General features: G+C 37.4%; 2 long non-coding RNA genes across 2 annotated transcripts in view; both read left to right on the top strand.

Moving 5' to 3' along the window:
* LOC129060132 (uncharacterized) overlaps positions 1-9,424 on the top strand; it is a 13,649-nt gene extending 4,225 nt beyond the window's left edge. The window contains exons 2-3 of the long non-coding RNA XR_008526558.2: positions 6,759-6,920; positions 9,242-9,424. This is a non-coding gene — a long non-coding RNA (uncharacterized LOC129060132). The remainder of the gene's footprint in view (positions 1-6,758; positions 6,921-9,241) is intronic.
* A 26,598-nt stretch (positions 9,425-36,022) lies between these two features.
* Positions 36,023-43,048, top strand: LOC129060131 (uncharacterized). The gene is made up of 3 exons (XR_010140396.1): positions 36,023-36,150; positions 36,840-37,698; positions 42,615-43,048. It is a non-coding gene; the product is annotated as an uncharacterized LOC129060131 (long non-coding RNA).
* The last annotated feature ends 29,041 nt before the right edge of the window (positions 43,049-72,089 follow it).

Below are 72,089 nucleotides of genomic sequence, written 5' to 3'. Positions count from 1 at the left end.
TGAGCACTAGACTAGCAATTTAGGAAAATTGTGGCTTTTATTTCTCTGTGTATTGTTGTGCCCTATTAATTATGGTTTGGAAAATTGCTCACATTTACATTACCCCTAATTATATTAACAACTGAACCTGGATAATTATGCCAATAACTGAATGACCCATTTTGGATGACCTGTTATGTGAATTAGTAAATTGTGTGAACAAGCATAGGAGAATGAAGGCATCTACAATTCCTTTGTGTATCTATTCTAAGGAATGGAGATGTTTAAACATTTGCAAGGAGCACTTATAGCCTCAAAACTGAATATACTCTGCTCGTGTTGATGTGTTTTTTTTTTTCTGGGGACAGTAGCTGTAGAGGCTTAGTTATTACATTTTAATATTACATTTTAATGACTTGTAAGGTGAGCTTTGTAGGCATAGTGTGTTCACAGTTGCAAGGGCAAAGGAGAGAAGCTGGAGAGTGTTTTATTTCATTTAATGTGCAAATAATATTTTTTAAAGATTTGATTAAAACAGGAGTCTTCTCCAAACACAGAGGGCATCTCCATGGTTGCCAGCATGGAAAGCAAACTTTTCATGTATGGAGAAAAAACTCAATGATATCTGTATCTGCAGCTGACGTTACCCCTCTCAAAGTGGAGAAAATGCATTGCCCTAGAAACTGCATTTCATGGATAAGAAGAAAGTGATGTTAAGGTTTTATGCAAGGAATGAAAGAGCAGTTTGGATTAGCCCAGGGCTGTGAGGCCACGAGGACAGGAAATATTTTCATATCAATGATGGGCACATGACCTTCCAGAAGAAAGTTAATGGCTTAGAATCTGAATTAGAACAGCTTTCTTCAGTTTGGGGGCTGGATGGTTACTTGAAACAGAGCTTCTGCTTGGACAATTATCTCCCAGATTTCAAAACAGATGTGGAAGGGGTTTCCATTATCAGTGTAGCAAATGCTTTCACAGATGTCTTAGTTTCGACATCCTTTCCCCTAAACCATAGTCATAAAATAATGTCACTTTGAAGTTTTTGTTGGCATCTCAGGAGCTTCCCACACTAATCCCTTAAAATATAGGCAGAGTGACGTATTTGTGTGCATCTCACTCAGAAGATAATGAGCAGAGAAACTGCTGACTTTTAAGCAGAGCCTCTTTGAAAGGTCTTGATTAACCCTTGCTTTATATCAGTTTCTAAAAGGAGGAAAAACAAAGCAGTATTCATCAACTCCTACCTTGTTTCTTTCAAATTTTGGGTGAATCTATTTTGTATCGACAAACTCAAAGAAAGACCAAATAGAATAGGGCCTTTCATTTTGTTCCCAAACTAAATCCAACTTTTGCTTGCTTTTAGAATAGTGTTATATATCAGGGACTGCTGGTGATGCTTCACATGCCCCCGCCAAAATAAAATGCAAACCAATAAAGGTAACCAGAATATATTGCCCCAAAATATGCCTCTTTGGCATAAGAATTATTTTGAGCTGAAGGTAATTAAGAAGCAGCAACCTCAGGAAAAGCACTCTGCTCTCCTCCTATTTGCCAAAAACAGGACACAAATTTACAAAGTTATCCCTCTCCACCAGGAAGGACAAGAGTCAATCAGCAGAGATCATTCGAGACCCTTATTAGCCTGGAATCTGCACCAGAAGACTCTATAATAACAAGCTTTACTAGCTAGCCCTTATCTTTCATTCCTTTCTCGTATATTTGCCTTCTGACAATTTAATACCCCTGGAGACTCAAGGCCTTTTTTCTTTGTCTGGTCCCTTCTCTTTGCTTTTCCTTTGCTAAAATATTTTATAAGTCCAAGATATAACCAAACATTCAAGTTACTCATCCCATGTTAACAAACGTTTGTTCTCTTGTCAGTTTGTCTTTTGCCAGTCTAATTTATGGGGCCCCAGCTGGACAACCTAAGATGGGTAGAGAAATAGATTATTCCACCCTTAGACCTGCTTTTCACTTCTGACATGTTTTCTTCTAAGAATGAATGCAGTTTATAACAATCACTAGGTTAGAGGTTACTTCCCGAGGACCCGCTGTTGCGTGAACTGTGACTGCTGGTTGTCTACCTGTTGCAGCGAGTAAAGTTTTATTGGCATCTTGTGTGGCTCTTTTCACACCGCCTTGGTGAAGTCAAACAGTTGCAACAGAAACTACATAGCTCTTTAATGAAACCTTTGCCAACTTCTGCACAGCAGAGATAATTTTTTTAATTTCACATCCTTATAATATTAGAATTTTCAATTAACATTTGAATACTTATTGTGTCTATAGCTTTGTCCTTAGAACCCTAAGTCAGATGAGTATCTATTGCGATAAATGACATCGAAACATCTCCTTAACAGCGTTTCAGTCAACAGTGCCTCAGCACTTGCTATCACACTACTTGATGAGTGACCACAGTAACAACATCGCTTTACTTCTTAATTACACTCAATTAATTGCAATGATGTCTAATCTAGTACTAAAAAAGCTCAAACCACTATCAAGTAGTGAAAAATATAGTTTTTCTTTACTCTTTTTTTTCTTAGCACCTTCTGTGAGTGTGTTATAAGTTTAATTGGTTTAATTATATCAAACAAAATCTATAAGGAATATGGTAAATGCAATTAAAATATAATCAGTTTATGTACAACGGATACAATCCAGGTTTCTTCCAGCCAAATAAGCTCATAATAATACACTTGACCTATTCAGGACACAAAAGAGTTTCTAAATAATGTGAGTGATTATATTCTCAGTTTGATATACATAAATGTGAAAATAGGAAACAGTGTGCTGATTAAATCATTCAATTCAACTTGCCTTTGTAGCTCAGGGAAATCATTAAAAATGGAGCTGGCTGTTGAATAATGGCATATATTTGGCACTCTTAGGGGACTTAAATTTTTTTCACATTATTGCATGATTTGGTGAAGCTTATTAACTTATCTATGCAGCAAGCAATTTTAAATATATTTCTTTCTAAAAGATTAAATTAAGATTTCACCTGCCTATTTACATACTGATGATCATAGAGTCAAACTATATTTTTGATTTTGCCAGTGAGTTGAATGTGGTTATTTGTTAAACTTTAGATTATATAAACCAATGAAGCATTTATCCGAAGTACAAAATATATCATTGGAAAGCACAATTATAGATTCCTTAGCATTTTTCTAAGCATCAGTTGAATGAGTATTAGACATCTATTTTAAAAATAGAGGTCACATTAAGGCAGATATCAGAATAGTTGAGATAAAATTATGTTTTGACCTGGGCTAAATTGCTTTTGATGATTATGATGGTAATTTTTTAAATTATTTCTCCTTATTGAGTTTTACAAAATAATTTATAAAAGTAACATATGAGTGGAAACAATTAAAAATACAAAGAGATAGGCGAATAGATTGATTCCTTCTTGCTACTAATTCCACCACCATGAGGGGATGGCAGTTTCTTCCACAGCTTTTGCTAAACTTAGTAATTAAAAGGATCTGGAGACTCCTGAGGTTCCCTGAGACCATCTCCAAAGCACATAAAGTCAGAACTGTTTGTACAACAATATTGAGATATTAGTTGTTGTGCTGACATTTGCAAATGATGATGCAAAAGCAATGAGTAAAACAGCTGGGGGCTTAGCACAAATCAAGGCAATGTCACCAATCTGAACTAGCAGTCATTGTACTCTTCACAGCAATTCAGTGGGGAAAGATGCCAGTTTCACTTAAGAATATCCTCACTGAAGCAATAAAAAGTGTTAACTTTATTAAAATCAACCCTTGGGTACATGTCTTTTTTAATATTCTGTTTGATGAAAATGTGAAGTACATAAAGGACTTCTGGTACCTACCAAAGTGGGATGGTTGTCTCCAGGAAAATCACGCATCATTGTTACATTTGCAAACGACTGCTTCTTTCATTTAACGTCCTTTTTACTTGAGAAACTGACAAACTGATTATTTTGACTTGAGAGTTTGGCAGATATTTTGTCAAAAAAAAATAAGGAAAGTGAACCTGTCACATACAGGAAAACAACTGACATTTGTTGCTAATGATAAAATTCAAGCGTTCATGTGAAAAATTCAAATTTTGGAAAAATCATATCCGCTATTCTGAGACCAACAACTTCCCATCATTTAAAGACTTTCTTGGTAAGGCTGTGGTGATATTAACGAATGTGATCTCTTTGACACTGGATTATGAAATTTGGCAACTTTTAGAAGATCTGCATAACTCGGTAAACCAATAATTTCCAAATTACCATTGCATGATGTTGGAAAATTATCCTTGGGTAAAGTATCCTTTGAAAATGTGAGAGCAATGGGTTTTAATGTAACAGAGCATAATAAAAAATACTGATGTGAGAAACTGATTTAACAAAAGTTTGAAGAACATATATCATGAAAAGAATTAACAGAGAATTGAGCAAATAGATTTATTTTAAATAAATTATTTTAAAATGTGATGTTCATCATTAAAAAATGACTTCAAGAAAGTAAGAGAATGGTATGAGAATGAAAAGTAAACCAGCGGAAATAAGAAAATAATAGAGGCAAGATACATTAAATTATTACAGAAGTAAGAGCTGCTGTAGAAGAAAAAATATATAATGAATGTGTCCAGAATACGGTAAAGTGAGAAGTAGTTGATTTGAAATGGAAATGAACATAAATATGATTTTCAATAAGGTGATTGAACATTAAGAAGATAAGTTTACAAGTAATACATGGAAGTATTGTGAATGTAAAAGTAGGGAACTTTTCTGGCATAAAAAGAGAAAAATCTGTATAAATTTGTATAGTCAGTACTGGGGAGGGAATGACACAAAAAAAGTTAGTGCCAATATAATCTAGAAAAGTTCTGAACTCCATTAATCAAGAATTATATGAATCACTGTACAAAAATGTCTCATAAACAAAGAGATTTGAGAAATTTATACCAAAAAAATTATACTTAAAAATAAAAGGCAACATTTAAAAATTCAGGGTATACTATACCCATGAGCAATTTTTGAGAAAATAATCCTGAATATGATATTCAGCCAAAGAAAACATGAAATACAAGTTAAGAATTTTTTTAAGAAATATCATAAAAGGGACTGATACTGAAAATTGAATGCATGAAAAAACAAAACAAAACAAAAAGACTAAACAAAAGCCAGACAGCCTTCAGGATTGGTGATGAGAGGAAAATGCAGTGTACACATTTCCTCTGCTTACCCCATTTTAGATCAATACATATTGAACAAATTGGATTCATATGGCTACAATAACATAATAACGTCGAGCTTTTAATTTATCACCTTAGCTTCTGAGAGCTCTCTCAGAGGCTAATAATCTCTTTTATTTCAGTAATATGTAAGTTCTTTTAGTCAGTGCCTATTTAGTCTATTATCCACTTTAAATTCAAGTAGAATTACATTTAAAATGTTATTTTAAGAATCATGTATATTATGTGTAATTTTTGTAAAAGTATTTCATCTATCAAGCCTTCAACTGCATGTAAGCTTAGAGCTATATCTGAAATCAAGTTCACCAGATATTGGCAATTTCATTTTCTGAGTGAAATGATTTAGAAAGATATTTCATTTTCCTTTCTTTTTCTATTTTTAACTTAACTATTTTCAATGTTGGCTGAGTTATTTTCATAATTGTCTTATTAAAAGTTAATACTCTTTTCAAAAAGAAATTTATTTCCTGGGAAGAAAGCTCTTATAAACTTCTTTATTATTTAGTGTGCCTCTATAGAGAAGAAAAAAATATGTATCTTTACCCATTTCTAGGTTCATGACCTAGACCCCTATAGCAAAATACAGATTAACAAGAGAAAAGCATAACAAATCTACTTAATAAAAGTTTTATGTCGCAAGGGATCTTTCAGAAACGAAGACCAGGGAAATGCCTTATGTCTGTGAACAGTCATGCAGAAGTCTGGTTGACTGCCACAGAGTAAGATCTGATAGCAATAAACTTGGGGGGTGGACTTAGAGGGCCAGTTTGTTCAGATTCTTCTTGCCATGTCTTCTCTGCATCTTCATTCCTTTCCTCCATGTATAGAGAACACAAGGGTCTTAGGACCTACTTTCATGGAAGGTAGATCAGATCATTCTTTTATGGCCTACTTCAGAGAAGAAAGGCCAGAAGGTAACCTCTGTGTTTACATGATGTTGTCTATTTCCTTCTTAAAATACTCAGTATGCCAACATGCCATATGGTGGCATTTCCTGCACCTCATCACCCCACTCATAGCACATTCTTTTATTGAATTGTAGTGAAGTTTCAAGATATCATTTCCCCATTTATAACCTCAGTGAAGAAGGTGACTAAGTAGTCAGCATCATCTGGAAGATTCCTCGTGGGCAGCTTTGCCATTCCAGATTGCTTAATGTTTTAATAATGGCTTCGATAACAACTAACATTTATCAGTATGATATGGTATGACATTATATTTCGCTGGATATGACTTATTATATGACAGACGTTGCCCTTAACTTTTCAAATAGAGAAACTCATTTAAACTTCACAGAATCCACATGATGTAGGTACTTCCACCATTTCCACAATATGGATGAAGACAGGATAATACTAAAAGGCAATGTAGATGGAGTACTAACACAGGTCACATCGTATGGCTGGAAAAATAACAAATCAGGCATTTGAACCAAGACCACTGATGATAGAAGCCAAGATGTAACCACTTTGTTATTCTGCATTATCTTATGAGGTATCCTTCCAGTTGTTTTGGAATTTCTTGTTTTATAATGAACTATCTTGTTCCAGATGTCAGCATCTTTAGGTCAAGATGGCTTTACCTCCGGGAACTTACACTTAGATCCAGAGACACAGACTGAGTTTCGCCTCCGTGGACTGGCACATGACACTGAGCTGCTCTCAAGGCCAGTATTTCTCCACTAGAGCTGCCATGACTCCTGTGAATATGATGTGAGCCTCTGGAATCAATTAATATTTAGCCAGTTTGAAATAAGCCACCCCAATGCATGGGAAATATATGTGCTGGAATCTGTGTGATGATCCTTTATATCCTTGAAGATGCCAAATACACCCTTAATTCAGCCATTCATCAGCTCTCAAAAAGTATTCATTAATTACCTACTTTTCCTGGAATGTTTCTAGAATCTAGGGAAAAAGTGCTGAATGACACTGGAATGGCTACTCATGAACTCACACTCTACCCGCATTATTTCTTGTAGACACCACTTTTCTCTCACATTAAACTATGTGATCTTAACAAACAAATGGTGGCTAGATTATAAAATCTGTCACTGTGGACCATGCACCTGAAATAGTGGGCATGGAATATGTCTAAACATGTGCAGATATGCATGGAGTACGTATGTCTAACATGTGCAGACATACATGGGAAAACTAGGAGAGCTGGTCATCCCAGCAAGCATTTGTACCCCTGTATTAGTCAGCTACTGGCTATAGGCAGCCACCCCCCCACCCCAAGGATGGGGTATATCACTTCCTGGGAGAAGCAGATCCCATCAGTTAAGGGTACAGGACAGGGGTTACAGCTGTGAGTCATTAGCAGCCAAACCCCATAGCAGCTGGAAGATGGGTGCCTTGGCCCCATGAGTGGAATTTGGGCAGGGCAAATTCCCAAGAGAGAAAGTAATTTCAGCATCATTGTTTTCTTTGCTTCTTAGATGAGAAAGTTGAGATGTAAACAAAAAGATTGTCATTTGCTGGAAAGCACAGCTTTGGCCTTCTATGGTTGTCAACATCAGACCAATTTTCCTTGGGGAGTCTGTTAAAAAGCAATATCAGTATTTTCAGTGGTAAATGATGGAGATCTAGACAAGTGCAGAGACTGTAGGGAAGGAGAGAAGCGAACTGCTAAGAGATATCTTTTGTTGGGAAAATTAACTGTTTAGGAAAAAAAAACATGCAGTTCACTGGCAGCACTCATCTAATTTTACATAAATACTCATTGAGGATGAAGCAAATCTGATTGATTGATTTTTTTTTTTTTTTTTTGAGACAGAGTCTCACTCTGTTGCCCAGGCTGGAGCACAATGGCATGATCTCACTCACTGCAACCTCTGTCTCCTGGTTTCAAGCTGTTCTCCAGCCTCAGCCTCCCAAGTAGCTGGGACTACAGGCACCCACCACCACGCCTGGATAATTTTGTATTTTTAGTAGAAACAGGGTTTTGCCATGCTTGTCAGGCTGGTCTTGAACTCCTGACCTCAACTGATCCACCCACCTCAGCTTCCCAAAGCGCTGGGATTGCAGGCGTGAACCACTGCACCCGGCCCTGATTGATTTTCAATGTGAAAACAAAATATAAAAACTATTCTTGGAGTTATTTCTAAACAAAACTAACATCAGAATCATCTGAATCATCAGAATTGTCTATTTCAGAAAAATTAAATTCATCAAATGAATCTTCGACCAACAACTAAGAACCATGTTAACATCTTGCATAGGAATGCTACATTTTCTAGGATTTGTCATTTTCGGCAATCAAGAATGACTGTGTTTTGTAAATGGAAGTACTACTACTAAAACCAGAATGGTTTAAATAGAATGATGTCTTTTGTTTCCAAAGTCAATATACTAAAGCAATACAAAAATAATAATAAAAGCGAGATATGTCATGGCAAAGTTATCTTGGGGTAAACGTGGCAGCCACTAGGACTGCCAGCTGCAAGCACTGCCAGCAAACAGGAAAAGGGTTAACATCACCATTGATTGCTGTAGATGCTACATCGGTGCCCTGCCTGAATTTCACTCACAGGGCCAAGACCCATCTTCCAGCTGCTGTCAGGGTTGGCTGCTAATGACTCACAGCCGTAAACCCTATCCTGAGAATTGCCCTTAAATGATGGGATCTGCTTCTCCCAGGAAGTGATACGCCCCATCCTTGGATGGATGGTTGCCCACAGTCAATAGCTAAGTGATACAGGGGTGCAAATGTGTGCTGGGGTGACCAACTATCCCAGCTTTCCCAGGACTAGAAAGTTTTCCACAACATGGAAATTTCAGGGTTAGTACCCAGAAAGGCCTGGGAAAACGGGGATGGTTGACCACCCTACCTTTGGCTGCACAGAGTACAACTCTGCACTGAGATTTGTATTCGTAGCACACCCCTAAATCAGACCAATGATAAGCTTGACCTGAAAGCACAACCTTACTCGGCTCTTTCCCTCTTTCCTATACTGCTTCACCCCCACCCTTAAGGATTCCTTCAGTAAAGCATGTGTACTTGAATGCCCTGTCTCTGGTTCTGTTTCTAGGTAACTCAACCTAAGACATTGAATAATTAGATATGGAGGGAGAAGAAAAAGGAAACATACTGATGAACTTGTTTTTCTGTCCTGGCAAACTGGGTTATGGGAGCACCTTTGAACAGGATGGAGGGGAGCCATGTTTGGAGGTACCCTTGACTCATTAAAGAAGAATAAAACTGTGAGAATGCTATTGGGCAGTCCACAGAGTCCCTAGGAGGACTGGAAAATCAGGTTAATGGCCATCCAGCCAGACATAATGCCCAGACACACCAAAGGGTTGGTCTGATGAGGACATATTGCCAATATTGGCAAGCAGCTTTTACCACTCATATATTTAGATGTTCATGGATGCTGCACGTAGCACCACCAACATTACCTTCCAAGACAAATAATATTGATTCATCATCCACTCCTTTTAGGGAAAGTTGGTCAGAGTTATACCAACTCTGTCTTTAAAGTTTGAGGTAAGTTCATCCACTTGACAGACCCTAAGCTATGTAGTCATACCTTAGTTGCAAGGGAAGCTGAAAGAACAGGATCACAATAAAGAAGGTGGGAAATTCTTCAAACAGGAAAGTGATTATAGCAACACAATAAGATAGCAAATAGCAGTTACAGAAGAGGAGGTACAGTTTGGGCTGAGAATAAATAACAAATACCACCACGGTCGTGGAGTAGTAAGGTGAAGTAGAAAATAGGTGTTCTATTTGGATCGTGTCGATGAAGGGTTAGGAATGGATGGTCTACAGAGAAGGCTGATTCCTCCCATTCTTGTGCATGCCTGCTACTTCCATCAATGAAGTCCACTTCCTGTCTTAGACTAACCTGTTGGCTAGTTTTGATCAATGTAAAGTGGTAAAAGTAATCCTGTGCCAGTTTCAGGGTTAGTCCATAAGAGTCCTGGAAACATATTTGTTTTTTTGGAAACCAGCCACCATGGTATGAAGCTGAGGCTAGACAACTGAAAAGTGAGACCACTTGGAAAGAGAAAAGCAACATGGAAGAGAACCAGGGTTCCCCAGCCAACAGTCCATGCCACAACCCAGACACCTAGGGAGGTTCTCTTTAATGCTCCAGCCCAAAACAAGCTTCCAGCCACTAGAGCGGTCTCAAACAACCAGTATACTGATAGATTCACCCACAGAATCATGAGAAATAATAAAGTATTATTGTTTCAAGCCACTAAGCTTTGAGACAGTTTATTTTATGCTGATAGATAACTGAAACAAAAATTGCTACCAGAAATGGGGTATTTCCATAACAAAATTTTAAGACAAGTGACAGTGGCCTTGGGACAGGGCACAAGATAGGTCAGATAGTTTGTATCTTCCAACTTTATACTTGTTTATTTGCTTTTTCAAAGTTGTTTTTGTTATTCTAGTTTCTTGGTTTTCTATAAAAACTTTAGAATTTGCTTGTGCATTTCTACAAAATTTTCTGTGGATATTTGATTGAAAGTGCATAGCATCTACATTTCAAATTGGAAAAAAAAATGGCATCCTAACAATATTGTCTCCTGGCATAAGGAAAAAAAAAAACACAAACACACACACACATACACACATCATCTTTTTAGTGTGTTTTGTAATTTCTTCCAATAATATTTTATAGTTTCCAGTGTATACGCTCTTTTAAAACTTTTGTCAGATTATTCCTAAAGTAGTTCATACTTTTTCAAGGTATTATAAATGACATTTTAAATTTTTTTACCAAGTTTTTATTGCTAGTATAAAGAAATATAATTAGTTTCAGTATATTAATCTTGTTTCTTGTAAGTTTGCTAAAATCTCTTATTAGTTCTAGATTTTTATAGGTTTTTTCAGTTTTTCTAGATGTCACATAAATAAAATTGTACATAAATAAATAGGATTTTACTTCTTTCTCTCATTTCTGGTAACACTGGATAGAATTGGTCACACTGTTTTTCTTTTTTTTTTTTTTTTTTTAATTTTTCTTGCATGGTCACGTTGGATAGAACTGCCAGTCTAGCTTGGCTAGAAAAGGCAAGAACAGACATTTTTATCTTGTTCCTGTCTTAAGAGGTATAATAGTTTGCTAGGACCGCCATAACAAAATACCACAAACTGGGTAGCATAAACAACAGAAACTTATTTCTCACAGTTTTGGAGGCCAAAATCCAAGACAGAGGTTTGGTTTCCCCTGAGGCCTCTTACCTCAGCATGCAGACAGTCACCTTCTCATCGTATTCTCAGATGGCCTTTTGTCTGCACGCATCCCTTGTGTCTCTTCTATGTCCTAATATCCTTGTCTTATAAGGACACCAATCCAGCTGGATTAGGGCACACCTTAACCGTCTCTTTTTAACTTGATTACCTCTTTAAAGGCCCTACATCAAAATACAGCCACATTTTGAGCTACTGGGGGTTACAGCTGGAGAACACAATTCAGTCCATAACAGAAGAAAAACTTCAGCTCTTCTACTACTAAATAGGATGCTATAGATGCCTTCTTTCCATTCTAGTAAATTCTCTTTTATTTTTAATTTATGAGAACTTTTATCAGCAATGGATGTTTGATTTGGAAAAATGTGTTTTCTCTATCTATTGTGGTAATCATGATTTTTCTGTTTTAGTTTGTTAATATGGTGATAATGGCAGGATTTGAGTATGTTCCCCAAGATTCCCCCTGCCTCCTCAGGATTTAGGCCCTGCATAATCTGTAGAACTGGGACTATGGTGAATGTGATGGATTTTACTGCCCTGATTAGGACATTTTACATGGCACATTTGACTTTAAGAAAGAGAGGGCCGGGTGCGGTGGCTCATGCCTGTAATCCCAGCACTTTGGGAGGCCAAGGCGGGCCGATCAAGAGGTCAGGGGATCAAGACCATCCTGGCCAACATGGTGAAACCCCGTCTCTACTAAAAATACAAAAATTAGCTGGGCGTGGTGGTGCATGACTGTAATCCCAGCTACTTGGGAGGCTGAGGCAGGAGAATCTCTTGAAACCAGGAAGGGGAGTTTGCAGTGAGACAAGATCAGCCACTGCATTCCAGCCTCGTGACAGAGCGAGACTCCATCTCAAAAAAAAAGAGAGACAGATTATCACATGAGCTCATTAAAAGCAGAGAGTTTCTTCCAACTAATTGCAGAAGAGCAAATCAGAGATTTGAAGCATGAGAAGGATTTGATGCACTGTTGCTGGCTTGAAGATAGAAGGAGCCACATATTAAGGAATATGAATCACCTCTAGAAGTTGATGTCAGCCCTCCAGCTGATAGCCAGAGTAAAATGGGGACCTCCGACCTACAACCACAATGCACTGAATTCTGCTAATGAAAATGAACATGAAAGCAGATTTTTCCCCAGGCCCTCCAGAAAAAACACTCAAACCACCCAACATCTTTATTTCATCCTTGTGATATGCTGACCAAAGGACTCAGCTACATCACACTGAACTTCTGACCTACAGAATATATATTAATAAATGGATGTTGCTTTAAATGGCTAAATGTGTGGTAATTTGTTATGAAACATTAGAAAACTGATACATATGGTGAAATTAAACTGGTTGATTTTGGAATGGTAAATCAACCTTGCATTCTAGAATGAATCCCACTTGGTGATAATACGTCATTCTTTCTAAATATTGTATGATTCAATTTGCTAAAATGCTGCTCAAATGTTTACACCCTATGTTCATGAGAAAGACAGGTCTGTATTTTCCTTTTGTAATATTTTTATCCAGTTTTCATATTAGGACAATGCAGGTTGCACAGAATAAGTTGGAAATATTCCTTCTTCATCAATTTTCTGGAAAAATTTATGCAGATTTAGTATTATTTCTTCTTTAAATATTTGATTGAATTTACCCATGAAGCCATCTGTGCCTGTAAGTTTCCTTGTGAAAATGATTTTAACTACAAATTTAATTTCTTCTATATATATAGCTATCTGAACAATTTATTTCTTAAGGGGTGAAATTGGGTAATGTATGTACTTTAAGGAATTTATTACATCCAAATTTTCAAATATATTGAAATAAATGTGTTTATGATATTTTATTATCCATTTGGTATTTTTAGAATCTCTCTTATTCCTGGTATTGGCAATTTGTGTCCTTTTTTTTGTTTTTTCTCATGGCCACTCTGGCTAGAGGTTTATCAATTATATTGATTTTCTCAAAGAACCACCTTTAGGTTTCATTGATTTTCTCTATTGTTTTTCTGTTTGGTATTTCATTTATCATTGCTGTTATCTTTATTATTTCCTTTCCTCTGCTTATGTTGTATTTAATCTGCCCTTTTTTCTAGTTTGTGAAGGTGGAAGCTGAAGTTATCGATCTGACACTGCTTTTTTTCTAGTGTAAGTATCTCATGCTATAACTTTTAGCATAAGCCCAGCTTTACAGGAATGCCACAAATTTTTATATACCATGTTTATATTTTCATTCAACATAAACTACTTTTCAATTTCCTTTTTGATTTCTTCTTAGATCATAAGTCATTTAAAAGTGTATTTTTTTAATTTCCAAATATTTGATCATTTTCCAGAGATTCCTCTGTGATTTATTTCTAATTTAATTCCATTATGGTCAGAGAAAATAACCTGTATCACTTGAATTCTTTTAAATTTATTGTAAACTGATTTATGGCCAAGAGTATTATCTATCTTGTTGAACAAGCCCTTGAAAAAAAAATGTGTATTCTACTGTTTTTGAGTTGTTTATAAATATTAATTATCAACTCTTAGGTTGATAGTATTGTTCAGTTCTTCTGTATTCTTTCTGAAGTTCTGTCTACATGTTCTATCAATTATTGAGAGATATATTGAAGTCCCTAAGTAGAATTATCAATTTGAATATTTCCCTTACAGTTTTACCATATTTTTCTTCATGTATTTTGAAGATGCAAAAGTACAAGATTCAATAGAGGCTAACAAGTTTTGGATTGTTATATACTCTTAATGAACTGATCCTTGTATCATTTTGAAATACTTCTTTATCATTGGTAATTTTTTGTTATTAAATCTTTCTCAGGTGTTAATGTCATCTCTCAAGCTTTATTTTGTTTAGTGATAGTGTTACCATGATATATATTTTTTTCATCTTTTATGTGTAACTTATTTGTGGCTCAAATTTTGAAATTTTACCACTATTAATTCTTTAAATAATTTTTCTGTCTCAGTTTCCTTTAAAGAGTCAAATTTCACCTACATATTTTCTTCAAAATTGTCCTACAGCTCACTGATGCTTTGTATATATTTTGAAAATGATTTTTCATCTAATCTCCAGTTAATCTCATCGAGTGTATTTTTCACCTTACACATTGTAGTTTTTATTTCTGGAGCTTCAATTTTGATCTTTGTTGTATCTACTATGTCTCTAACTTTTTGATCATATGAAATATAACTCTAAGAATTGTTTTCTTCTTTTGGATCTTGCCTTTAAGATTTGTTTAGTAAGATCAGAGCAAAGTTTAGTCTAGGGCTAGCCACATCCCTCTTCTAACACAAGACCCTAGTACTTTACTCAAGCTATGTAAATGATGAATTTTCCATGGCAGGTGGAAAAAGGCACTATTTCCAGCCTTGTGTGAGCACCAATTACTATTCTCTCTAATCCTTTTACAGATTTTTATTGGGCCTTGAGCAGTTTTATCCCACACGTATGCTGATTCCTTCTCTGTGCAACACTTTTCTTTCCTGTATTCTTGTTGTGAAAACTCTAGCCTTCTAGGTCTCTCTGGATGTTGGTTCGCTCTCCTTGATGCAGGAAGTTTACTGGGCTCTGACTGGGCTCCCCTCTCTGCATCATGCCATAGAAACTTTCTGTAATCTGGGGCAAGTATAGAGATTTCTCTAGTGAACTTTAAATAATGTCATTAGCTCCATAGGCTGCCAAGTCCACATCTAAATGGAAGACAGAATTTCAGAAAAAGTTTGAAGTCAATTTCCTCTACTCTTTCCACAGTACTCCCATTCCAAGTTCACAACAACTCACATGAAAAATGTAAGGAGACAGCAGTAAGTGAACAAGTAGATTTCAGCTGAGATACTTTTAACAAGAAAGATTTGAGCCCTATTTCTTTGTCTGAATTCCTTATCATGCCATTTTAATTCCAAGTGTCTCATAGAGAACTCTGCATTCTCCATATCAAACCTTTAAAATCCTAAATTTATGCAGCAAATGGGAAAACAGGAATTCTTCATCAATTCCACCTGCGTCTTGTTTACAGAGGAGCCATACTTATGACTAAGGGACCATTTCTTAGGGATTTAACAGAGACGTTCTAAGTGAATTTCCAGGAAATGTAAGTAAAGTAAAAACAGCACAGAGCAGATGTCTGGCCATTCAAAGCCATTCTGCCTTAATTGTCAACAGAGAGAGAGAGAAAGGCTGTCTGTGTTTTTAGATTTTCTATAATGACTATCAAGTATAACTGTTCTTCAAATAATGCCTAAGAGAAATGCATAGAAACAATCAATATTTATTCTGCATTTGTTGCTTAACTGAGTAAAAAACTTTGACTGGGAGCGGTTCAAGTCATATTTGTATTATAAAAACCATGATGTTGCCCAGTTTTCTAGATACAATTTGTATAGAGTAAGAAAAAAAATGTTGCCTTTAACTAAATGTGTAGAAAAAACTAAACTTTCCCTAGTTGCAAGGATTATAAAATCATGGGAGACATTATCAAGGTTGGTGGTGCAATTGCTTTTCCTAGAGCGCACTTTGAAAATAGACCAGTCACCCAAGTACTCTGAACAATTAAGGTGCAGGTGCAGCCACACCTGCAGAGAAGAGTGAATACAGGGATCCTAAAGAGAGTGACCTTAAAGGGGCAGCAGTAGGTCTTTGATGTTGAATTGAACTTTCCTACCATTGGTGTGCTTTATACAAAAAAGAAAACCCATTTGAATAATTCAAGAGGAACCAACACGTTTACAGCTAATCAACAAAGGAAGAGCTGAACGACTAAGCCAACTTTTGGTTACAAACAAGAGAGAAAATAAGGCACAGCCAGTCTATTGGAAAGTATAATCTACAGTAGAGAGACTGCTTGCTGAACCAAAAAAGACCCTGATAATTGCTCATACAAGTATATTTTCAACAAGGGTCCTTAAGTAAAGCAAAGGAACAACTTGCAGGTGACAATGTATTAAAGGATGACTCAACACTGTCCTTTAAAATGTAGCAGCAGTAGTTTACTACATTTAAACTCCACAGGTAGCCTGGTACAACTTGAATGTCCAATGAAACTGTGCATTTTCACTGAGGAAAAAAACATTTACAATGCAAAGGAGACTTCTCTGGTGACCCAGAGGAGCTACCAGTGTTTCTTGGATTAGGGCAATTAACCAAAATAGCATTGCTAAATTTGCTACAGATTTTAACTAATTTAGAAAGTAGAATACAAACTTTGGCTTAATGGAGTTAGGGAGCAGACTGTGTATATGAACAAGTTCAATTGTATCACTTACCATCTACGAAAAGCATTATCAGTGAGGGAAGTATAAAATAATTGAGGGGCAAGCTTATGAGGCTCTGGTATAAGCTATGTTGGGTTTCAGGCTGGTGGGCTTTCCCAGAGACTAATGTTTCATGCCAAAGTGCTCCAGGCGGTTTGGAATGAAAGGGGTATTTTAGAAATAAAACAAAATTATCACAGTATGAGATGCTTAACTGAGACAAAATTATCCTTTTCTATCAAATGTTTCCAACTTGAACTCAACAACTGGTTTGAAATTTTAAATTTTAAAAGTTGTTTTTCATTGTCAGTACAATCATAAAATTGGAATATTGGAACAAGAGAAAACACAGACACCATTTATTGTAAGACTTCATTTTATGGATGGAGAAACCAAGCACTGAAGGTTTAATAAGCTATCACAAGAAGACACAACTGTTAGGTGCTGAACACACTTTTCAGCTGGTGCTGGCTGCTGAGCCACAGCCACCTACCTGATAAGGTTAAGGGGAGAGGTGCAGTGGTGTGTGAGTACATTACAGTAGAGGTACTTCTATCAGGAGAATTTGGAGGTCTAGATCTGTGTGCAAACACAATCTCTAGTTGGCCCATTAGGGAACTCTTGGTTCGACATGCCAAACCTTTAGTGTCCTAAGGGACTTGCCTGAAATAATATAAAGTCCCCACATTCTGTGTTCTGGTAATATTCTAGGACAGAGTTTGGCAAACTTTTTCTGAAAGGGCCTGATAGGAAGGATGTTAGGTACTATGGGCCATATCGTCTCATTGATAATTACTCAACTGCCATTACAACAGGTAAGGAGCCACAAACTAAACCTAAACAGATGAGCATGGCTGTGCTTCCACAGAAGTTTGTCGATGGACTGTGAAATTTGAATTTTATATCATTTTCATGTGTGATATATTATTCAGCATTTAATTTTTCTTGAACCATTAAAAAATGCAAAAATCACGCTTAGATTGTGGGCTACACAAAGATAGACAGAAGTCAGAATTTGGGCCAAAGCCTGTAGTTTGCTGATCCCTACTCCAGGAGTTAGTGACAGGCATGTTGAAAAAAACCAAGAAGAATCATGATTCAAAATCAGATTAGAAAAGAGTCTAAAAAGAACACTCTCAGGCACTGGACATGGCCTTGAGTGTCTTCCAGGAAGCTAGGGTCTGGAGGAGAGATGAAGCAAAAGTAGTCCCATATTCCCTTGGAAGGATTTTTATGTTCTACAAGTAGAGTGGCAAATACTGAGCAGAACACTCATTATGGCTCTTTCCCAGGAACAGACCCTAGAAGGGCATTCCTGGAAGCATCCAAACAACTGTTTCTGATACAGAACAGCTGAGAACAGATACAGAACGGCTAAACCCCACCCTTCAGCCTGGAAACATAGCCCTAAGTGAAAAGAACTGACCTCATTTTTCCATCCAAATGTGGCCTTTTTGGCCTGCCATGCCCCTATCCTGTGCCCATAAAAAGACTTCAGCTGGCAAAATAACACAAGCAGCTGAGCTTTGGGGATACAAGCATCTGAGTGTCAGGAATACAAGCAGCTGAGCAGTGGAAATAGAAGCGGCTGAGCATCAGAGACAATGGATAGATGCAACCAACTTCAAATGGTGCAGCTTTGGGGAAAGATTGCCTTCTTCCCACACCATCCCCTTTCCAACTCCCATCTCATTGACAGCCATTTCCACCGCCCAATAAAATCCTCTGCATACACTACTCTTCAATCCATTCATGTGAACCTGATTCTTCCTGGATGCTAGACAAGAACCCAGGTGCCGAGAGGGCAGGGGCTTGGACACTGCTGCAGGGCTCACAAAGAGCCTGCTTCCACCAGAGAGGAGTGACCAGCTGGTTTCAGCATTCATTTGCTCTGGTTCCCACATTTGCTTACTTGCATGCTCCCTCTTGCAAGGAGAGGCTGGCAGTGGGCTGAGTGAAATGAGCCACTCCAGTTCCTGCCCACAAAGGGGGTTAAGGTCAAGGAAACAATCCCGTCTCATCTTCAAAAGACTTGTGGCATTACCAAGTGGGAGCCAGGAGCAGGGAAATAACTGGTTGACTAGGTTTTCTTGCCTTTTCCATATCAAGATGGAGAAGGGGTGCACAGTGAAATTTACAACTACACTGATGAGAATAGAGACTGAGTGAAGAAGGAAACAATTTTGAATCTGCAAAACATCCAGCTCGGGGAGGCAGAGGGATGTCCACATTGATTTTCAGGCTAGGAGCTTGGAGAGATGTTAGAAGAACATTCACAGTGGAATTGATACAATCTTGCAATTATACCTCAGGAGATAAAATACATTTATATGCAATTAAAAAGAAGAGATTAATTAGTGCAAGCTCTTAATATTTAAGAGTTCTGACTACTTTTGAGTTAGAAATTTTATGATTCACCATATGAGAGATTGTGGGGAGTGAACAGGGAGGCAGGTGTTACAAAGTGCTGAATTAAATGTTCTCAATTCAATTTCCTTCCTAACTCGAAAATTTCTAAAGTGCTACACAATCTAATAGGACTTTTAACCATCTTTGGTTTTGTCAGAAAATGCTCTTCTTTTCTCCTTTTTAACTAGGTGACAGGGACCAATTAAATTAATGAGGCTCACAAAAGTATTTCCCTTGGCAAATGGCAGGCTGTATTAATGTTTGCACAGTGCAGTTTTTGAGCTCTAACCCTCTAAGTTAAATGCCTATGTTGCACAAGATACCTCCATATGCTATTGGCTTCTGCCAAATTATATATAATAAGAATGAGGTTTATTTTTTATTGGTATAAATAATTTAGACATATATGGAGAATATAGATTATCAACAATATGAGATACATGAGTAGCTTCTTCATGTAACTTACATTATTTAGGCAAACTGGTTATTTAATAGTGACAAATAAAATTTCTCAAATGATCATACAAATCTAAAAGATGGTTAAGCAAGTCTGTTAACATTGTTTTAATACTTCCATGCTTTGTGATCTAATTAAATGTTTACTATAATTATCTTTAATGTTGTATTTAAGCATACAGTAGATTAGAGAATATATATATATATGTATATATATATATATATATACATATTTCAGTGAAATAGCAAAGACTCAAAGATGTGAAAGAAGCCTTCATTGTTTTGCTGGAGAAAAAGGATAATAAATACATGTCCCATTTTCCCCATTTTGTAATCTCTTCAAAATAATACAATATTCTTGCCATATATAAGCACAGCATATGAACAATATATTTTTAAAGGACTGGTCAAAAGACTGTAGTTCTTTTTAGCTAAGCTATTTAATAATATTATTTAAACTGTAGATTTTTCTTAAACCAGGCTGCAATGTCTTTAAATGTTCCTGTGACTTGGAAAATAAAAAGTCAACATATAAATCCCTTGGCTTGTTTCAATACATCCTGTTTTTGCACATATCTACTTTTTAAAACAATGACTATTACATCAGCATTCACACATGAAATTAGCTAGAGCTCATACAATTAAGGAAATTTTTCTCATGGGGAAATCTGTTTTCAAAATAATCTATTCAAAGTTGTTAATCTATATATTAATTATTATATTCATTGATTAAACTCACAAAATAAGTAAAATAAAGGTTTTTTTTAAAGTCTAATAGTGAGACTGAATTTATGGACATATAGAAAAAGGCTAATCTATTGTTGTAACAATTATTAAATATCAAAGGGTAGTTGATTTTTTAACTTAATATAAATGCAAACATTCACTAGGTACATGCATGAAAAACATAGATTCAATTTTAATATCTTAGCAAAATTTCAAATTTAGGTGAACTGATTATTTAACATGGGATATACATTGTAGAATTATGTTGTGTTTCTATAAGTTATTTGGGTTTAATTTCTAATATAAATATTTTACAGACTTTATGGTTACAACAATCTACCCAATTTACTATTCTGCATTGAAGGATACAGGTTCATTTAGAAATTTATTTAGAAAAAGGAAAATTCTCTTTCACCTAAAGAGGAATTAAGAATTGATACATTAATTGTTGTCAAATGTGCAATCACCAAGATGGACTTAATTCATATTGGTGTTTCAAATTGTAAACATTGCACTTCTGCATTTTACACTTTAAACTTACCATGCTCTGGAACAAATTTACTAAAACCACAAAAGAACGTAATTCTCTGTTGACTGTTAGTGCACTTCTAAAAACATGAATCAGATAAGACAACAGATAATAAGTATGTGTTGCACAAACTTAATATAAATACATTTACAATTCTACTTTTGGCTCAGAAGTAATGAGCTGGTCCAGAATTAATCTCTCATCATTAACATCTAGAAATAGGTGAAATATAAAAACAACTATTTTCAGACATTAGGAAACAGGCAGCTCTGACTGTGGTCCTTGTGAGAAAGGAAACACATAATGTAAGCTGTGCCATTGCTTAGGCTTTGGGCCAAGCATCAATTTTCAAGATGCATCAGACAGAGAAGGATCCCAAACAGGGCTTGGCAATCCCACTGAAGTAAGGAAACAGAAGAAAGAGTTTGAGGAGGCTGGAGAGTCTAGAATTTGTGAGGGAAATTTCAGAGGTTACACAGAGGAAGACATCCAGTAATTTCTACGTTGGCCCAACTGAGTCTTTGGCTGAATATCAGTCTGTACATATATAGGATAAAATCCCACAGAGCTTGAGAAGAATTACTTCTGAGGGGAAAAAATTACGAGGAAGCTCTAAGAATAACAATTCTCAAAGCTCGCACCAGGTTAGCCATCATAAAAATTGTCTCTTGCTGATTCAAATGTTTACATGAAATGCAAATTGCCAATAACATATAAGATAACCGTGAAAAAGGAAAACAAAGCTGGTAACAAGATAAAAAACATGATATCTTGTATTAATTATTAAGGCAATAACTAAGAGACTGCTCTATTGATACAATGACAGATAAATAAACTAATATGATATAAGAGGACATCTAGAAACAGCTCATACTTTTGAATTTAATCAAAGGTGAAACTACATTATGGACAGTATGGCTTTTTAATAATAAGCCATTCTGGACCACTAATATGCAAACATTCACTAGGTACATGCATGAAAAACACAGATTCAATTTTAATATCTTAGTAAAATTTCAGAGCATGGTAAGTTTAAAGTACAAAAGGCAGAAGTGCAATGTTTACATTGCACTGATATAATTATATGACTGCAAAATGAGTCTAATCCCTACCTCACACTATGCACCAAAATCATTCCCAGCATATTTGTACATCTAAACATGAAAAGGATAGCATTAAAGCTCCTAAAATGTTCTTCTAGAGTGGTAGTATATTTATATGAATGTGAAATAGGCAAAACTTCTTTAACAGAATACAAGTATACCTAACACAAAAGGAGTAATGGACAATGTAGACTATATTAAAATGAAAAATGATTATTTATCAAAAGATACTCTTAAGAGGCTTACTAGATGCAATCAGGAAGAGGTTCTCCCACCAACAGAACCAGAATATCTAGTAGATTGGCATATTCCTAACAGATCTTTTGAGAAAATGCATTGAGAGAGGACAGAGAGATGACAGAGACACCAGGGCTGAAGTGGGAGGAAGCTGAGAATGCTGCACGGGTTGCTAAGTGCTCGGAGTTGTTCCTGGCACTAAATGGTTCCTAAGAAAAGTGTGTGTGAAATAAGTGTGGAACAGCCCTTTCTTGTCACAAGCCTCCAGGATCCTTGTCACAAGCCTTCAGGAAACCTCACTATCTCCATGGACCTTTCATTTGGCAGGGGGAGCTGCCTGGAAGGTCGACAGAGTCAGAGCTTGAGTCTGCCTACAGGATTTAGTGTGATGATAGCTGTAGTGGAACACAGCCATGGGTTCCCATATCCCAAGACTCTCCATACTCCTCTAGGTGACTCTGACTTTTGCCAAATGCTGGACCTGGAGAGAGCAAGGCTGTCCATCCCAGAGGACTGAGGCAAGTCTGATCTGTGTACCTCCATTTCTGCCAGCCCCTTCCAGGGTCCCTGCCCAGCTCTGCCTGCTCACAGTGCAGCCCGAGCTGCCCTGCCAGAGTGCCTTTGCCAACAGCCACCACCAAACCACTTTTGCTGGTGACCCCACTACCCCACCAGAGCACTATCGATGATGACCCCTGCTGGAGCTCTTTCACCTGTAGCACCACTGCCACCCTGCTGGAGCACTGCTGCCCTACCAGAGTTCTGTTGCCAGTGGCTCCTGATGGAATGCTATTGCCAGTGGCCTGGAAGCACCTCAGTCTCCCCAGCACAGCTGGTGCCCGACCTTGAGAGGCCAAAGGACAAAGCTAGCACCCAGTACTAACCTCTCAGGGTTAGAACATGCAGCCCAGGAGAGTCAAGATGAGTCTTGTAACTCTGAAAACATCTAGAAACAAAGCCAATAGACTAAATCCAACTTACACCACAGTCAAATTCTCAAAGAAAATAAGGAAAATAAAAACATTTGGGCTGGACATTTGTTTTTATTTTCTTTATTGTCTTTGAGAATTTGACTGTGGTGTAAGTTGGATTTAGTCTATTGGCTTTGTTTCTAGATGTTTTCAGAGTGACAAGACCCAACCCAAATGTCCAACAATGATAGACTGGATTAAGAAAATGTGGCACATATACACCATGGAATACTATGCAGCCATAAAAAATGATGAGTTCATGTCCTTTGTAGGGACATGGATGAAACTGGAAATCATCATTCTCAGTAAACTATCACAAGAACAAAAAACCAAACACTGCATATTCTCACTCATAGGTGGGAACTGAACAATGAGAACACATGGACACAGGAAGGGGAACATCACACTCTGGGGACTGTTGTGGGGTGGCGGGGGGGATAGCTTTAGGAGTTATCCTAATGCTAAATGATGAGTTAATGGGTGCAGCACACCAGCATGGCACATGTATACATATGTAACTAACCTGCACATTGTGCACATGTACCCTAAAACTTAAAGTATAATAATAATAAAAAAAAAGAAAAAAAAAGCTCCAATCAAAATACAAGAACCTCAAAGGTTATAGAAACATCAGCCCTCATAAATGAGAAAGAATCAGTGTAAGAATTCTGGCAAAACTAAGAGGCAGAATGTCTTCTTACCTCCACATGATTGCACTAGCTCTACAACAATGGTCTTAACCAGATTGAAATAGCTGAAATTATAGATATAGAATTCAGAATCTGGATGGCAAGGAAACTCAATGAAATGCAGGAAAATGTTGAAACCCCATCCAAGGGAAACAGTAAAACAATTCCAGAGTTGGAAGATGACATAACAGTTTTAAGAAAGAACAAAACTGACATTCTAGAATTGAAAAATTTACTCCAGGAATTTCATAATACAGTTGGAAGCATTAACAACAAAATAGACCAACCTGAGGAAAGAATCTCAGAACTTAAAGACCACTTCTTCAAGTAAACACAGGCAGACAAAAATAAAAAATAATTTTAAGAAGGAACAAAACCTCCAAAAATATGACATTATGTAAAGAGACAAAACCAACAAGTCATTAGCATTCATGAAAGAAAAAGAGAGTGAACAGCTTGGAAAACACATTTGAGGGCTTAGTCTGAAAATTTCCCCAATCTTGCTAGAGAGGTCAACATGCAAATTAAAGAAATTCATAGAACCCCTGAAAGATACTATTAAAGATGACTATTCCCAAGACACACAATAATTAGATTCTTCAAGGTCAATATGAAAGAAAAAATCTGAGGGCAGCTACAGGGAAGGGGCAGGTAACTTAAAAAGAGAACCCAGCAGGCTAATAGCAGACCTTTAAGCAGAAACCTTAAAAGCCAGAAGAGATTGAGAGGCCTATTTTCAGTATCATTAAACAAAAAAAAATTTCAACCAAGTTTTTTTTTACCTTGCCAAAGTAAGCTTCGTAAGTGAAGGAGACAGAAAATCCTTCTTAGACCAGCAAATACTAAAGGAATTTGTTATCACTAGACCTGACTTACAAAAGGTCTATAGGCTGTGCTAAACATGGAAATAAAAGAACAGTACCTGTCAATGCAAAAACACACTTAAGTACACAGCCATTGACACTAGAAAGCAACTGTACAATCAAGTCTACACAACAATCAGTTAACAATATGACAGGATCAAGTCCTTGCAAATTAATATTGACCTTGAATGCAAATGGACTAAACACCCCACTTAAAAGGCATAGAGAGGCAAGTTATATTAAAAAAAAAAGTAACACTCAACTGTCTATTGTCTTCAAGAGACACATCTCACGCATTAACAACAACCACAGGCTCAGAATAAAGGAATGGAGAAAGATCTACCAGGCAAATGGAAAAAGAGAGCAGGCTTGCTATTTATATCAGATAAAACAGACTTTAAACCAACAATAATCAAAGAGGTCATTACAAAATGATAAAGTGTTCAACTCAACAAAAGACTTAACTACCCCAAATATATTTGCACCCAACAAGTTCTTACAGACCTATTAAGAGACTTAGATAACCATACGATAATAACGACTTCAACACCCAACTGACAGCATTAGACAGATCATTGAGTCAGAAAAAGACATTCAGGACCTAAATCCAACACTTAAACAATTGGACCTAATTGACAGTCAAGGAAACTCCACTTAACAGCAATGGAATATGCAGTGTTCTCATCTGCACACAGCATATACTCTAAGACTGACCACATTCTAAGATTGAACATAAAGCCAGTCTCAACAAATTCAAAAAAATAACATTATACCAACCACACTCTTGGACTACAGCACAATAAAAATAGAAATCAACCCCAAAAAGATTTCTCAAAACCATACAGTTACATTGACATTGAACAGCCTGCCTTTGAATGATTTTTGGGTAAAGAAAACAATTAAGGCAGAAGTCAAAAAATTCTTTGAAACTCATGAAAACAAAGACACCAATGTACCAGAAGTTTGCGAGCACAGTGAAAGTAGTGTTAAGAGACAGTTTATAGTGTGAAATGCTTACACCAAGAAGTCATAAAAATCTCAAATTAACAACCTAACATTGCACTTAGAGGAAGTAGAAATACAAGAGAGAACCAACCCCAAGGATAGGAGAAGAAAATAAATATCCAAAATCAGAGTTGAACTGAAGAAAATTGAGACCCACAAAAATTCATGCAAAAGCCCAACAAAATCAAAATTTGTTTTTTCAAAAGAATAAACATCACTGATAGACTGCTATCCAGATTAATAATGAAAAAAGAGAGAAGATCCAAAGAAGCACAATCAGAAATGACAAAGGTGGCATTATAACAAACCCCATAGATATCCAAAAATTTCTCAGAGACTATTGCAAACATTTCTATGCACACAAACTAGAAAACCTAGAAAAAAAATGGGTAAATTCCTGGAAATACACAATATTCTAATATTAAGCCAGAAAGAAATGAAAATTCTGAACAGATGACTAACAAGTTCCAATGTTGAATCAGTAATAAAACCTTTCCAATCAAAAAATGCCCTGGGCGAGACAGATTTACAGCCAAATTCTACCAGACATACAAAGAAGAGCTAATACCAATCCTACTGAAATTATTCCAAAAAATTGAGGAGTAGGGGTTCCTCCCTAACTCTTTCTATGAAGCCAATGTCACTCTGATACTCAAACCTGGCAGAGAAGCAATTAGAAAAGAAAATAGCAGACCAATGTCCCTGATGAACATAGATGCAAAAATCCTCACAAACCAAATCCAGCAACACATCAAAAATATAATTCACCGTGATCAAGTAAATGTTATTTCTGGGATACAAGTTTGGCTCAACATATGCAAATCAGTAAATATGTTTTATTACACAAACAAAATTAAAAACAACAACCACATGATCATCTTAATAGATGCAGAAAAGGCTTTCTAATAAAATTCAACATTGCTTCATGTTAACAACCCTCAACGAACTAGGCATAAAAAAAAATCTCAAAATAATAAGAGCCATCTAGGACAAATCCATAGCCCACATCATGCTGAATGGGCAAGAGCTAGAAGCATTCCCTTTGAGAACTGGAATAAGACAAAGATGCCCACTCTCACCATTCCTATTCAACACAGTACTGGAAGTCCTAGGCAGAGCAATCGGGCAAGAGAAAGAAATAAAAACCATCCAAATAGGAAGAGAGAAAGCCAAACTATCTCTCTTTGCAGATGATATGATTCTATACCTAACCCCATGGTCTCTGCCCAAAGGCTCCTAGAATTGATAAACAACATCAGTGAAGTTTCAGATTACAAATTCAATGTACAGAAATCTAGCATTTCCATACACCAATAACATCCAAGTAGAGAGCCAAATCAAGAATGTAATCCCATTTAAAATAATCACAAAAAAAAAACCACCTAGAAATACAGCTAACAAAGGAGGTGAAAAGATTTTACAATAACAATTACAGGCTGGGCTCAGTGGCTCACACCTGTAATCCCAGTACTTTGGGATGCCAAGACAGGTGGATCACTTGAGGTCAGGAGTTCGAGGCCAGCCTGGCCAACATGATGAAACCCCATCTCTACTAAAAATATAAAAATTAGCTGGACATGGTGGCAAGCACCTCTAGTCCCAGCTACTTGGGAGGCTGAGGCAGGAGAATTGCTTGAACCCAGAAGGCAGAGGTTGCAGTGAGCCGAAATCACACCACTGCACACCAGCCTGGGCAACAGTGATCCACCTGCCTTGGTGTCCCAAAGTACTGGGATTACAGGTGTGAGCCACTGAGCCCAGCCTGTAATTTTTATTGTAAAGTCTTTTCACCTCCTTTGTTAGCTGTATTTCTAGGTATTTTTTTTTTGTGATTATTTTAAATAGGATTGCATTCTTGATTTGTCTGTCTCAAAAAAAAAAAGCATGAAACACTGCTGAAAGAAATCAGAGATAACACAAACAAATGGAAAATTATTCTATGCTCATGGATAGGAGGAATCAATATGGTTAAAATGGCCATACTGCCTAAAGCAATGTACAGATTCAGTGCATTCCTATCAAATTAGTAAAATGTTATTCACAGAATTAGAAAAAAAAACTATTCTAAAGTCTACATGGAACAAAAAATAGCCTGAATCACCAAAGTAATCCCAAGCAAAAAGAATAAAGTCAGAGGCATTACCCTACCTGATTTCAAGCTACACTACGAGGCTACAGTACCCAAAACAGCATGGTACTGTACAAAAACAGACATAGACCAATGGAACAGGATAGAGAATTCAGATATAAAGCCACATACCTACAACCATCTGATCTTCAACAAAGTTGACAATAACCAGCAATGGAGAAAAGACTCCCTATTCAATAAATGGTGCTGAGATAACTGGCTAGCCATATGCAAAGGATTGAAACTGAACCCCTTCCTTATACCACATACAAAAATTTGGCCAAGATAGACTAAAAATTTGAATGTACAATCTGAAACTACAAAAATCCTTGAAGAAAACCTAGGAAATACCATTCTGGATATCAGCGTTGGCAAGAAATGTATGACTAAATCCCCAACAGCAATTGCAACAAAACCAAAAATTGACAAGTGGGACCAAAGTAACTAAAGAGCTTCTGCACAGCAAAATAAACTATCGAAAGATGAAACAAACAACCTACAGAATGGGAGAAATTGTTCACAACCATGCATCCAACAAAGGTTTAATAATCTATAAGCAACTTAAACAATTCAACAAACAAAAACAAATTAAAAATGGGTAAAGAACCTGAATACACACTTCTCAAAAAAAGATATACATGTGGCCAACAAATATATTTTAAAAATGCTCAACATTACTAATGATTAGAGAAATGCAAATGAAAACCACAATTACATACCATCTCACACCCGTGAGAATGGTTATTATTAAAAAGTCAAAAATAAGTACTGATGAAAATGTAAATTAGTTCAGGCACTGTGGAAAGCAGTGTGGAGAGTTCTTGAAGAACTTCAAACAGAACTACCATTAGACCCAGCAATCCTGCTATTGGATATATACTCATAGAAAAAAAACGAATCATTCTGCAAAAAAAGACACATGCACTCATGTGTTTATCACAGCACTATTCATGATAACAAAACACGGAATCAACCTAAATGTTCATCAACAGTGGACTGAATAAAGAAAACGTGATATATATACACCATGAAATACTACACAGCCATAAAAAGAAAGAAGTCATGTCTTTTGCAGCAACATGGATGGAGCAGGAGGCTATTACCCCAAGTGAATTAACTCAGGAAAATAAATCCAAATATCTGTTCTTACTTACAAGCAGAAGCTAAACTTTAGGTAAACATGACCATAAAACTGGCAACAATAAGACACTAGGGACTACTAGAGGGATGAAGGTGGGATGGGGGTGTAGGTTGAAAAACTACCTATCAGGTAGTATGGGTATTATGCTCACTACTGGATGATGGGATCATCTGTACACCAAACCTCAGCAACATGAAATTTACCCATGTAACAAACCTGCAAGTGACCCTCCGAACCTAAAATAAAAGTAAAAAAACAAACCAAACAAAAAAACCCTTGGTAATGATATTAAGCAATAACAAAAACAAAGAAAAGCTAAGATTTGTGCATAAATAATACCAAACGCTCCTGATATTAGCCTCTATTCATGGTCTCCAAAATAGTAACTGATATAAATATTCCTTTGCTCAGAATTTTAAAAATTACACTGTTGATTTTAGGAGTCTACAATTGTTTTTCCTTTATATATACCTCATTTAAAATTTACTCAGCACCTATTCTTCATACAATTATAGTAATTCAATACAACAACGACAAAAATACACTTATAAAAGAGTGATAAGACACTCTTAATACTTCTTACCACAGAGGAAGTTATCTCCTGTGAGAAGATATCTGCAATACATTTATTCATGAAAGAACATGCACCCAGAATATATATATGAATCCTACCATTAATTTAAAAAGACAATAAATAAATAAATAATAAATGTGAATAATATTAAACAGACACTTCATTAAAAAGAATATTAAATGACCAATAAGTTATTGACCTTATTTGTCACGACAGTAATGAAAGTTAAAACTGTGTAAGAATTAAATGAAAAAAAACCCAGGATTGTTAAATAGAAAAAAGACAAAAACATCAAACATTCTCCAGGATGTGGAGCAACTGGAACCCTCATGCTCTGATAGAGGGAGTGTAATACTTTAGCTGCTTTGCATAAATGTTTGGCAATATCTACTAAAATGAATATTTATTTTCTTTATTACTCACCAATTCCACTTCTGTGTTATGGTCCCCCCTAAATTAGTGTATATGTTTGCTATGTTCCTAGCAACACATTATAATAACAAAAAAGTAGAAATAACTCAAATGCCCATGAACCATAGCTTTATGAATAAATATGATACAATCATACAATAAAATGTTAAATTAGAGTCTTGGTTCTCATACTTAACAATCCTTTGAATTTGGGCAACTTATTTAAATTCTCTAGATTTTAATACTATGTCTGTAAAATGGCTACCGTATCTGTTTGGCTGGACTGAGATTTATATAGAAATGTGTGCATGTAACACACCTGAAAAATAGCCAGCAGAATAATCATTTCCCCGCTTCCAACACAACCAGTAACATTTACATTTATAATTCTATTTATTAGACCAAATTTATCTCTTTACTTCGGTTTCCTTCTAGTTAATCTAGTACAAGAAATCACAGTTTATATTTTAAATTTGAATATTTAGAATCTTCTGTTAATTTGCACATGATTTGTTTGTGTATATTTTCCTTCTGTTTTCATTCTGTTTCTGTCTTGCTAGACCATCCACACTTTTGAAACCTACTGCTCAAATTTTTCTGTAAAGTTTTCCTATCACTTGACACTCTTTCTTCTGTTCAGATATAACAGTGAATTGCAACTGCAGCACCTACTTCCTTATTCTTGAACATTTTATTAATAACTTTGATGCTGGTGAGGAGGAGGGAAAGATGTTCAATTAATATTTCATAAAATTGAAATCTATTCTTTTCTTCAAAATGTGCATCATAAAAGAAATATGAAGGGAGAAGATTCCCCACATTAACCCTCCCACTCCTCCTTCTTAAGTGTTGCTCATGTTAATTTGTTAATAATAGCAGTGTCTGGAGAAACCTATTAGTACTTTAACAGCTTAGTGGAGGAGTCTCACTAGAGAAAATGGAATATAAAGATGGAACTAACATCTTGCCACAAAATCCTGCAATTTATGGACAAAATTTGTAATAAATATTTGAAAAGACTGTAGGATTACCAGAAGTAGCCAGATATTGGATCTCCTATAGCATTTTTTCTCATTATTTTTTGTACCTAGGGAGTGTACCACTGTGTTGGCCATTCCACAATCTTCTCTTTACAAATAATTTTTAAATTTGTTCTCAGTGTTTGCAGTAACAACAAAAATGCTGAAGTGAATAGCCTTGTCATTTGGTACATTTTGCCAGAAAATTTTTGAGAGAAATTATTTAATGAGTCACCAAAAAGTATAATGTTTACTACAGGTTTTTCAAATATGGCATTTATTAAGTGGAGAAAGTTCCCTTCTGTTCCAAATTTATTGAGAGGTTTTTATCAAGGGTAGGTGTTGAATTTTATCAAGTGCTCTTTTTTATACATCCAATGAGAGAAATAGCCCTAAAAGAATATTATTGAAATTTTAATGTGAGCTCAAAACTAGATACAGAACTGATCTAAAAAGTTGATAATTGAATTGCGGTTATATAAAAATGTTTTTGTTCTGATAAAATACACACTGAGGGACACAAGGTATGTAAATCTGAAATTACATTCAGTAGTCTTTATTTTTTCAGGAATAGTACTATTGTGATCTTGAAATGACTATTGTAAGAGAAAACAAATACAGAATTTACTAATACCGGTAGAAATAAAGATTTACCAGACAATAGAAAATAGATAAAAATACAAAATCAATGAATTAATAATCTTAAAAATGAATTGGAAGGACTAGTGTGAGCTCATGAAGTCTTTGCTATTAAAACGTACTAAAAAGAGAGAATAAATGACAACCCAACAAACACTTCTAGCACTTAGATCATGATCTCTAAATAACATCTTCCATTAAAAGGGATGAGAGGTATTTGAAGCAATGTCTAATTTCTTGTCTAAGGCAAATAAAAGATGATCCTGAACATCATAGTTTTTCAAAGCAAGGAAACAATGATCAATGGAATAATGTCAAAGAACAAAGAGAGCAAAATATAGAAACTCTGACAAGTGACTGAAGTTAAGACAATGTGACCATTAAAATGGTCAACGTTGCAGGTTGTTAGAGCAACAAGTCATTATTCACAAAACTGATAAAGAGAAAGACTTGAGTATTTAATCTGTCTTTCTGATACAAGCTATGTTTAGTATAATCGGCTTTCATATAAGGATAAGTTTTTCTTATAGAAAAATTATACCTAATAAAAATAGAAGGATTGATAGTATTAGGAAATCATTTTTGCCACCTCTAATGACAATCTGGCTCTGGGCAGCAATTTCATTGGATATAAAAGCTATCAGCTAAATTTTGATAAGAAACTTTTAAAAGAATAGATCAAACTGATACCACCTGAGCTCAATAATCTCAAAAAGTGGATCAACCAAATATTATGAGCTGGATGATGAGATGCAATGGGAAATGCTTCAGAATCATTTTTGCCTAAACATTTGAAATAGGTTTTTAAAAGTGTCATAAGGAAGCAAGTGATCAAGTCTATCAGAAAAATAATTTAGTTTTTCTAAAAAACAAAATATAAAAAAGAAAGTTGAAATATAAAATAAAAGAAACATAAGGGATTTTAACAACTAGATGCACCAGTTTGGATCCTGATTTGAGCAAACCAGCTGTAAACATACATTCAAAGCAGTCAGAGGACATTAAATAGGGACTAGGCATTCCCTATTTTGTTAATTTTGTTAGGAAGTGATGTCACAATAGAGATTATAGATGTTTCTTAGAAACGTATCGTGTATGATGAAGTTCTAGACGAGAAGGGACAGGAATTGATGTAATATGTTTTAAAAGATTCACACAAAATGAAGTAGGGGCACAGACAGATCAAAATCAGCAACAAGTTGACGACTGCTCTCACTAGCAGCTGGTAAAAGGGACTTTAATCCATCAGTTCTTCTACTTTGTTATGTTCTCCAACAAAAAAAATAAGGAAAAACTACAATTTAGGAAGAGCACTGTGAAGGAAAGGAAAATGACCTAGGCTGGGAAGGAGAGAGAGAGCTAGAGTTGAGCTTTGAATAGAGAGGAAACACTAGGAGGGCTTAAGCTAAACTGGGTTGGCTGGACTGTTCCAAAAGCCAGGACCAGAACACACAAAGATCCTGTGGAGGTGGACTTAGGGCTCTATGAAAGAATGAAGAGATCTGAATGTTCGACTAGCCTTTATGTGTTAATATTTCACCAGAGGAGTCGACCTAGTGGGTACCATAGTATTTCCAGCTGTAAGCAGTTAGCGCTACTAGATAATTATTTTAGGATGCAGAGCTATAGGTGAAATATGTTAAGTCTCCAGGGGTCATGTGAAACCCATAGCTGCACCATATGTAATTCCAGCGCTCCAGCCTCTCTCCACACACTCTCCAAGGAATCTTGCTGTGATAAGTTTTAAGTGCCTCCTGTACTGAATGTTCTCCAACCTCTATCTCCAGCTCCAATCTCTGTCTTGAACTCTATCTAGCTCCACATTCCTAAAAGGATGAGAAAATCTGGAGGCCTCTAAGCACTTCATGCTGAATTGGTTTGCACCCAAAACATCATAGTCCTATAGAATTTCACAAGAACTATGTGAGCATAGTTCTTGTTTCTTTGAATGGCACATCACTCCAGCTGCTTAAACCAGGGCCCAGAAGAGTCTTAAATGCCTTCTTTACCCTTTTACTCCATGTCCATGCAGTCTACCTGCTTTCAGGTATGTTGATTCTACTCGCTAAATTTATCTGGAAATGTGACACCCCCTCATCATGCCCCACAGGCCTCATCACCTTTGAATGTTTGTGTGTGTATGTGTGTGTGTGTGTGTGTGTGTGTGTGTGTGTGTGTGTGTGTGGATTGTTACTGCAATGCCTACTGTATCCTTCTTTTAGTTCCTGCAACAAGGTGATTTTTTCCAAAACACATATCTCGTTGTGTCAATCGTCTGAATTAAACCTTTCCTAGCTACACCACTCCTGAGCTGCAATAAACAATGAAAACCCCTGAGAACATCAGGCAAGGCCCCTCATGATGAGGACTTTGTCTACTGCCTTCATCTTCTCTTCTCTGCACTCCTCCATATGCACCCCACAACCTGACAATTTGTCTTACTACTCACAGTTCCCTAAGTGTCCCATGAATTTGTGCTGTTCCCTGTGGAAATCTGGTGAATACCTACTCCTCTTTAAGGGATGGGGCACTAGTCCCTGGGGCAGGCAAGCATCTGACATGTATTTGGCCAAAGGTAACCTTGAAAATATTATCCACCTGTGCCATCTGATCTCCTTGTATTTCTCTGGCTCACAGCTAGCATCCTGTAGGGGTGGCTGTTTCTATGAATGTCTAAGTGAAGCAGCTCCAGTTAACACTGGCCCCTGGTGAACAGCCCTGGCCTGTGGGCCACGTGAACCCCAGGCATTTGTCTATTTCCAGGAGCACAATCTTCCCTCGTGGGACCCCTGTCCTCTCTGCCAGGCAAAGGTTGAAATGCAGGGCCTAGGGCTGGTATGCTGGGACCTCCACAGATGTTCCCCAGAAGTTCCCTATGGCCTAGGGAGATGGGGAAAGAAGTAAGCATGTGGGTGAGGGGGACTCTCTGGGCTGTTCTCTCTTGGGTTAACTGGAACCAGCAGTGACTAGGGATGACAATATGGCCAATGTTCCACAATCAGAATAGACTCAGGTGCTCCAGGAAGAAAACACAAGGTGTGGAGAAAGAGGCAAAAAGCCTGGGCATTGTTGCAGAATCATCTAGAAGAAGGTTGACAGGAAGTCCTTCCTCAACAGATTGAGGTAGAAATGTAGAAGAAGAAGGTGTCTGTAAACCCTCTCTGCAGTCAGGAGTGAATTGAAGTGCAAGGTTCTTGGTGGCCTTACAGATTATCAGACCCTAGAAGCCCCTGCCTTACTTGGCATTAATTAACCCCTTAGTTTCTGGGTCATGGGGAAACCTGGGGGTAACAGACCTTAATAAACCACTCTAGAAATATTTTAGCATTTTAGCAACTGCCATGACAGTACTGTTTCCAAGCGGGTTCAGAATCCCTGGTCTCTTGATATATGCTCTGGAATGTTAAGCTGTGGGTCTCCCTGTTACTTCTGAAATAAGCACAATCATGCAGCTCCAGCCCCTTTAAGCAACCTTCCATTTGTCTTATCCAGGGATGCAGCCCTGTGCTCCCCCACCTGGCCAGATAAATGGACTGTGACTCTGCATTGAAAACACAGCTGTCCCCACAGGCAGGTCCCAACAGCTAACTTGCAGTAGGAGTAGGAGGCCTGAGTAGACTTCAGGCCTGAGTAGCTAAATTATCTTACAAGTTACTAGAAGCCCTAAAGGTTTCAATAAATTTGAATTTGCTCCAGGCAATGATGAAGCAACTGCTATGACTCTTGTTTATCTCTAACTTATGAATTTCTTAGAACCCAGAGGAAAAGGATGCCCTCATCCCCAATTTACAGCAAAAGCCATGAATTTACAGATGACAGCTTCATAATTCATGTCAGGATATGTGTTCTAATCTGAATAAAGCATTATTTCCAATATTTGGATAAGCCTATTTTGTGAGGAATGTGTTCAGACAGGACAGAAGGAAGGGGCAAGAGTTGTGTTGCATGTCTGTTCCTGAGTGTTTTTACGTTGCACTGGCCCAGATATTCTTGACACAAGATAAAGAGTTGATTGACATAAATTCCAGGCTACTGACAAGTCCTGCTGCTGACATTCTGTGCAACCTTGAGATAGGAGGTTGGCACAAGATACAGGTCACAAAGACCTTGCTGATAAAACAGCATGCGGTAAAAGAGCTGGCCAAATCCCACCAAAACCAAGAAGGCAAGGAAACAGACCTCTGGTCATCCTCACTGCTTATTACACACTAATTATAATACATTAGCATGTTAAAAGACATTCCCACCAGTGCCATGACGGTTTACAAATGCCATGGCAACATCAGAAAGTCACCCTACATGCTCTACAATGGGGAGGAACCCTCAATTCCGGGAATTGCCCCCACCCCTTTCCCAGAAAACTCATGAATAATCCACCCCTCATTTAGCATATAATCAAGAAATAACTATAAAATAGCCAAAGAGCGGGCCGTGCTGCTGCTCTGCCTATGGAGTAGCCATTCTTTCATTCCTTTACTTTTTTAACAAACTTGCTTTCACTTTACTCTATGGATTTGCCTTTAATTCTTTCTTGCGTGAGATCCAAGAACACTCTCTTGTGGTCTGGATCAGGACCCCTTTCTGGTAACAGTATTTGTTTACTGAAGTCAAACCTGTTTCTGTGAGGATAAAGGAGGAAATATCAGTATAAGTGAATAAAAAATGGGCTATGAAGATAGTCATACAAAAGCCTACAGCCATGACAATTTCCAGGGCAGGAGCAAGAAAGAAGTAGAAAGCTAATGAAAACTGATTCTGAGGAGGAATCTTCCCAGGCCAATTTTAGAGAGCGTGCTGTGACAGAAACAGCCAGGGAGTAGCTGCTCAAAGTGACTGGGACCTTCAGGAGACCTGCAGAGGTTTGGCAATACATCTGCAGTTTGAGTCTCACTAGTAAAACTGATCCTTAATATTATTAAATTGTGTTGAATTACAAGACAATAACTAAACAGCAGCAACAATAACAAAAAAGTCTTCTTTTGACTGTCTAAGTAGGGGATTAGGAAAGAACCATGAGAAAGCAATCTTCCTGTGTCTCCCAAACTGAGATAAACAGAATACTAGTGTCCTGCAAAATGTTAATAAGTATTAATCAGTAAAGAAGGTTCTGTGATCAAATAGGTTTGACAAGTTCTGGCTACACAAAATAATGGAATAATTCACTAAAGAATGTCTCAGGTTCTTAATGTGCTAATATGCATGATAATTCTCCGGGTATGTGGAGTTTTCCAAACTCATTTAACTTCAGAATACGTTTTTTTTTTTCTTTTCAGAACTCCCATTAGCATCCCATTGGATATTTGTGTTCTGTGACACTCAATTTGGAAAACATGAGGGTAGTACCATTTACATTTCAATGGATGCCAAGAAAAAAGCCCCAGGAGAAGGATACCATTCTGTTTGGCAATAAACCCGCTCTGAAGCAGAATTCTGAACCGGCCAGAGCAGAAGCACAGAAAAGCCAGTGTGTAGACTCATCCAACGCCTTAGCCAGAAAACCTCCAAACTGACCCAGATTGCTCCAAAAGGAATAGAAAATTTTAGGAACATTTATATTAGATGTTCAGATAGATGCTGTCAGGCCTCTGAGCCCAAGCTAAGCCATCATATCCCCTGTGGCCTGCACTTACACATCCAGATGGCCGGTTCCTGCCTTAACTGATGGCATTCCACCACAAAAGTAGTGAAAATGGCCTTTTCCTGCCTTAACTGATGACATTGTCTTGTGAAATTCCTTCTCCTGGCTCATCCTGGCTCAAAAGCTCCCCCACTGAGCACCTTGTGACCCCCACTCTGTCTGCCAGAGAACAACCCCACTTTGACTGTAATTTTCCTTTACCTACCCAAATCTTATAAAACGGCCCCACCCCTATCTCCCTTCCCTGACTCTCTTTTCGGACTCAGCCCGCCTGCACCCAGGTGAAATAAACAGCTTTATTGCTCACACGAAGCCTGTTTGGTGGTCTCTTCACATGGACGCACATGAAATTTGGTGCCGTGACTCGGATCAGGGGACCTCCCTTGGGAGATCAATCCCGTCCTCCTGCTCTTTGCTCCGTGAGAAAGATCCACCTATGACCTCAGGTCCTCAGACCAACCAGCCCAAGAAACATCTCACCAATTTCAAATCCAGTAAGTGGCCTCTTTTTACTTTCTTCTCCAAACTCCCTCACTAACCCTCAACCTCTTTCTCCTTTCAATCTTGGCTCCACACTTCAATCTCTCCCTTCTCTTAATTTCAATTCCTTTCATTTTCTGGTAGAGACAAAGGAGACACGTTTTATCCGTGGACCCAAAACTCCGGCGCCGGTCACAGACTAGGGAAGGCAGCCTTCCCTTGGTGTTTAATCATTGCAGGGACACCTCTCTGATTATTCACCCAGGTTTCAGAGGTGTCAGACCATGCAGGGATGCCTGCCTTGGTCCTTCACCCTTAGTGGCAAGTCCCGCTTTTCTGGGGAAGAGGCAAGTACCCAACCCCTTCTCTCCATGTCTCTACCCCTTCTCCGCCTTTCTGGGGGGCAAGAAACCCCCAACCCCTTCTCCTTCACCCTTAGTGGCAAGTCCCACTTTTCTAGGGGAGGGGCAAATACCCCTTATATCTCTGTGCCCCATCCCTTATTTCCACGCCCCAACCTCTTATATCTCTGTGCCCCATCCCTTATTTCCACGCCACAAGCTCTTATATCTCTGTGCCCCGATCCCTTATTTCCACGCCCCAACCTCTTATATCTCTGTGCCCCGATCCCTTATTTCCACGCCCCAACCTCTTGTATCTCTGTGCCCCAATCCCTTATTTCCACGCCCCAACCTCTTATATCTCTGCACCCCAATCCCTTATTTCCATGCCCCGACCTCGTATCTCTGTGCCCTGATCCCTTTCCCACTTTTCTGGAGGGTAAGAACCCCTGAACCCCTTCCCTCCATATCTCTACTGTCTCTTTTCTCTGGGCTTGCCTCCTTCACTATGGGCAACCTTCCACCCTCCATTCCTCCTTCTTCTCCCTTAGCCTGTGTCCTCAAAAACTTAAAACCTCTTCAACTCACACCTGACCTAAAACATAAATGCCTTATTTTATTCTGCAATGCCGCTTGACCTGAACACAAACTCAACAGTAGTTCCAAATAGCCAGAAAACGGCACTTTCAATTTCTCCATCCTACAAGACCTAAATAATTTTTGTTGAAAAACAGGCAAATGGTCTGAGGTGCCTGACGTCTAGGCATTCTTTTACACATCAGTCCCTCCCTAGTCTCTGTGCCCAGTGCAACTCGTCCCAAATCTTCCTTCTTTCCCTCCCGCCTGTCCCCTCAGTCCCAACCCCAAGCGTCACTGAGTTTTTCTAATCTTCCTTTTCTACAGACCCATCTGACCTCTCCCCTCCTCCCCAGGCTGCTCCTCACCAGGCCGAGCTAGGTCCCAATTCATCCTCAGCCTTCGCTCCTCCACCCTATAGTCCTTTTATCACCTCCCCTCCTCACACCCGGTCCAGTTTACAGTTTCATTCCGTGAGTAGCCCTCCCCTACCTGCCCAGCAGTTTCCTCTTAAAAAGGTGGCTGAAGCTAAAGGCATAGTCAAGGTTAATGCTCCTTTTTCTTTATCAGACCTCTCCCAAATCAGTGAGCGTTTAGGCTCTTTCATCAAATATGAAAAACTCAGCCCAGTTCATGGCTCGTTTGGCAGCAACCCTGAGACGCATTACAGCCCCAGACCCTAGAAGGTCAAAAGGCCGTCTTACTCTCAAAATACATTTTATTACCCAATCTGCTCCCGACATTAAATAAAACTCCAAAAATTAAATTCTGGCCCTCAAACCCCACAACAAGACTTAATTAACCTCGCCTTCAAGGTGTACAATAATAGAAAAAAGTTGCAATTCCTTGCCTCCACTGTGAGACAAACCCCAGCCACATCTCCAGCACACAACTTCCAAGCGCCTGAATCGCAGCGGCCAGGTGTTCCTCCAGAACCTCCTCTCCCAGGAGCTTGCTACAAGTGCCAGAAATCTGGCCACCAGGCCAAGGAATGCCCACAACCCAGGATTCCTCCAAAGCCGCGTCCCATCTGTGCGGGACCCCACTGGAAATCAGACTGTCCAACTCACCTGGCAGCCACTCCCAGAGCCCCTGGAACTCTGGCCCAAGGCTCTCTGACTCCTTCCCAGATCTTCTTGGCTTAGCGGCTGAAGACTGATGCTGCCCGATTGCCTCAGAAGCCCCCTAGACCATCACGGATGCCGAGCTTCGGGTAACTCTCAAAGTGGAAGGTAAGTCCGTCCCCTTAGTCAATACGGAGGCTACCCACTCCACATTACCTTGTTTTCAAGGGCCTGTTTCCCTTGCCTCCATAACTGTTGTGGGTATTGACGGCCAGGCTTCTAAACCTCTGAAAACTCCCCGACTCTGGTGCCAACTTGGATAACACTCGTTTAAGCACTCCTTTTTAGTTATCCCCACCTGCCCAGTTCCCTTACTAGGCCGAGACACTTTAACTAAATTATCTGCTTCCCTGACTATTCCTGGACTACAGCTACATCTCATTGCCACCTTTTCCCCAGTTCAAAGCCTCCTTCGCATCCTCCTCTCATATCCCCCCACCTTAACCCACAAATATAAGAGGCCTCTATTCCCTCCTTGGCGACCGATCATGCACCCCTTACAATCTCATTAAAACCTAATCACCCTTACCCCGCTCAATGCCAATATCCCATCCCACAGCACACTTTGAAAAGATTAAAGCCTGTTATCACTTGCCTGCTACAGCATGGCCTTTTAAAGCCTATAAACTCTCCTTACCATTCCCCCATTTTACCTGTCCTAAAACCAGACAAGGCTTACAGGTTAGTTCAGGATCTGCGCCTTATCAACCAAATTGTTTTCCCTATCCACCCCGTGGTGCCAAACCCATATACTCTCCTATCCTCAGTACCTGCCTCTACAACCCATTATTCTGTTCTAGATCTCAAACATGCTTTCTTTACTATTCCTTTGCACCCTTAATTCCAGCCTGTCTTCGCTTTCACTTGGACTGACCCTGACACCCATCAGGCTCAGCAAATTACCTAGGCTGTACTGCCGCAAGCCTTCGCAGATAGCCCCCATTACTTCAGTCAAGCCCAAATTTCATCCTCATCTGTTACCCATCTCAGCATAATTCTCATAAAAACACACGTGCTCTCCCTGCTGATCGTGTCCAATTAATCTCCCAAACCTCAATCCCTTACAAAACAAAAACTCTTTTCTTTCCTAGGCATGGTTAGTGCAGTCAGAATTCTTACACAAGAGCCAGGACCGCACCCTGTAGCCTTTCTGTGCAAACAACTTGACCTTACTGTTCTAGCCTAGCCCTCATGTCTGCATGCAGCAGCTGCCGCTGCTTTAATACTTTTAGAGGCCCTAAAAATCACAAACTATGCTCAACTCACTCTCTACATTTCTCATAACTTCCAAAATCTATTTTCTTCCTCATACCTGACGCATATACTTTCTGCTCCCTGGCTCCTTCAGCTGTACTCACTCTTTGTTAAGTCCCACAATTACCATTGTTCCTGGCCCAGACTTCAATCCGGCCTCCCACATTATTCCTGATACCACACCTGACCCCCATGACTGTATCTCTCTGATCCACCTGACATTCACCCCATTTCCCCATATTTTCTTCTTTCCTGTTCCTCACCCTGATCACGCTTGATTTATTGATGGCAGTTCCACCAGGCCTAATTGCCACACACCAGCAAAGGCAGGCTATGCTATAGTACAAGCCACTAGCCCGCCTCTTAGAACCTCTCATTTCCTTTCCATCGTGGAAACCTGTTCTCAAGAAAATAACTTCTCAGTGTTCCATCTGCTATTCTACTACTCCTCAGGGATTATTCAGGCCCCCTCCCTTCCCTACACATCAAGCTCAAGGATTTGCCCCCACCCAGGACTGGCAAATTAGCTTTACTCAACATGCCCCGAGTCAGATAACTAAAATACCTCTTAGTCTAGGTAGACACTTTCACTGGATAGGTACAGGCCTTTCCTACAGGGTCTGAGAAGGCCACCACAGTCAATTCTTCCCTTCTGTCAGACATAATTCCTCAGTTTAGCCTTGTCATTTCTTCTGTTCTGTCAGATATAATTCCTCAGTTTAGCCTTCCCACCTCTACACAGTCTGATAACAGACCAGCCTTTATTCGTCAAATCAGCCAAGCAGTTTTTCAGGCTCTTAGTATTCAGTGAAACCTTTATATCCCTTACAGTCCTCCGTCTTCAGCAAAAGTAGAACAGACTAAAGGTCTTTTAAAAACACACCTCACCAAGCTCAGCCACCAACTTAAAAAGGACTGGACAATACTTTTACCACTTTCCTTTCTCAGAAGTCAGACCTGTTCTCAGAGTGCTACAAAGTACAGCCCATTTGAGCTCCTGTATAGACGCTCCTTTCTGTTAGGCCTCAGTCTCATTCCAGACACCAGACCAACTTAGACTGTGCCCCAAAAAAACTTGTCATCCCTACTATCTTCTGTCTAGTCATACTCCTATTCACCGTTTTCAACTATTCATACATGCCCTGCTCTTGTTTACACTGACGGTTTACACTGTTTCTCCAAGCCATCACAGCTGATATCTCCTGGTGCTATCCCCAAATTGCCACTCTTAACTCTTGAAGTAAATAAATAATCTTTGCTGGCAGGACTATGCTGAATCTCCTTAGGCACTCTCTAATCAGATGTCCTGGGTCGTCCCAATTCTTAGACCTTTTATACCTGTTTTTCTCCTTCTCTTATTCCATTTAGTTTTTCAATTCATACAAAACCATATCCAGGCCATTACCAATAATTCTACACGACAAATGTTTCTTCTAACAACCCCACAATATCACCCCTTACCACAAAATCTTCCTTCAGCTTAATCTCTCCCACTCCAGGTTCCCACACCGCCCCTAATCCCGCTCGAAGCAGCCGTGAGAAACATCACCCATTATCTCGCCATAGCATCCCCCAAAATTTTTGCTGTCCCAACACTTTACCACTATTTTGTTTTATTTTTCTTGTTAATATAAGAAGACAGGAATGTCAGGCCTCTGAGCCCAAGCTAAACCATCATATACCCTGTGACCTGCACTTACACATCCAGATGGCCGGACCCTGCCTTAACTGATGATATTCCACCATAAAAGAAGTGAAAATGGCCTGTTTCTGCCTTAACTGATGACATCGTCTTGTGAAATTCCTTCTCCTGGCTCATCCTGGCTCAAAAGCTCCCCTACTAAGCACCTTGTGACCCCCACTCTGCCCGCCAGAGAACAACCCCCCTTTGACTGTAATTTTCCTTTACCTACCCAAATCCTATAAAACGGCCCCACCCCTATCTCCCTTTGCTGACTCTTCTCGGACTCAGCCTGCCTGCACCCAGATGATTAAAAGCTTTATTGCTCACACAAAGCCTGTTTGGTGGTCTCTTCACACGGACGTGCGTGAAAGATGCTGATGTACAAGGAGCCAAAAAGGCCTGTGGGTAAGCTCCTGCTTCCTGTTTGACAGACTACGATGGGAACCAGGAGTAAAGAAGGTAGGAAGGGGAAAGATGAGCAGGGGACCTGAAGGAGTAGAGGCAGACCCTACTGCTGAAGGAGGAGGAAGGGCTTCCTCCTGGCGATGTGGGGCTCCTGGACTGCTCCCTTATCCTGCCTTCTGAAATCCTGCTTCCTCTTAGCTGTGGGATAACTGTGGAGAGGGAGGGAACCAACCTCCTGTCTCTAGAGACACTAAGAACTTTGTTCTCAAATCCCTCATTGAAAGAGTTTCTTAGTCCAGATGTTACCCGAAAGGGGTCCCGATCCAGACCCCAAGAGAGAGTTCTTGGATCTGGAAAAAGAAAGAATTCAACGCAAATCCATAAAGTGGAAGCAAATTTCTTAAGAAAGCAGAGGAATAACAAATGGCTACTCCATAGGCAGAGCAGATGCATGGGCTGTTGATTGCCTACTTTTACGATTATTTCTTGATTATGTGCTAAAGGAGGGGTGGATTATTCATGAGTTTTCTGGGAAACGGGTGGGAAATTCCCTGGAACTGAGGGTTCCTCCCTTTTTCAGACCATATAGGGTAACTTCCTGATGTTTTCATGGCATTTGTAAACTCTCCTGGTGCTGCTGAAAGTGTCTTTAAGCATGCTAATGTATTATAATTAACATATAATGAGCAGTGAGGAGACCAGAGGTCGCCATCTTCGTTTTGGTGGGGTCTGGCCAGCTTCTTTACCTCAGACTGTTTTATCAGCAAGGTCTTTGTGACCTATATCTTATGCCAACCTCCTGTTTCATCCTGTGATTTAGAATGCCATAACATCCTGGGAATGCAGCCCAATAGGTCTCAGCCTCATTTTACCCAGCCCCTATTCAAGATGGAGTCGCTCTTGTTCAAATACCTCTGATACAGATAAGGAAGAAACACCAACCCTTAGCATGGACGCTGGCAGCTGCGACCTCTCATGAAGGGTGTGGATGGCCTCTGGTGAACTGGATGAGGTCTCTGGTGAGTGGGGTGAGGCCTCTGGTGAGCGGCTGGTGGCTTCTCCTGAGTGGGGTGAGGTCTCTGGTAATGGCGGTATATTCTCTCGTGAGCAGGGCGCGGTGGCTGCCTGGTGCACAGCAGCCCTGGGCAGCTGTTGAGCAGAGTGAGGAAGCCCATGGTTAGCCCAGGACAAGCCTGCGAAACCAGCAATGGCAGCAAAGACAGCGAGGGTTGGGCTGCTGCTGGTGCCGCACTCCCTGGTAGCCGCGGGGACAGGCATCTGAAGAGCTGAGGCCTCCACCAGGCGCTGAAGCTGAGGAAACCCCGTGGGCTCCCTGGGGAGATACAGGGAGGAAAGGTTTCAGGAGAGAGCAGCCAGTGAACTGGGGGAGGCGGAGGTGTTTCCATGACGGGAGCTCGTGGAGAGCGCGGTGTGGGGTGCTGCAGCCCGGAGGAGAAAACACCGGCGCCCACGGAGCAGTGGGACAGAGGCCTTAGTGGGAGAGAGGCCCTTCCACCTAGTCTTGCAGGAAGCGGCTTATTCACTTCCTCATTCGGGAAGGAGCCCTGGGTCTGTGTTCACTGTTGGGGAAGCTCCTGGACTGCTCCTGGATGCAGCGGGAACGGCTGAGATCTTCAGCTCGGAAGAGGGAGGCTCCTTTCCGCACTGTGGCGTCCTTGTCTCAGCTTCCTCTCCTGAGTCTCCGTCCAGAATCTGCGGATCATGGTGGGCAGGCGTCCGTTCCAACAGGATGGTGACAGGAACTGAACAAAGGAAGGAATAATTCACTGAGAATTCGGGGGAAACCTCAAACAGTTCTCAGGAATGGGAGATTTTTGTGTTCTGTAAAAATTCCATTTGCATGGAGACTCAGATTTTAAATCTCTAATTAAAAACAAAAGTAGTTGAATCCATGTTGGGTTATTTCAATGAACTCATTCCAGGCCCTGCTTGAATCACAATCTTGTAATTTAGCTCTTCCTACAGATGAGCCCCTGAATAAATCCTCACCCCACCTGAAGCTGAAACGGTCCCAAGATGGAGCCTTAATGCAAGTCTAGGAACCACCATCAAGTCATCCTGGCTTTAGGCCAGCCCTGGCTTGTTCTGCCTGGCTCTTCTTGGGTCCAAAATATTATTATTTCAGCATGCATTCAATATACAACTTATCAATGAAGCAGTTTCCATTTTTTCACACTAAGTCTTTGAAATTCATTGTATACTTTGCACTTAGAGCACATCTCAATTTGGTCAGAGCACACACAGTTGGTCCAAACCTGTGGCTGCCCTACAGGTTTATAATTAGTCACCTCTTAAGTGACCTGCCTCCTAATACCATCACTATGGGAATTAGAAATTCAACATATAAATAGTAAAAAACAAACCCCCTCATAAAAACTTACAGAAATTTTAAGAATTAGTAAATGAATTGAGTAATATTGCCAGCTATGAGTAATATGTATATAGTCTTTCTACAGACCAACAATGAATAGAAAAATTAATAATTAGAATGATGCCATTTACAATAGCTATAAACATTTTAAAATATCCTGAAATAATTTTATTAAGTGCAAGTCTTTTTTTAATGAAAATTATGATACTTCGTTGAAATTCATTTAAAAATACCGAATTAAATAGAGACATACAATGTTATTGAATATGAAGCCTATCATAAAAAAACTGCAGATCTCCTCAACTTGATCCATCACACCAATAAAAATTTCAACAGGGGTTTCTGTGTAAGGCAATAAGCTGAACAAATGGTTGAAATTAGCAAGGCTTTCCTGAAGAAGAGAGAGGAAAATGAAGCGTGGAGAGGGCCTGCCAATATGGAAAGTGCAAAACGTTATCTTCTTAGAGTTTTAATTTGCATTTCTGTGATTACTAAAAACGTTGAACAATTATCCATATTTTTAATTCATTTTTTCCCTCATGAGATGCCTACAAATTATTTGCCCGTTTCTCAACTTTTTCTTTCTGATCCATAGAAATCCCATTTAATAGTCTGGTTATTAATTTTTCAGTTATAGATAGGTAAATATTTTCTACTGGCTTGTGGCTTATTTTCTAACTCTTCATGGTGTCTTTTGGTGCACAGATATCTCTTGATGTAGTAGAATTTATCTTTTCTTTCATGGTTGATGCTTTCTGTGTCTTGTTTCAAAATGTGGATTTTTTTTTTAGCACATAATCATAAAGACATTCTTGTTTTAGTCTATCCAGGCTGATATAACAAAATGCCATAAACTGGGTAGCTTATAAACAACAGAAATTTATTTCTTCCACAGTCCTGGAGTGTGGGAGTATACCATCAAGGCAAATTCAGTGACTCACAAGAGGCCAGACACAGATGGTACCTTCTTTGTCTGTCCTCACAGGGTGGAACAGGCCAGGAGTCCGGTTAGGGCCTTATTATAAAGACGCTAATCCCATTTCTGAGCGGTCTGCCCTCATTATAAACTCACCTCTTAAATGACCCGCTTCCTAATACCATCACCTTGGGGATTCAAAATTTAACATAAGAATTTTGGAAGGACCCAAACTCAAATCACCGCAATTCTGCTGTGCTGTATTTTACATTTTGAAAAGTTTGCCTTTTACATTTTAAGTTACTGATACATAATAAACTGACTTTTGTTTATGGTGTAAAGTAAGAATATAATTTTATTTTCCCCATATAGATAACAAAGTTTTCCAGCATTGTTTATTGAATAACTCTCCTTTCTGCACTGAAGTGCAATAGAACCTCTAACATTCAGAGATTTTCCACGTATGTATGGATCTGTTTCTAAACCATTCCTGATCTGTTTATGCCTTATGTTCTCTATCATTACGTAAGTAGCACAATGTATTAATTTGTATACTTTAATTTTTTTACAAATATAGCAACTAGAAAAATTACATTCCTGGCTCACATTATATTTTTGTCTCTCCATGCTGATATGAATAATCATAGTAACTACCTCTTTCTTTCCAAACCTTACACTATTCGTTTCTTTTTCTTATTTATTGTGGTGACTGGGTGCTGAAGAACAATGTTGAATAGATATGGTAACAGCAGAAAATCAATTATATCCCTGACTATATGGTAATGTGCATAATATTTCATAATTAAATAAGATGTTGATGAAATATATTTTTGTGTGTGTTTTATTAGAGCATAAAATTTCCCCACTATTCCTAAATTACTAGGAATTTTTGTTTTGTTCTGTTTGAAACATTAATGGTATATTAATATCCATTGTTAATCCAATTAACCAAATAATTGAAATATATCTAATGTTTTTTCTGCATGAATGTGATACATTTTATAAATTTGTTTTCTAATATTGAGTCAACCTGATCTTCCTGGAATGCTCTAAACTTGGTTAGAATGCATTATCTTATCAATACATTTTTGGATTTTATCTGCTAAGACATTTTGAAGTTTTGGTATTCGTGCTCATAAATTAGTGAGTTTAGCCTGAAATTTTAAATGGTGTTCTCAGGATGGTGTACACACGCACACGCACACGCACACACACACACAGCATTCTTATGTTTTATAAAATGGTTGTTTGTTTACACTTATTTCTATATTTACCTTTTCTTTTGCTTACATTTTTTATTATATCTGCAGCTTCCTTCTGCGAACATTGTTTTCTTTGTAAACCATATCCTTCAGAATTCTATCAATGAGGGACTAGTATAATTCTTTTTTAAGATTTTGGGGGCCATCTTTGGTTTGTTTTCACTCTTAAAAGATGGACTTCCTACATTTAGAATTCTAAGTTAAGATCTATTTACTGTCATCATGTTGAGGATACGTAAACCCACTCTTTTGTTGGCTTCTCTTGTGATGCCAGCTTTGGGTCTTATGGCCAGTTTTCAGTAGGCCATTTTATCTTTTCTCTCTGACTACCTTTAATATTCTTTTTGGTTTTGTTTTTGTGTTCAGCTGTTTGCTTATGATATGTTTAACTATACATCTTATTGAATGTTTATCTTTCATCATATTCAAATGTTATCCATCTATTTCTCATTCTTTTGCTTAATCTATCTATTTTTTTCTTTCTAGATCTTCAATAAGACATCTACTTCATGTTATTTTTCTATAATCTATGTCACTCAAATCTTCATGGTTCCTCTTTTTGGTCACCTTGGGCTTATGCTGGTTTATTTTTTCAGTTCAGTACACTAAGACTTTTTTCTGCTTTGATTAATATGTTCTTTAGTCCTTCCATTGAATTTCTAATGTAAAGTAGCAGGCAAGTATATGTAATTTATTCTGAAAGGTTTATTTAGTTCTTTATTAAATATTAAATATATCTGGCCATTTATACCTTTTCCCTTTTTATTTCATTTTTTTCCTTTGTTATTCCTTATATATTTAGGTATTTATCATATATGCTCTATTGGATAATCCCATATCTGCAGTATAAGTTTTATACTGAGCTTTGTTGCTTGTGCTTATCCTCGGCTCAGGTCTGTATTTGAAAATTAGCTTTTTCATTTTATCTAGTAGGTTTAGATACGATAAACCGCATGTTTTCTCTGCCATATTTGTAGAAATAAAAGTCTTCCAGTTACTTAAAAAATTAGTTTCATAAAATACTGACTTCATAGTAGAAAGTAGAAAATTTGCAAAATACTTGAATATAGTCTAGCCCATGAGAGATATGTTTTACATCCTTTCTTCAATTTTTTTTTCTTAAAATATTTACATTCTTTACCACGAAGTACTATTAAATGACATGGGAAAATACTAATGATACAATGACAAATGAAAATAACAAAACTGCTTTTCAACATTCTTGAAACTACAAATAAAAAATGTCCCATGTAAGTTTTAGGAAATAATCCCTTTCATTTTTTGCTCACCTGTTTATTTCAACCTCCCTCCTTCCCCCCACTTTTTTCTGGATTCAGCTTTGATTCCAGCAAGCCTGGGCCTAATCCTAGAGATACTGATTAAATAAATCTAGATAGTTTTGGAATATGCTTTCAAGAAAAAATATTCTCAGGATTCCAGTGTGACGTGGGGTTTGGAAACCCCTGGAAACATAAGTTACATTTCTTATAAAGAAATCCCACAATTACATGCAGGGAGTATAATGTTTTAATGAAGTATAAAATACATATCTGAGCTCACAGAAAAGTATATCTGAACTAGCACTTAGTAGCATTTTTAAGTATTAGGAAATTTTGATTTTAGTTCAAGTTATATATAAAATAGTCAAGTCTTATATCCTGTTTTATTTCAAATTGTAAAGAAAAATTTGATCCTATTTGCATTTCAGAAAATAAAAACAGAGATCAGAAACACAGTATAGGCACTCCCAGGGAGGAGGACGGCCTCATCTTCCAAAAGCCAGATTGCCAAGCACCCTGGTCTGCTCTGACAAATCACAAATCCTCCCCTTGAAAAGCTAATAACATTTCCCAGAAAGTGATATACTTACTTTCCTTTGTAAATTCATATTTCTTGGCCAGAAGCCCTGGCCAGTTCGGGAATTTTTATTACAAAATTTAAGTATCATACCAATACTTTTTAACCACCATGAGTTCTGTTGTTTTTCACTAATCATATAGGAAAAAAAAATATGTGTACATTTTAGATCAAATATGTCCAGTGTTATGGTTTTCTTGAGCCAACCAAATGTAATGTAAACAAAATGGAAATTAAGTATGACTTTCATTATGAGTTTCTATCACATAGATCTTTCTATGGATAAGAATATCTTAGAGTTATGGTTTTTACATTTAAATTCTTCATTCGGTGTCGGTTTTAATATATCTTCTCTGTGCTGACACACCATATGCTTTCTAGTAGTTCGTGGGTAGTTGTTGTAGTCTAATCAATAAAAGGGCTTCTAACAAGTTGCAGGAATTATGCAGAGTGAGGACAAAGCATCCATCTGAACATAGTCTTGGCTTTTCAAGACAGTAACTATTTCACTTTCTTCTAGTCCCCATAAGTGCAGAAAAGATGTCCCATTTTGTTCCAGAATATATTTAAGCAAATCTATGTCTTTTAGAAAAGTGTTCTCTAAAATTGCATCTACCATAGAGATGTGGATTGGAAATCCAGGTAGCAAAGGTGCTTTTCCTGACTGTACAACTTTGGGGAAAGGGAGAGGAGGGTCCCAAGTGAAAGGGTAGAACACAAGTTTTATGGGAGTTGGCCTGCCCTTTCCACTAGGGACACCACTTTGAGCCGGGGAATGTTAAATGGAACTTCTTTCAATGTTAGAAGACCATCTTAGCAAAAGAAAAGGGAGGTTGTCTCAGGTTATTTTTTACTCTTCCTGAAATCTTCTTTATAAAATAAAATATTAAAAAGTAGCTATTTGAGAAATACACAAACTACCCATATCTGTGCATAAAAATCAATGAACTTGGTGGTTATGTAACAAATACGAGCAAGGAATTTTTTTTACAAATCCACGTAAAGTCAAAAAGTTCATGGATTTCACCACAGCAGCTGCTGTTGAGAGATCACTGATAACATTACACAGGAAACAAGCATAGAAGTCTTTTGAGTAAGGGCAAGAGGGAGTGTTTTTCAAGGAAGGAAGCAATCTATAGTTCTTTTTTCGTTTCCCAAAGAAGAGATTTCTACATCCCCCACACAGCCACCTGCAAAAAGCATTCATAGACATCTGAGAGAAACACGTTTTTAAAGGGCACTACCAGGCACATTAAGAGAACTGTATTTCTAGCTGCTTAGCATTATGTAAACACAATGGGCAATAGAATGAGCAAATCAAATGCTTAAAGCATTTGAAATAGTTTGAGTTATATAATCTTCTAACTTTTATTTTTAAATAATACATGCTAACTGGAAAAGAAATTGGAACATACAGATAAGTGAAATATGAAAAAAATCAAAATCACTTACTATCCTACCACTTATATACAACTACTGTTGGTATTTTGATACGTCTTCTAGAATTTTATATTCCTCTACCAAGATATTTAAATATCTAGATATCTATTTATATCCGTCTGTAACAAAAACAGAAATGGCTGATCCTGCCTTATAGCCTTTTTAACTTAAAATTAATTTAAAACTATGCACCACATAGCCACTATTTTTTGAAAATACATAATTTTATCATTTTAAATCACTATACATTGTTTCTTTTCTTTTCTTTTCTTTTCTTTTTTTTTTTTTTTGAGATGGAGTCTTGCTCTGTCACTCAGGCTAGAGTGCAGTGGGAAGATCTTGGCTCACTGCAACCTCTACCTCCCAGGTTTAAGCAATTTTCCCACCTCAGCCTCCCAAACGGCTGGGATTACAGGCACATGCCACCATGTCCGGCTAATTTTTTTTTGTATTTTTAGTAGAGACGGGGTTTTGCCATGCTGACCAGGCTGGTCTCAAACTCCTTGCCTTAAGTGATCCAAATCCTCGGCCTCTCAAAGTTTTGGGATTGCAGGCGTGAGTCACCACGCCTGGCCCCATTGTTTCTTTTCATGCTATATGTGTATTCTATATATTGTGTATATGTATACTCTAAATATATAGAGTATGTATATATGGAGAGAATTTGTTTATGTGTATGTGTATATGTATATATATATACACATATAAACGTATACACATAAATATATGCATGTATACATATATACACTCTGAACCCCAGTTTGGAAGCCCTTGTTTCTACATTTTAATATAGAAAAACATTTAATTTGCTTCTATATTTTTAAGTGAGTCTGTCCACGGATTGCTTAGGCTTCCTCACAGCCTGCTTGTGAGAGTTCAAGATTAAACATTCTAAGAAAGTAAGGGTCCAGGTGTTTTTGTGACCTAGCCTCAGAAGTTTCATATTGTCAGTTCTCAAATCCTCTATTAGTTAGGACAGCCACACAGTCTAGCCTAGTTTCAAGGAAAGAAAAACCCTTTCTCTTCTTTTGTCTCTTCTCTTGTTGGGGAAGTGGCAAGATTTCGGAAGCTCATGGGGCATATTTTTGCAACAATATTTGCAAAATACAATCTGCCCTAAAAGTCCTCTCATTGAGCAGTGATTTGATGAAGGGTTGTCTTTTCAGCCCTGGAAGATAGAGAATACCTGTATAGTTTTTCATAGTTTCTTTATTGCATGAGTGAGGCCAAAAACAAGAGGATAATTATTTCCAAAGTATATTTTTTATTTTCTTCTTTTTGTTTAAAAAAGTATTTTTATTATGAAATAATGAAATTATCATTTGAAATTTAAAAGAAAAATTTAAAGGCAACCTGAATTTTTTTTTTTTGTATCTATTAGGTTGGTTTAGGTTTTTAGAGATCTAAAAGCATGAAGCATTGTTTTTAAATCTGCTCTGTGCTAGTTTAGTGGCATACAATGATAGACACCAAATACGTTCTTTAACTATCTGAACTGGTTCTATTATTGGTTAAGTGTTTTGTTATAACATATGTGCAACAATGTTATAGACCATGAAGATATTCCTGCAACCTATAATTACCTGGATGGAAAATAACACTGAAGTCTTAACCGACGAGAGCCTTGTGGGTGAAAAATGCTTCTGACTCTCGGAACAAAGCGATTAGGATAAGAGTGCAAGGTTTTCTGACCAATAATAAGGATGTTTTTATACTAAAATAGAGCCTAAGTAGGTGCATTATGTCCCAGCATCAATGAGCACCAAGCCTCTGGAATGACTTTCTATTTCTGACCTCTTCAAACAAGCCATTGTTGGCTGAAGCACCCGCCTCTCTCCTAACAGGTATTGAATAGTGAGGTTTTCAAAAGCACCTATAAAGGTAGCTTGGCTTTATATACTAGCTTCTAAACAGTCTGTCTTTAAATGAAGACATGGTATTTTTCAGTAGCTCTTATACCCCTCCCAATTGAATTACTAAAGAACTTCCCATTTGTCTGAAGTGAAATTCTTTCTTTACAATGAAAAAAACTCTCTTCCCTCTTCTGAAATATTTAACAGTCTGACCCTATACTGTTACTTCACACTCTACTCAGTGTCTTTGTCAAGAGAGAGAAGTGAGTCATTTTTCTTAAACTGCTGCTACTGCTGACAGTGGACTGCCGTATCATTTATTTCTGCAAGAAAGAAAGATATAATTATTGAGTGTTGCTTTACTTCTTATAGAATTCTTACCTTTTCTTAATTTTTATGTGTCTAACGAGAACTGCTGTTCTGTGAATATTATAAATTTCCTATCCAAATCCAGCAGCTTTTAATTTCCCTTCTTTCTTGCATTTTATGTCTCTTCATTGGAAGAGTTCTGGACATGCAGTTTGCTGAACTGAATTAAAGAAGCTTATTATCTTCTTAAGGAAATGCCGTATGGTCAGTGTGGCTTTTAAACATTTGCTTGTTTCTTTTTTTTTTTTTTTTCTTAATTTACTCTTTAGCATTCTGGTTTCTTTCTCCTTAGGATAATGACCAAATGGCACCCAACTTATGGAATAGGCTACTTCCTAAATACACACAAGACGTCCTAGCACCCCATGTGCTTTTTTTGTATTCCTGAAAATAAGAATTCAGTTCTAATTTTGGATCACCTAAACATTCGTGGAACTGGAAGCTGGAAGATAACACAGTAAGATATGTTGAAAACAAGAATTCTGTTATAATGCAAATGTAACTTGGGAATATAGAAAGGATACAGTCAATAAAAATGTGGCAATAAAGGTAATGAATATGAAAGTGCTTTATAAACTATCTGGTGCAATATAAATATCTGCTTGCATGGTGACAATAAAAATTAATAGTTTAAGTTAAGAAGCTCACTCTCAAAGGAGATATTTACCATGAGGGGATATGTGCATATAAAGTAAAAAGAATTTTAAAGGAACACTTGCTATTTTCTTCTTATTTTCCATGAGAAGAGAGCAACTATTTGCCCATAATTAGTGCCTTGAACAAGTGGAACATAATAGGGTAAAATCACAAAGCAGTTCGTATAATACCTCCCACCAGCCTTGATGGAAAAATCTCAGGTAGGTCACTTGTATTTCTGGTCACCTTTAGATAACAAATAAGTCTCCAAATTGAAGTCACAGCAGCTGCATTCATTCCTCTAATTAAACTGTAATAATGAAAACTCCAAATTTCCTTACTCATCAAAGCTTCTTTCTTGCAGGCTGGATCCGGGGTGGGGTCCTCCCGGGACAGGAATGGGGCTGCCATCTTCCTCTCCCTTTCGTCCCTTGGCTGCTTGCATCTCTGTCCACTGGGCAGCCATTAGTTCTTCCAGGGTTGGGGTGGAAAGGAGAGGTAGGGTACAGAAAAAATATTATCTGACTATAATGTTTTGATGCAGTAAGTGGATATTTGAAATTGACTCATTAGAAATGTCCTCGCTGGAAATAGCAGTTGTACTTCCTGTGGTGTGAATGTTCCATCTCCTCCAGTGGAAACTTCCTTAGTTTCTTGACATCTGTTGTTCTCTTTGTAGAGTCTGCAGTTGTTGTGGAGAAAGTTTGCTCCTGGGACCCGCCATGGGTATCATGGGTAGAAATGCTGGTCTCATGTCTGCCATCGTGACTCTGCTCACAAGGCAGCTAGCAGATTACTGTCTCTTGCTTTGGAATTTTCCAAGTATAATTTAGATACCAATTCATTGTGTCTAAAAACTCTGCGAAATTCGTATCAAGCCCATTACTGTATCTCTCCAAGTTTCCCTCACAAGAGTTAAGTGAGGGAGGAAAGGGAGAGCCACTGCCTTCCCCTCCATCACAGGATGAAGAGAAATCATGCCACAGACTCAAGCGTGTCTATCAATAGACACTCTTTTACCAGGTTGTACAAAGGGCCTAGTTTCTTTGTTATCACGAAAAAGAGTGGAGCAATGGACACAAAATACCTAGATGAAGTGCAAACTCCACTTTGACAATGTTTGGACATACCAGATATGAAGGACATTTTATAGATAATTGAAGACATTTGAAAATGATGTGATCTTTAAATGAGATAAAAATGTATTGAAATGAGGATTTGAAAAGTGACTGAAAGATGTACAAAATAAAATTAGGCAGTATCATCTCATATGAATTAAAAATGCATGCATAGGAGAGAGAACAGGTAAATGTATGTTTATAATATACATGAAAGTATTCACAATGGTAATCTCTGTAGTCGAAATATAGTTTATTTTGCCATTTTTGCTTGTTTTTATTTTTAAATTTTCAACAATGCATATGAATAGCTTCTGTAATAGCAAAAAATATGAAGTAAGGAAAGAAATCCTTTCTTGCAAAAAGAGACTTCTTTCATGATTTTTTCCATTTATGATACGTTGGAGTTAAAACAGAAAGAGTACGGGCCAGGCACAGTGACTCATGCCTGTAATCTCAACATTTTAGGAGGCTAAGGTGGGAGGATCACTTGAGGCCAGGAATTGGAGACCAGCCTGGGCAACATAGAGAGACCCCATCTCTACAAAAAATCTTAAAAATTAGCTGGGCGTGGTGGTGTGCACCTGTAATCTCAGCTATTCAGGAGGGTAAGGCAGGAGGCTCTCTTGAGCCCAGGAGGTTGAGGCTGCAGTAAACCATGATCACACCACTGCACTCCAGCCACGGCAACAGAGAGAGACCCTGTCTTTTCACAGGGCTTCCATAAGTACCTAGTACTTCATATTGGAATGGAGTTATATTCAGCACTCTTTCTTTCTTTCCTTTTTTTTTTTTTGCCAAACTAAGTCAGATATAATTCCATTTTGGCATCTTATTACCAAAATCATTCATTCAGTTGCCAACAAACATTGCTGATGCTTTAGGTGTGGACCACTCGAAGCCCTCCTTTATAACAAATAGACAAGTACAGAGAGCTGTGGTCTCTGATCTATCTTACCCATTGTCAAAACACTATCACAGGCAAAGCCAGAAAATGTAGTCATCCACTTATTACAGTGTGCAGTGACAGCAGTGTCAACTGACAACATAAAACCGACAAGTACCCTCCACACACAGAAAGTACCAAGCCTACAATGTCTTCCCATTACAGCAAGGATAAAATCCATAATTTTTACTATGACCTACAAAGCTCTGTCTTCCCTCTACCCAGCATGATCTCTCAGAACTTCAATGGCTGAATCCTTCTCCTTATTCATGTCTCAGCTCAAAAGTCATATCCTTAAGGACAAAGTTACAACAACCCATCCTCCATTCCCTCTCTATCCCCAGTTTTCTATTTTCTGCATATTTCATCAGGACCTAAAACTGTATCATCAATAATTTATTTTGTATGCATTTGTTTGTTACTGCTTTGGTAGAGTTTCTACTCTTTCCTGCTCTCTGAGGATAGGACATGGGCTCTCTCCCGCCCTGTGATAAATTTCTTAAACAGTGTTTGGCACATAGTAGTTGCCTAATAAGTTTTTGTCAAATGAGTGAATCAATGCTATAGATACCCTGATACAGATAAATATGCTGACTCTAGTAATAACTGTAATATATACACAACAATATATACAAATATATATAATATATAGTATAGAAATACATATATACGCACCAAATATATATATACCAAAATTGTAAATATATATATGCACATATATATACACCACAATATTGTATTGTATATGTGTATACAATGAAATATTAGAGTACAATGAAATGTAGAGTTAGATATTGTATTGTACACTGAACATTTGTATATGTGTATACAATGAAATATTATTGAGTCTTAGAAAAGGATGGCTGGGCCCAGTGGTTCACGCCTGTAATCCCAGCACTTTGGGAGGCTGAGGCAAGTGGATCACCCGAGGCCAGGAGTTCAAGACCAGCCTGACCAACATGGAGAAACCCCATCTCCATTAAAAAAATACAAAATTAGCTGGGCGTGGTGGTGCATGCCTGTAATCCCAACTACTCGGGAGGCTGAGGTGGGAGAATTGCTTGAACCCGGGAGATGCAGGTTGCGGTGAGCTGAGATCATGCCATTGCACTCCAGCTTGGGCAACAAGAGCGAAACTCCATCTCAAAGAAAAAAAAAAGGAGTCACTGCCATTTCTGACAACATGAATGAATCTGGAAGACATGTATAAATATGTTGTGTGTGTGTAGATGATAGATAGATAGATTGATAGATAGATAGATAGATAGATAGATATGAACACACACACAATTTCAGTTTTTATATACACACCAAAATCATTTTATTCATTTATTCATTGATGAATTAGTTGTTTCCATATCTTGGAAATTGTTTCTTCTATATATTGGCATAGGTTATTTCTGTGTCTGGTTTATGATCTCACTTATATGTGGAATCCAAAAAAATGTCAAATACATAGAAATAGAGAGTAGAATTGTGGTTAACAGGGGCAGGGAGTGGAAGGAAATGGGGAGATGTAGGTCAAAAGATACAAACTTGCACTGTATGGGATGAATAAGTCTAGAGAGCTAATGCACAGCATTGAGGACTAGAGTTAAATATTGTATTGTATACTGAACATTGTAGAGTTAAATATTGTATTGTACATTGAACATTTGCAAGGATAGTAGATTTTAAGTACCCTTAACCACAAAAAAGATGACTGCATGAAGTGATGAATATGTTACTTTGCTTGACTAGTAATTGTGTGTGTATATATATATACACACATATGCATATGTATTCCAAAACATCATAATGTAAACCTTAAATGTATATAACTAATGAAAAAGAAGACACTGGAAAAATATCCTCAATAAAAACCCCACAACTCACAGCAAATATTTGAAAATACGACCAAATTTTAAAATAAAACGTGAAATATTTAGCCAGGTATAGTGGCTCGCACCTATAATCCCAGCATTTTGGGAGGCCAAAGCAGGAAGGTTGCTTGAGACAAGGAATTCGAGACTAGTCTGGACAACATTACAACACCCTGTCTCTTCAAAAAATTGAGAAAATCAGCCAGGTGTGGTGGCACACACCTATAGTCCCAGCTACATGGGAGGCTGGGACAAGAAGCTTGCTTGAGCCTGAAAGATCAAGGCTGCACCAAGCTGGGATTGTGCCACTGGACTCCAGCCTGGATGGCAAAGCAAGACCCTATCTCTAAAATCTAAAAAGAATTAAAAGTAATAATATAACATATTTTTCTCTAGTGTCTTGAAAAGATTAAAAATTTGACAGACTGGAGTTGCCGAGTATTAATAATGGGTACGTTTATCTTATAGTGAAGGAGTGCAAATTGATATAAACTTTCTGATGAGAAAATTTGAAAAAATGTATTAAGATATAAAATGTTCAGCAATCACATTTCTGGGGCATCTTGTGGAAAAAAAGATCACAAATGGAAATCATTGTAGACAGAAAGATATCCGTGATTGTTTTCATAATTGTGAAAAATTTGAAGCAAACCATATTTCATCAATGAGAAATTGATTTATGTGAAACTCAGCACAGATATAAAATGGAATAGTATGCAGTCACTGAAATGCTGATGCAGACGAATTGACAGTGGTTATTTCTGGTGGTGGAATTTCAAGCTTTTTTTTTAACTTTCTTTACGCATGCTGAGATGATTGAGTTTTTATACTTAACATTTATATTCTAAAAAATAAAAGCTTTACAAAAATCATACTTTTATAACCTTTCAAAGGCTATATCATATTATACTAAATATAGCAGCCAACAGTCCAATATATTGCTCAATGACTTACAAAATAATGGAGATCCTCACTTTGCTGTCTCTTCAAATGTGGATGTAGCCTTAACCTTGAATTAATTGAATGTTAGAATTTAATCTGTGTGTATTCCATAAGGCTAATATGAATTTTATGCCTGCTATTCAGAGTTGTAGTTTCTTTTATTGTGCTTTTGGCAGTCTAAGCAATAATTATAGATATCTCTTATAAAAACCTCTGAACTCCTGCCTGGATTTATAATACTATTCATGTTGATCCGGAATTCTTTTGAATAGCTTTGTACATGATTAACTGGAATAAAAAATGAGTCGTCACATAACACACAGTGCAGAAATGAGGCTGTATCTTTTCAGGAACAAGTAGTCCCTATTGCCTTATGATCTGGGGATAGCTACTTAGCCTCTAGACTCATACTCAGTTTCAAAACAAGAATGTTTAACTCGTGTCAAAAAGCTAACGGTGTTTTGTTCATAACTTTTTTCCTGTGAATGATTTGAGTTTCGACAGAGCTGAATGAACAGCAACATAGTGAATATTGACCCCGAGATACCAAAAAATCCACATTCAACAGTAGATTTATAACCAGCTTGTCTTAGAATTTTAAAGACTGTAAATAAGGCTGGGCACAGTGGCTCATGCCTGTAATCCCAGCACTTTGGGAGGCTGAGGTGGGTGGATCATGAGGTCAGGAGTTTGAGAACAGCCTGGCCAAAATGTTGAAATCCCATCTCTAGTAAAAATACAAAAATTAGATGGGCGTAGTGGCGCATGCCTGTAGTCCCAGCTACTAGGGAGCCTGAGGCAGAAGAATCGCTTGAACCTGGGAGGCAGAGATTGCAGTGAGCCGAGATTGCACCACTGCACTCCAGCCTGGGCGACAGAGCAAGACTGTCTCAAACAAACAAACAAACAAAAAGACTGTAAATAAGGTATATTCAATACAAATCATTGAGCAAGTTTATTTTTGTTTCCTCATCTTGGGGAAATTTGTTAGATTTTCTGGACAATTCTCAAAGACCCTATGTAGATATTTTGTCTTATTGCAAAATACCATTATAGTTTAGCCATATGAAAAGTATAGTTTTAATAAAATCGTCTTCAACAATATTGCTAAAACCTTGCTTCTTTTTTTTAGTGCCAATGAGTCAGTTACTCTGTATTATTTTATCAGTGTGTTTTAACACTATTCGATAAAATTTAGACTCATGAAAAATCACGTAGTTCTTACATTCATCCACCATCTCAATTTAGAAGACATAAAAGCTAAACACTAAGTAAGAATCAATCAGAAATGAATATTAATTATCTTCCATATTCATCCAACTGATTCAAATGGATTAATTTCAATGAACTTCCTATTCAGAAGTTCACGAATGTCTCTTTCATTCATTCTATTCTTGTTTTACAATTGATCACAATTTCCTTTTGGCCGTTTTGCCAACTAGGTAACATTTCTTGAGAAAAACCTTTCCTTGGCCTTGATGTTTCTTCAACTGTACCATCTCATGTCATTCTTCTCCTGGAAATGCCAAAGAGAAATAATGAATGCTTCCGTTTCCTCACCCCTCTCCGTCAGATGATTAATGCACTCGTAAAGATTAAGTCTCATGGTATAGTCTTACCTTTTTTGTTGGAGCTCTCTCTTAAAAGGCTGTTAGTCTACAGCAAGTCTCTTGTAGTTTTCTTCCACTCTAGTTTCTTTAACACACACCCCCTGGGTTACTTAAGTTTTCTCTGTTTACTTAGCTTCTTTCGCTCTTTTTTTCTGCCTTTGCTTCTTCCTACTCACCCACTAAAGGCATCGATCTCCCCAGACTGAATCCCAGAAACATGCTTTCCAATTCCGTTGTTATCAGCCTTTTCCCAGTTTTTCAAACATTAACTATTACCTACTCCTCTGACTTGCATGTTTTATTTTTTCATCATGGACTGTTACCAATTACTTCTGCATTGTATCTTTCATGTATTTTATTTTCCATTTCTATAGCCACTAACAGCATTTGTTCATTTATAGGCTTGTACAGAGTTCTAATCATACTAACAATACATTTCATAAAGCTCCAGATTGCTATGTCTCTTCTTCTGAGGCACTTCACAGTCATCTGCTATGATAGCTCTATGAATATGAGAAAGAAAAACTCTCAATAGTTGAAGTTTACTGAAAATAAATTAAGCCCTCTAGTTTAGTATCAATTGTTTTTTAATAAACTCTTTCAAATTCTGGTACCATCTTTTTTTCAGCAGATACTCTGTACTTCAGCCAAGACACTTTCTGGAACAACAATATTAAAGTACGCCACCCCCATTCCTAATAGGGGTGTAACTTCTTAACCTAAAAATACTGATCTGGAAAATAATTGGTCTTACCCTCTACCATCTAATGTCTTTAACTCCTTTTGAAAACTAATTTGTCCATAAATAAAATTTATTTATATTAAAGGTATTGTTGGGAATTTGCATGCACAAGATATTGTGTTTTGAGGGACACAAAAAATACGAATGACAAAAACATTGCTATATATGATAGAATTGGATGCTAATAAATGTTGCTATGAAAAAAATATAACTACCAGCTACACCATGTGTTACTAGGAAGATCAGGCACAGGGAAATCCTTCCTAACCCTCAGACATCATGGTACACATAGAAAATAATCATATCATTTCTGTTTAATATTACGCGTTGGTGTCAACAGAAGAGACTGCATATGACCAGAGGTGACCAGCCTGGAGGTTCCAGCAAATCACCCTGCTTCTGGCCAGCCAAAGCTGAGGTGATCGATATGTGGAGCCCAGTTGTAGTTACTCAACACACTTCTGTACCACCCACTGCTAACTGGAAAGCTCTGGTGCGGGAGTCCTCAGAAGAATTAATACCATTCCCTTTGGATAATCATGGAATTAAGATTTGAAAAGCCATTGAAGTAATTTTGTTTTTATCCTTTTTTTTTCTTTTTTTTATTATTATTATACTTTAAGTTTTAGGGTACATGTGCACAATGTGCAAATTAGTTACATATGTATACATGTGCCATGCTGGTGTGCTGTACCCATTAACTCGCCATTTATCATTAGGTATATCTCCTAATGCTATCCCTCCCTCCTCCCCCCCCCCACAACAGTCCCCAGAGTGTGATGTTCCCCTTCCTGTGTCCATGTGTTCTCATTGTTCAATTCCCACCTATGAGTGAGAACATGCAGTGTTTGGTTTTTTGTCCTTGAGATAGTTTACTGAGAATGATGATTTCCAATATCATCCATGTCCCTACAAAGGACATGAACTCATCATTTTTTATGGCTGCATAGTATTCCATGGTGTATATGTGCCACATTTTCTTAATCCAGTCTATCATTGATGGACATTTGGGTTGGTTCCAAGTCTTTCTATTGTGAACAGTGCCACAATAAACATACGTGTGCATGTATCTTTATAGCAGCATGATTTATAGTCCTTTGGGTATATACCCAGTAATGGGATGGCTGGGTCAAATGGTATTTCTAGTTCTAGATCCCTAAGGAATCGCCACACTGACTTCCACAAGGGTTGAACTAGTTTACAGTCCCACCAACAGTGTAAAAGTGTTCCTATTTCTCCACATCCTCTCCAGCACCTGTTGTTTCCTGACTTTTTAATGATTGCCATTCTAACTGGTGTGAGATGGTATCTCATTGTGGTTTTGATTTGCATTTCTCTGATGGCCAGTGATGGTGAGCATTTTTTAAGTGCCATAGAAGGAGGATAAACCCTCTTGTGAGTAAATATTCCGAGTAAATAAAAAGCAAATTATGTTGGCAAAGAAGGGAGTAATTTTCTGGATTAAGGAAGATTTGGTTGCATTTGCTCATACCTAGTTATGTTGAATACTTTATGCCTTCCTAGAAATTTTACATTTAACCTTTTATCTTTAACTTTTATTTTAAAATATTACATAAGGTCGATAATTAATTTTTTTCATTCCCTTTACCCTATTTACTCTGTTTTTCAGCACCTAAAAAGTGAACTGCCATATAATCCAGCAATCCCACTGCTGAGTATATACCCAAAGAAAGAAAATCAGTAAATCAAACAGATACCTGCACTTTGATGTTTGTTGCAGCACAGTTTACATAGCTAAGATTTGGAAGCAAACTAAGTGTTCATCAACAGATGAATGGATAAAGAAAATGTGGTACATAGACACAACAGAGCATTATTGGATATTTTCCATTTGTATTTACTCAGAATAAAAAGGCAAATAAAATGTTGACCAAAGACAAGAATTGAAGAGCTGAACATAGTTTTGGCAACTCTATAGCAAACAATTAGATGCACGAATGAATGAAGAATAAATGAATGAATAATGAAAGACTAATCTTAAAAAGAAGATTTTTATTTAGAAGAGCCAAGCTTTGATGAAATATGAGTTTTGGTAAGAAAAGGCTTACAAAACTGTGCAGGACGTTAATATTATAAGCCATAGAGTAAGAAAAAAAATGTGATTATGTGACAACCATCTTCTACCTAAAGGGTAATAAGAGTTTCCTTTATTCAATAACAGAAAGAACAAGATAGGAGGGGGTGTGTCTAAGGTTGACCACAGTCTGGTTTCCAGTTCTTCACATTCCTAGACCCTAACTCCAAAGTAGAGTTGGGGGAAGAGCGTTATAAATATGCTAATATAAATTTAGTTTAAATTAGTACAGTCATTATGCAAAACACCATGAAGTCTCCTCAAAAAATTAAAACTACAACCAACATATCATCCAGTAATCTCAGTAGTGGGTTTATTGCCAAAGAATATGAAATCAGTCTGTAGAAGAGATATCTGTACTCCCATGTTTGTTACAGAATTATTCACAATACCTAAGATACCGAATTAACCTAGGTGACCATCAAAAGCTAACCAGAAAACGTGGTACATATACACAGTGGAGTACTGTCATTTGTGACAACAAGGATGGAAGTGGGTACATTATATTAAGTGAAAAAAGCCAGCCACACACAGACAAATAACACATAATCTCACATATATGTAGAATCGAAAAACATTGAACTCATAAAAACAGAGAGTAAAATGGTGGTTACAGAGGCTAGGGTTGGGAAGATTAGGAAGATGTTGGTCAAAGGACACAAAATTTCAGTAAGACAGCAGGAGTAAGTTCAAGAGATCCCTTGTACATCATGGTGACTACAGTTAATAACAATGTATTGTGTACCTGAAAACAGTGGAGAGAGTAGATTTTGTGTTCTCAACACAAAAAAAATGATAAGTATGTGAAGTGATCGCCAGTCCACAATGTGTACGTATATGGAAGCATTATGCTGTACGTCATAAATACATAGAGTTTTTACTTGCCAATTTATACACTAATTTAAAAAAGAAAGATAGGTAGAAATGTTGTCTTCCTCCAGAGCAAAGTGCAGGCATGCTTACCTCCCACGAAAGATTTAAGATTCCAGGTCTCCCCTCCTCTAATGCTGTCTCTAGCTTGTGCAATGTCACCTGTCTCTTCACTTCACCCTGTTAAAACTTCAGGTTGGGAAACTGGTACAAAAAATGCTATTGCTATTGCCATTGCTATGAATTATAAAGTCCTTTGTCTCTGGACTAGAAATCTCATGTCTTCTATCAGCATCTGTGAAACTGGGGAAGGATAATTTGTTAGCATACATTACCCTGAGGCTGCTTTTTCTTTCACCTGAGAAATAGAGATTGTGTTTCTTTCTTTATAGAGTTGTTGTGGAGATGAAAGAAGATAACATAAAAACAGAAAAATGGTTAAGAGCACAGATTCCACAGCCTAATGTCCTGGGTTTAAATTCCTCCTCTGCCATTTACCAGGTAAACATCTTTGGGCCAGTCACTTTTTATCTCTGTGCCTTAAGTTACTCATAAAATGTTAAATGTGGTTTGGTAATAATACTACCAACTTTACAGTGTTCTGAGTATAAAATATTCTGTTGGCTGGCATGTAATATGCATTGTGTTGATGTTTGCTATACTGCATTGAGCAAAGACATTTGTACTAGCTGGTGTACAGTAAATGACAGACTTTAGTAGATAAATAGATAGATACACACATGCATACATAAATACATAGACAGACAACATTGGTTTACAAAGTAGATTACTTCTGGCCGTAGATATTTATGTAGAAAACTTGATGTTTGAATTACCTAACGAATGATAGATGTAATTTATACTTATGTAGAGAAGAGGATGCCTCTGCAGTCCAAAAAAATACTCTAGCACAGAAAGAAAATTTTGAACAAGTAGAGGCAATAACAAGTTGCATCTACTGTGCGTTTTTTGCCTTGCTTTTATTTTAAGTTCAATGTAAAGCACACAGTAGGTGCTCATTAATGTTATTGGCTACCCAGAAAATTAAGGTCTTTAAATAACTATCATTCCTGGTAACTCTTTTAAGTTAGAATTTAATATGAATGATTTCTTTGTGCATTGATTTTTGTAAGATCTTCCAACTCCACTGGCTGGTGAGGCAGCACTCCACTGCTATTTAAGGCCAAATAGCAGAGCTTCAAACAGTACTTCTTTAAATGCAAATGCATAATTATTCTCTCTCTTCAGTTCATTGGATTCAGTGGTTTATTGGGCATTTTCTCTGTTCCATTGATTTGGCACTAATGGTGTGCTTCAAACTAAGAGCTAGAGTCTTCTACTTTTCTCTGAGAGAACATAGTGATAATCTTAGTTTTTCTGTAATCCACTTCATTTGTTATTTGCATTTCTATTTTTTGTTCCAGTTTTATGTTATGAACATCAGGTGGTAGCCATAACGAAGAAATACATTTTCTGGCAGCTGTGAATGTTATCCTTCCCTAAAGAAATTAAACCATCTGGGTATTTTTCCAAGTGCATTGAATTTATTGTAAAAAATAAATATAAGATGCATAGAAGAGTAAAGGAAGATGCTTTTATAATAAATTTCAAATTGATGGCAATTTTAACAATCTAATTTTCTATAATGGGTGTAAAGAACTTTTTCATGTTTGCCTTTCTAATTTGTTTTCTTCACTCCTCTGTTTGAAGATTGGAACAATCTGTATAATTCTACAAAAAAAAAAAAAAAGTTTACAAGTAGGGTATACTGTAATCATGAAACCTATACTGCCCTGGTAGAATCAGATAGTTTTGTAAGACCCTGCTGTCTTATTTGACTAATCTCAGCTCTGTAGATAATGGTGTATATGTGCTCCAGCTTTATTCATTGGAATGGCAATGGTAGAATAACAAATAACTATGTTCATAAGAGAGGTGAGACTGCCAACTACATAAAAGTGTGCCAGGCAGCACTGACATTTATAATGCAGATGCTCCCAGTGTAGCATTGTTGCCTTAGCCCGTAGTTTAATGGAAGGTATTGCTGTGTTCCAAACACATAGTAAATTGCATGGAGTGACGTCAAAAGACTCCATCCACTGTGCTCTTTCACCTTATGCAAATTTCAGACCCTTTTAGCTAGGAGGAAAAGAGAAGACCCTTTTGGCTAGGAGGAAAGGTTGATTTTTTTGGCTAATTCACCCTGAAATTCCCAAGTGCTATGATTTGTCCAGCAGAGTTGGCTCAGTACATGTCTTGTACTTTAGTAAGTGAGACAAGTCTACATACTGGGTATTCGGGAAGTGATTCACCCTATGTGGGGCTACTGACTGGCAGAGGGAGTGGAGATAGTGCTGGGTGCAGGACAGTTCTCTGGGTAGCCTTGGACCAACTAGTCTTCCCCATTTATTCTTGAGAGTAATGTAGAATGTGCTGAGAATGCAACATCCTGAGATAAGGAAGAACTGACCAGAACAGCCAGGGCTCTGTTCCAGTCACCCCTAGAAACAAAATATCCTTCTGTGCTTCAGCCTAGCATGTCACATTGCTCCTGGTATATAAACTGTATGGTGAGCTGCTTTCTGGGGGTCCCTCAGCTATGGTGCAAGTGGGGCATGTGCAGAGATTCTGTCCTTCCTGGGCAGCTTTCCTGGGCCTTGGAAGACCAGCTCACCATGAATGCAATGCTTCTGCTGTCCCTTGCTGCCTATCTGTAAGTGCTATTCATATGACATGTATGTGAGGGCGCTCAGCCTTACCAGACTCAGACAAGCAGATAATCAGTGCACAGTGAATCTGCTTCACCCTGGGCAGGAAAATAAAATAGCTTTCTTCACCTGGAACATCACTGGCATTTGGGGCAAGATAAATCTCCATTGTCAAGAACTGCCCTGCACACTCCAGGAGTGGTAGCATTTCTGACCCTCATCACTACATGCCAGCAGTGACAGCCAGAACATGCACTCACATATTTACAAACCTTTCCCTTGTGCGAGGTGGTGGTATTGTACCTGGATGAGAACCACTGGGTCTAGGCTGATCTCACCTCCCAGCACCAACACACATTCCTTATAGCATTTGCAGCTATGCCCTAGAGCACAAGGAAGAAGATGACCAACCCAGATAAGATCAAGTCTATAAGGATCAATTTCATTTAGACATTTTTGGCACTTTCATTTCTTTAAAAGTATGATTTTTTTTCTTACACTAAAAGGGGTGCCCTAACATTTTAAGATCAGGTTCTCAGTAATATACTTCACATCCAGGGCCAGTTGTATAATGTGCAGGGCCCAGTGTAAACTGAAAATCAGAAGCCTCTTGTTCAAAAAACACAAGAATAAAATGCAATTAAATGTGCTAAAATGTAAAGATTTTTTTCAAAATGTTGTATTATTTTTAAAAGAGAATAATAGTGAGACATGAATGCAAGTTGCAAAAAAAATTGGGGTTGTCATAGTTTTATATAATACAAAAATGTTTTTTTCTCTTTTTTTTATTTTTCATGCAAAAATGTTTTATCAATGCAATACCTTAATAGATAATAAGTTTTTTCTGGCTTGCTTTTCTGCAAATGCATTTATTAGGTCATCAAGATTTATACTTTTGGCAACATCATGAAAATGCCAGCCAATTGCCACTTTTATTACTCTCATTTTACAAAGCCTTTAAAGAAATTGGATATCTGACGCATAGTTGGTATTGATGAAATACAATGTATGCAAGATAGAACTGATTTTCATAGAGGTCCCTGGCTCTCATTTTATTAAAATTCCCTTATTTAACTATGTTACCCAAGTAGAAATTTGAGAACCACCTTCCAAATACTACACAGATGAGTCTAGTATGAGCAGATGAGCTTCCTTACTGAAAATATGTATGAGAAATTCTATCATTTAATCGAAAGCAACACTAGAAGCTTTTGGCAAATGCAAAATTATAAATACTCATTGAAAATGTTATATTTTGAGAAGGATCAGTATGTTGATATAGCTGTTACTAGAGCTGTTAAGAGTATTTTATAGACTGACAACACTGGGAGAAAGTTCTGATAAATTATTTTAAAATATAAATTTTAGTACATCTAGAAATGAAGATTCTCATAGAACAACTTTTCTAAAATGTTAATTTTTCATGCATATGAGTTTCATATAAGTCTGAGCTTAATTTTAAATGTAAATGTATGCAATAGCATTTTAGCATTTTCTCAGACATTTTCTGTAACTTGCCCTGTAACTTGTGACTCCATGTCACTGTAACTTGTGACTTCATGAGTTGCACATAATTCAAAATGATTTTGTGCATTCAATTGCTGTATCTTCAATCATGAAGAAAAATTAAATTTACAGTTGTCTTCATTAATAATCGGTCCATCTGAATCTTCATACGAAAAGTGTTCTTTTCCATTGAATGCAACAATCTTTAAATTTAAGCAATATTTCTAAGCCTGTGAATATTTGCTTTCCAATATTGCAGCAATTTTTGAATCCAGAGATTTTAAACTCTTTGACTGATTCTAATAACTCCCTAATATGCTATATTGAAATGTCCATGTATATATTTTTTATTGAGACAAAACTCATAAACCAAAAAATTCACTCTTTTAAAGTGTACAATTCAGTGGTTTTTGGTATATTTACAAGGTTTGGCACCCATCACCACTGTCTAATTCCTAATTATTTTCATCATACCATCAGCATTCACTCCCCATTCTGTCCACCCTCAAGCCGTTGGTGACCAATAATCCACATTCTATTTTCATGGATTTGCCTATTCTGGATATTTAATTTTAATGGGTTTATAAAATATGTAGCCTTTTGGGTATGGCTGCATTCTCTTATAATAATGTTTTAAAGGGTTATTCAGTGTGGCATATGTATATTCTTCATTGATTTTTATGGCCAGATAATATTCTGTGTATGGATATACTGCATTTTAAAATCTATTTATCAGATAATAGCAATTTGGATTGTTTCTACTTTTTTCACTACTACGAATAATACTGCTATGAATATTCAGGTGACAGTTTTTATGCAAACATATTTTTTGTTCAGTTATTTGGGATATGTGCCTAAAAGTAGAATGGCTAGGTCATATTGTAATTCTATATTTAACTGTAGAGAAAATGCCAAACTGTTTCCAAACAGGCTGCATCATTTTAACATTCCCACCAGTTATGTAGGAGGCATCCATTATACACATCCTCTGTCCATCTTTTATTTTATTATAGTCATCCTAATGGTTATTTTTTTTAAATGGTATAACACTGTGATTTTGATTTTCATTTCCCTGATAACTATTGATGTTCAACATCTTCTCAGGAGTATACTGACCATTCACATATCTTCTTAAATTCTATTCTGTCACTTTGCCCATTCTAAAAATAAGTTATTTGGTTTTTCTTGTTGAATTATTAGAGTTCTTTATATATTCTGGATATTAGGCCATTATAAATGGTATGATTTGGAAATATTTTCTCCCATTCTATAGATCATCTTTTCACTTTCTCGATAATGTTCTTTGAAGCACAAATATTTTACTTTTTTTTTTTGTCTTTTTTTGAGACGGAGTTTCACTCTGTTGCCCAGGCTGGAGTGCAGTGGTGTGATCTGGGCCCACTGCAAGCTCCACCTCCCAGGTTCATGCCGTTCTCCTGCCTCAGCCTCCCGAGTAGCTGGGACTACAGGCCCCCGCCACCACACCCAGCTAATTTTTTGTATTTTTAGTAGAGACAGGTTTCACCATGTTAGCCAGGATGGTCTTGATCTCCTGACCTCGTGATCTGCCCGCCTCAGCCTCCCAAAGTGCTGGGATTACAGGTGTGAGCCACCGTGCCCGGCCAAACATTTTACATTTTAATGAAATTCAGTTAATCTGTTTTTGCATAGCTAAGATAATACATTGCCTAATCCAAGATTATGAAGATTTACAGCTATATTTCTAATAAGACTTCTAAAATTATAGCTTTTATGCTTGGGTTTCATTCATTTGAGTCTATTTTTGTGTATGCTGTGAGGTAGGGGTCCAACTTTATTCTTTTGTATATGAATATCCAGTTGCCTGAGCACCATTTGCTGAAGAAATTGTTTATCCCCATTGAACGGTCTTGGCATTTTTGTCAAAAATCACTTAACAACAAACATACGGATGTATATCTGGATTCTCAATTCTATTTCATGGTCAGTGTGTCCATCCTTAATGCTAATACCATATAGTTTTGAGAGTGAAAACTTTGTAGTATGTTTTAAAACCAAGAAAGGTGAATCTTGCAACTTTGTTCTTATTTTTCAGTATTATTTTACTTATTCTGGGTCCTATGCATTTCATATGAATTTTAAGAAAAGCTTTTCCATTTCTTTGAAAAAAAGACAGCTTGAATTTTGACAGGGATTGCCTAGAATTTGTACATCAATTTGGCATATACTGTTATTCTAACAATATTGCCTTCAAATCCATTAACATGTGTCATTGCCTTTATTTATGGCTTCTTATTGTTTTTCAATGGCATTTTTACCTTTAAGTGCACAAGTTTTGTACTTCTTTGTTATTTCTAAGAATTTTATTTTTATGCTATTGTAAATGAAAATGAAAATACTCTCCTCATTTCATCTTCAAATTGTGCATTCCTATTACATAGAAACACAACAAATATGTGTGTAATAATGTATCCTATGGCCTCGCTGAATTCATTTATTAGCTCAAATAGTATTTTTTATAGATTCCTTAGGATTTTCTACATACAAGATCACATCATCTGCAAATAGAGATAATTCTTTCTTCTTTTCCAATCTGAAGGCATTCTGTTTATTTATTTATTTATTTATTTTTTTGCCTAATTTCTCTGTCTAGCATCTTTAGTATAATATTGAACAGAGGTAGCAAAATGGATATCCTTGTCTTGCCCCTGATTTTAGGAGGAAAACTTTCTATCTTTCACAATTAAGCTTGATGCAGATCTTTCATAGATGTTCTTTATCAGTTTGAGGAAGTCCCTTTCATTCCTGGTTTACTGAGTATTTTTATCTTGAAAAAGTTTGGGATTTTGTCAAGTATTTTTATCCTGCATTTATTATAACCTGGTTTTGTCCTTTATTGCATTCATACAGTGATTTATTTTCATTTATTGAATGAACTACGCAATCCTGTGATGAATACCACTTGGAAATAGTGTAAAACTTGTTTTATATGCTTCTGGGTTACTTTTTGTAATCTTGTATTCAGGATGTTCATAAAGGATATTGATCTGTAATTTTGTTTTTATGATGTCTTGGGATAGTTTTAGTATCAGGGTAAAATTGGCCTCATAGAATAAGACGAGAAGTGTTTCTTCGTCTTCTCTCTTTTGAGAAGTGTTCATGAATAATTTGTGTTATTTCTACATTAAATATTTGGCATAATTCATCATTAAAATTATCCAGTCCTGGCCTTCATTTTATGGGAAATTCTTTGAGAATTAATTCAACCTCTTAGTTGTTATAGATCTGTTCAGAACTTCTAAGTTCTAATACAAGAAAGTCAGTTTTGATAATTTCTGTTTTCTGAAACTTGTCCATTTTATCTAGACAATTTAATTTGCATGCATACAATTGCTAATAGTTTTCATTTATAATCCTTTATATTTCTGTAATATTGGTAGTAATGCCTCCTCTTTTATTCCTAATTGAAACAATTTGAACCTTCTCTCTTTTATTTTGGTCAGTCTAGCTAGAGGTTTTTCAATATCAATTATTTCCATTCTAAACATCTTCTAATCACTACTTTAACTACATTTTGTAGGTTTTGGATATGTTATCTTTTCATTTCTATTCATCTCAAAGTATTTTCTTATTCACATGATTTCTTTTTTGGCCTATTTATCATGTAGGAATGTATTGTTTACTTTCCACATCTGTCTGAATTTCCCAAATTTTCTCCTATTTTTTATTTTTAAATATTTTTTTTGTGATTAGGGAACATACCTTGTATGATTTCAATCCTTCCAACTTTACTGAAGCCTGTTTTATGGCTTAATATATGGACTATCTTGCAGAATATTCCATGTGCACTTGGAAAGAATGTGAATTCTTCTGTCCTTGGGTGAAGTTTTCTAGAAATGTCTGTTAGGTCTATCTGGT

The sequence above is a fragment of the Pongo abelii genome, chromosome 5, assembly GCF_028885655.2.
Source record: "Pongo abelii isolate AG06213 chromosome 5, NHGRI_mPonAbe1-v2.0_pri, whole genome shotgun sequence".
Classification (NCBI taxonomy): Eukaryota; Metazoa; Chordata; class Mammalia; order Primates; family Hominidae; genus Pongo; species Pongo abelii.
This window is presented reverse-complemented; position numbering and strand designations above follow the sequence as displayed.